The 53,595-nt window shown below is 27.1% G+C and overlaps 1 protein-coding gene across 1 annotated transcript; it reads left to right on the top strand.

The window, feature by feature from the left end:
• The first annotated feature begins 8,968 nt into the window (after positions 1–8,968).
• LOC126845507 (uncharacterized) lies at positions 8,969–52,694 on the top strand. The gene is made up of 9 exons (XM_050584161.1): positions 8,969–9,027; positions 36,995–37,072; positions 37,551–37,628; positions 38,049–38,102; positions 38,718–38,741; positions 50,089–50,166; positions 50,776–50,853; positions 52,047–52,142; positions 52,636–52,694. The coding sequence occupies exons 1-9, from the start codon at positions 8,982–8,984 to the stop codon at positions 52,692–52,694; spliced, it is 591 nt and encodes a 196-aa protein (XP_050440118.1). The 5' UTR covers positions 8,969–8,981.
• The last annotated feature ends 901 nt before the right edge of the window (positions 52,695–53,595 follow it).

The raw sequence follows: 53,595 nt of genomic DNA on the forward strand, positions 1-53,595 counted from the left end.
CCCTCCCGTCCCTACTATGTCCGGACCCCACTGTTCGGACTTTTTACCTTTTATTCGATTATTTTGTATACATTTTGTACACACAATTGTTTTATCAGCAAGTCTAGCAATCAGTCATCATTTTGTTTGGTATGTGCTTTGGGGGGGGGGGGGGGTTAAATTGGAAAAAGTTTTTGGTAAATGTTAAATGTAATACATAAAATTGCTGTGCGTGATTTGGTGTTAAATACCACATGAGTTTTGCGTATATTTGAATAACCCTAGGGTAAACGACGAAAAGGTGTTAACACCAACAGCGGGAACGGTACCAATACATAATTTGTTTTTGTATTTGGTCGTATGTTGTGAAAAAAATTTGTAAATATTTAAATTCTGTACGTGAAATTAAGATGAATTTTATTTTTTACACCACAATTGTAACATATGCGTTAAAACATGTTGATTTTGGTAATACGTATATTGTTTGTCATTTATATATGACCAACAAGTAACTGTGTGAATAATTCAGTACCTAACTGTTTTTCCCTTATTTCGATAAATAATTTGTATAACACATTCACACTGTGATTTTAGTACGATCCGGTGTAATAAAATAATATTAAATTATTTTAAAAGTCTAATAATTTAGTAGATCAAAACTGTAAAGCTAAAAAAATTATAAAAAAAAAATTAAATCATTTAAGATAGTTTTAAAGTTGGTAAGTACCCTTTGAAAACATTTCAAATATAAAGCCAAAATCAGATAATTCACACTACGATACCATCAATCATTTAAATCAACTGTTGTTGTAGATGTTAAATTGTTAAAACAAGTAGTTTTTATACAACTATAAATAAACTTTAACCACAATAAAAATATACTTATTTCACTCATAAGTATATTTTTGTTGTGTGAATTAAACCGCAATAAAAAAAACTGTTTAATTAAACCATTATTATTCTTATGTATTGAAAAAGCGCAGTAGAGGTCTGGTCAACGGTTTTATATAATGCGGTGATGTTTTTGTTTTGTTTTATTATTACATTTTAGTTATATATATACATACGTTTAACGTGTCAAACTTAATAAATGTGTAACTCTAATTGTGAAATCACTCTACTAATTGTAAGTATAATGTAATGTCATACGCAAAACCAGTAAATATATAATGTATATACTAGCTGCGTTATGTGGCGTAACTCTGGTAAAAATATATAATAATCAATTAATAGTAATTGGAAGTGAGTAGAATTTTAAAAAAAATAATTTTTTATATTTTGTTAATAATATTACAACAATTTGTTTGTGATCTGAGATGGAATATTATATTTCTAGAATTACACGAATACTGTACATCCCAATCATGTGTTAGGCTTAAAAACTACTTTAGGAACGTTCCCTAACTTTCTGGATTTTCCTTGCAAAAACTGTATCATTCTCGAAGAGTAAGCGTAATTCTATTAAAGAGTTAAGGGTAAAAATTACTTTAAGAACGTTCTAGGACGTTCCGTAACTTTTTCGAAAATGTCTGAACTCTGTAGAAATATTTGGAACATTCTCGATGAGTAAATATAGATTGCGTAGTGAATTGTACGTAAGTAGAATAGGAAAGTGATTTGTAGCTTGCTCAGTAAATATGCTTTTAGTTTTATTTAACAAAAATGTGAAGTTGAGCAAAATATTTTTTATAAAAAAAAAAAAATGTGATGTTACAATAGTATGTATCATTATAATGTATTATTCTATGCATTCAGTTAAATAAAATAATTATGATAAATGCATTTGATATCTATATATAACAAATTGCTACGCAAATTTTTTTTTCTACGTCTATGCGGCTCAACATAAAATACTGATGATTTTTTTAATTTTTTAAAATTAAAATGTTTCAGCATATTACATGCTATTACAAGTTTTCTTACGCTCTAATTACATATTACAAATTAAGTTACTAATTACAATTAGTTTATGTTATTGTGATAATGATGTTTTCATGTTGATATTAGTTAATAGGTTATTTTAGTAGTAATTTAAAGTTGATCTTCATCTTCACTTGAACCTGATAGAAGAAGATCTTGTGGTAGACGTGGTTTTAAACGCCGATTTTTCGTTTTGTTTCCCAGGTTGTAGAAACGTGCGCCACCGGATGTATGTGTGGCTGACTTATTGTATAATATCATCAGCTACCACGCCACCTGTATGAAGTTGATAACAAAACCATATTTCGTCGCTATATTCATGACGTACCGCGATCAACGATAATATACACATGACCGGTATTTCTTTGTAATATTTTCTTTACTCTTACTTGTATTTTTATTCTGTACCGTTGCGTACCTTTTATTTATGTAAAACTTTATTATTATTTGTTGGTTAACCGTGTGCAATTATTTTAATAAACTATTATTCTTTGTATTATTATAATCAACCTCTTTTTATATTTAATAGTTTAACTAACACGGGTTAAAAACCACAGTATTGAGATTTGCGTGAAAGTTTTTCAGTTGACTCTCAAATGACAGTTTGACATAGATGCAAGCAGTTTTATAAAACAATTATGATAAATACTTGCGATATTTGTATATTACATTGGAATATTTTAAATATTAGGCATTTTATTTTTTACCGAAATTGTTTATTTCTAACGTAATGTTTACTCCTTCTTACAGGTTTTTTGGAAACATGTATCGTTTTGTTTTTTTACAAATAACATTGCCTTTTGCGTCAAACTTTAATATAACTGTTCCTATTATATTGTATGAATAAACTAGCTAAATAATATATATTATGTTCATTTATATTTTTTTCTGTACATTTTTATATTGTGTATTGTAGTTTTCATCGTCAATCGTATAAGTGTGTTTCAGAATAACAAAAGATAATTCAAATATTATGCAGAAATCTACTATTTTTATAATAGTTTTCATTATAATGGGTAATTCTTATTTGTATTTTTTGTTTACAATACATTCTTAGGTTCAATACTATAATTACTATAATTGTATGGCTTCTAAATTCTAATTAAATGACAAATTATGTTGAAAGGAGTTAACGCCATAGAAAAATTATTTTTATTTCAAAATTATGCAAACGAGTATGAGTTTATATGGAAACCTTATTTTATTATTTTTATTTAGTCACACAGGGTCGACCATATCCAAGTATGTTTATTAATGATATAATACTATACATTTTACATGCAATTGTATACAAGTTTTCTATTTAACTTGTACATCCATTGTATAATATGACCGTGTAGTAATAATTAATATACACCTAAAAGTAGATAACAGTACCATTACAGATTACATTTATTGGTTGGTTTTTGGAGTATTTACACGGTACCAAAAGTAAACAAAATATTTGATTAAAAAAATTATTTATTTATTTCATAATGAAAAGCTACAGCCAGCAAAATATTAATACGTGTAAAAAAGGACATCTAATCAACTATTATACTGCTATAAAAAATGATGTCATTTGTTTGCTAGTAAACAGTACATTTTTTTTGTTGGTTAGGTGAAAACAATTCGATGGAGTCACAAAAGAAGCCGGGTAATTTCACGTGGCATTATACTATTACAAGGGCCAAAATGCCAAATACGAATTAACTTATGGAGCACACCTCCCCGGAATTTTTTGATACTCACTTAATGTGTCTGTTCCGACGAAAGGAATCAGTAAATCAATTTTTGTTCGTTTTTTTTGAACCTTTTTATACATTTAAATGATCATATTTTTAGTTTTTTCCTTTAATCTTTTTTTTAATCATTTTTTATAGTATTTTGAACAAAAAGAAAAATGTTAAAAATTAGTTTCTTTTGTAAAATAATTGATTTTTATTCGAGTTAAGTCAGCAAATTGAGTTTATAATTTTATACTTTTAGAAGGACCAAATGTTTAATAACACAGTCAAACTAGAAATAATAATAATATATTAAATATATTCTACCCATTGTTTTCGTAAAATATCAGGATTATTTGAAATATTGGAAAATGGTTTCATGCAACGCTAACCAAAATTGTTTATTGCTATTCAAATGTTTTATCCGCTCATGTGTTTTTTTAGAGGTATAACCGTTCTATTATTTCCCAAATAACATTGCCATTTGCGTCATACTTTAATAATACTGTTGCTATATAGTTTGATAAACATTTGTTAAATAATGTATGTTATATATTTCTTTATTTTTTTGACACATTTGCATCTAATTTTAGTAATTGTACAAGTTTTTAAAATGACAAACTAAAAATTAGAATTATTTTAGAAAAAAGGGTCTTATCCATAATGAATTATCTGTATAATTTTCATATGTTTGCAAAATATTTGATAAAAATAATGATATATTTATAATGAAAAGGTGATCTCCCAAAAATACTCACACTAAAAGAAATGGCGGAGTTACAAAGGAAACAGGGTAATTATACGTTTTTTTATACAATGTAGAGTAGAATGTATATATCTAAATAATTAACTTATTTTCAAATATATCTTTAAATATCTGTATACTATAGTTTAAAATTGTTTATACTTCTAAACAATCATCCAGTATTAGCCCTGACTACAATTATTGTCGCAATAAAGAACAAATCGTTTACCTAAAGTTTAGACGAGAAATATTAATAATTATCAAATTGCTTGTCACATATATTTCAAGATGTATTTGAAAATAAATTTATTTCATTAGAAGAACATATGTTATTCTACATTGTGAAAACAGTATCATACAACAGATAATTAAAGGTTTTTTACAATCACTTAAAGTTAGCAAAACATTAATTTAAATAGCATTACATGTTGGTTTAGATGTGATGGTCCAAATAGGTACACCCTGGATAGCGTAATAGAATAGAAATCATTCTTTATCTTTCTTCGAGTGCTATAATGTGTAAATACAAAAGCAATCCATAAAAAAAAAATCTTTCTCAGAGAAAGTCGAACGAAAAATGGTTTGTGATACATATCTTATAAACTATTTCATAATAATATTAGTTAATTGGAATTCCACATATTTTTCTATATATATATAGATATATATACATAGAGAAATAATAATATATTTTTAACAATAAATTGTTAAAAATATATTTTCTAAAAAAAAATTGAAATATGGAAATTTTAAAAAGCATATAGTTTTCTTTTAGATATTTAAAAAGTAATATTTAAAATTTTTTTTATACATTATAGAGATAAAAGTTATACAGTATACTAAACCAGAAAGGTCTATAAAATTCAATAGGGTTTTAATTTTTTTATGTAAAAGCTGCACTAAAGTACAAACAATTTTTTTGATAATCACTTTGTGTGTCTGTTCCGACAAAAGCAATATTTTTCTTCAGTAAATTAATTTTTATTCGTTTATTTTGAACCTTTTTATAAAATTTAATGATCATATTTTTAATAACACAGTCAAACTAGAAATTAATGCGCCCTTATATTAACCATAGTTTTAGTTGAAAAACTTTGTATGTTTTGGACAGTAACTTAATTACATTAATTTAAAGATTAAATATAATATTTAATACTTCTACCCATTGTTTTCGAAAAATATCAGGAATATTTGAAAACGCTAATCAAAATTGTTTATTGCTAACAAAACGTTTTATCCGCTCACGTGTTTTTTAGAGGCATAGCCGTTCTATTATTTCCCAAATAACATTGTCACTTGCGTCATACTTTAATAGCACTGTTGCTATACAGTTTGAAAAACATTTGTTAAAAAATCTATGTTATACACAATTGAATATTTTTTTGACACATTGCTTCTAGTTTTAGTAATTGTACAAGTTTTTAAATGGCAAACTAAAAATTAGAATTATTTTAGAAAAAAAGGGTCTTATCCATAATGAATTATCAGTATAATTTTCATATGTATGCAAAATATTTGGTAAAAATAATGATTTATTTATTTTATAATGAAAAGGTGATCTCCCAAAAATACTCACACTAAAAGAAATGGCGGAGTTACAAAGGAAACAGGGTAATTATACGTTTTTTTATACAATGTAGAATAATATGTGTATATCTAAAGAATTAAACTTATTTTCAAATATATCTTTAAATATATGTATACTATAGTTTAAAATTGTTTATACTTCTAAACAATCATCCAGTATTAGCCCTGACTACAATTATTGTCGCAATAAAGAACAAATCGTTTACCTAAAGTTTAGACGAGAAATATTAATAGTTATCAAATTGCTTGTCACATATATTTCAAGATGTATTTGAAAATAAATTTATTTCATTAGAAGAACATATGTTATTCTACATTGTGAAAACAGTATCATACAACAAATAATTAAAGGTTTTTTGCAATCACTTAAAGTTAGCAAAACATTAATTTAATTTGCATTACATGTTGGTTTAGATAATAGACTGGTATATGTCCAAATAGGTACACCCTTTATAGTGTAATAGAATAGAAATCATTCTTTATCTTTCTTCGAGTGCTCTAATGTGTAAATACAAAAGCAATCCATAAAAATAAAAAATCTTTCTCAGAGAAAGTCGAACGAAAAATGGTTTGTGATACATATCTTATAAACTATTTCATAATAATATTAGTTGATTGGAATTCCACATATTTTTCTATACCTATTGTTAAAACTATATTTTCTAAAAAAAAATTGAAATATGGAAATTTTAAAAAGCATATAGTATATTTTTAGATATTTAAAAATGTTTTGAAACATTATAGAGATAAAAGTTCTACTAGACCAGATAAGTCTATAAAATTCAATAGGGGTTTAATTTTTTTATGTAAAAGCTGCACTAAAGTACTAAAAATCGTATAAAACATAATTCCTATTTAAGCTCGTTTAATTTTTATTGTTTTTAAATACTATTATGTCAATTTAAAGTTAGCAAACATTAACTTATATGTATAATTTGTTGTATTATAGCTGGCGATAAAAAGCATTCAGGTATAGTATAGACTAGAGCTACCGATTACACATGTAACTTGTGTGGTTCGAATTGACGTGTAGAAGTTCGTGTAATTATAAGTACACGTGTACCTGCAACTACAAGTATTCTTAAAACTGTAAGTTTTAATAAGACCTCTTATTTTTGTAATACTACTCTTTAATTAATGGTGGTCACTTAGATATAGTATTATAGCCATTGGGTCAAGTTAGTAGAATCTAGGGTCCTACAAGTGTATTAATTACACGAACTTCTAAACGTCTGTTTGCGCATAGGATCTTACGGGAAGTTGAACTAAAAGTAAGTTAATTTTGCACTAACAACGACTAGTGGACTGTATCATTTTACTATATAAAATTTATTATTTTTCTTACACAACGGAGCGGCATAGTCAAGCTTGCCCGAGTTCGCGTGGCTAAGCTTATACATTAAATAAACCGGTCCTAACAATAACGCGTACAAACGGTCTAGCCGATTACGATAAAAGGTAGAAGGGAGCATACTTAACAACGTCAATTTGAACTACACGAACCTTGTCCTACATGTGTTTTTAAAATACACGTGTAGAATCGTCGGTCCTAGTATAGACTGTAGAGTTACCTAGTGTGAACCCTTTTCCTAACACTATAAGTTCAAACCACCAGGAATACATGAGATGTGTTAATATTTATTTACTGGAATAAGTATAGTATCCTTCTTAACAGTTTTAAAATCGTGTAAAAAATGTTATATTTAAAGCTATTAGTTTCTTACATATTCACTATTAAAAATGTTTTATTATTAAAAATTCTCAACTATATAAAAAATGTAATTTTGTTTGTTAGGATGGAGTTTAGTAAGAAATGGTATGTTGTTCGTCACTTATTACTTTGTTTCATTTAATTTTGTTTGCACAAATGAACTATGGTACCAAAAATATTGACGAAGAAAGCTAATTTATCTTGGTCATCTTAAATCTGTTGTTCATTTATTTTGAAATGTTCGATTATCAATAGTTCTATAATCGAATATTTTTGAAACAAATTAATCATGTTGTAAAATATATTGTAATTTATTATATTATAATAAAACACATATTTTATGTTCATGTACATTGTGCAATATTTCAAACTTGATAATCAATTAACAGCTTTTAATAAACCCTGTTTCGAAAATGTGACCCACTTTTACTTTAAACTAGATTAGTGTGATGTTATTTTTAACAAGTTTTGTACCTTGGCATAAAGGTTAGCATAGTTGTGCGACTTCGATTAAATATCATCATTTCGTGCTCATTTAAAAATATACACTAATGAATTTTGATTTATAATCTTCGTTATATTTTAAAATACCTAATATTCTTTATTTGCTTAAAAGTTAGCGGATTGGTCGAAATCTTTAGATGTGGAACGCCTAAGACAACAGAAACAACCAACGTTTTGAGCTCTTCCAAAAGTAATAGTTAATTATGTTTTAAAGATAATTATTTTACATAAAAAAGTTAAACGTTATTAATCTGGTGATTCACTTGTATAGTCTTAAAACATAAAATTGCATCGTTTAGCATTCAATTTGGTTCACTATATTTTGAACTTGATTTAAATTCGAAAACACAGTTTCCGTTTGCTTTGTATAGAAGATTGCGTTAGTCGAATTAGCAAATGTCACTTTTTCATACAATGGAATTTATTATTTTCTTCCAAGGAAATTCCTTGACCGCGTCTTGATAATGTCGTACCCTTTTTTATATACTTTAATATAAATTATATTATTATATATCATATATTTTATGTTCATGTATATTGTGCAATATTTCAATCTTGACAATTAATTAGCAGCTTTTAATAAACCCTGTTTCGAAAATGTGACCCACTTTTACTTTTAACTAGATTAGTGTGATGTTATTTTCAACAAGTTATGTACCTAGGCATAAAGGTTAGCATAGTTGTGCGACTTCGATTAGATATCATCATTTTGTGCTCATTTACAAATATGCACTAATTAATTTAATTTATAATCTTCGTTATTTTTTTAAATACCTTATACTTTATTTGCTTAAAAGCTTGCGGATTTGTCGAAACCTTGGGATGTGGAATGCCTAAGACAACAGAAACCACTGACGTACCGAGCACTTCCAAAGGTAATAGTTACTTGAAATTCGAAAACACAGTTTTCGTTTGCTTTGTATAGACGATTGCGTTAGTCGAATTAGCAAATGTCCCTTTTTCATATTATGGAATTTATTATTTTCTTCCAAGGAAATTCCTTGACCGCGTCTGGATAATGTCGTACCCTTTTTTTATATACTTTAATATAAATTATATTATTATATATCACATATTTTATGTTCATGTATATTGTGCAATAAAGGTAATGATCTTGAAAGGTATAGTATAGACAGTAGATGTAGCATAGTTACCTAATGTGCACTTTCTTTATTATTTTTGTAAAATGTAATAATTAATTTTCTGTATACAATTAACTTAGTTCTTTTTTTATTAAAAAGGTTTTAATGTTAAAAGTCCTCAAAAAAATAAAATCGTTTTTTTTGTATTTTAGCGCGTCCTCCGCGCATAAAAGAATCAAACAAAGGACCTTGTACATGTTTTGTAGGTAAGTATACTACAGTCTAAGGCTAAGTTCATTACATATTTTTAAAAATAATTTTTTTAATTAAAATAGTTGTCCTTATTAATTTGGTGATTCTCTCTTCTTTGAAGAGAATTTCTTGACAACTGTGGTCCATCGTAATGAAACTTGTCCTCTACTAATACTACTGTTTGAATTTTATTATTATGATAGTCATTATATTTTAAAATATAATATTTTGTTAATCATTTTCATATATAATATCAGTTAATATAATAACGTTTTGTATCGTGTTTAGAACTTCCTGAGAGAGACCAAATTAAGTTGTTAACATTAATTCTGTATACCATTAAGTCAATTATTTTTCTTATCATTGTCTTTTTCCCCCATGTGATTTTCAACGAACTCTTTCTCTAACACTATAAGTTGAAACCACCATCATTACATGAGATGTGTTAATAATCTTCTACAGAAATTAGAATAGTATCCCGCTTAACTGTTTTAAAATCGTGTAAAACATGTCACATATAAAGCTATTATTTCCTAACATATTCACTATTAAAAATGTTTTATTGTTGATATTTCTTAAATAAATATGAAATGTTTTTTTTCTTTTTTAGGGAGTGAAGTTTTATCAGAAGATGGTATGTTTTTACAAAAAATATATATATTTGATTCATTGATTTTTGTTTGTGCAATTAAACTATGGTACCAAAAATGTTGACGACAAAAGCTTATTTTTCTTGGACGTCTTAAAACTTTTGTTTGTTTGTTTTGAAATGTTCGAATTTTTTGAAAAAATTTAATGTTGCTGTATTATATTTTTTTAAAACACGACGAACTTGACAAAAATTAACAGCTTTTAACAGAACTTTGTTTCAAAATTATGACAGACCTTTACTTTGAACTGGGTTAGTGTGATGGTATCATCAATAACTTATGGACTGGGGCATAAAGGTTAACAAAGTTATGCAAATTCTGTTAAATTTACACAATCCATGCGTGTGTGATGATTGAAATTCGAAAATCCAGTTCTGTTAGCCCTAAAAATACGTTTGCGTTTCCGAGCATTTCTTATTTACGTATCAGTTAAGTTAAGGGAATTCCTTGACCACGTTTTGATAACGTCGTTAAAACGTTACATCGCTGTCTGCTGTAATAAAACTTATTCTCTGATATTACCAATTTAATTATATTACTATTATTGTCATTATATATTAAAATAATATATTTTGTTATTCATTGTCATATGTAATATTTATTATAATAATATTTTTGTATTGTGTTTAGAACATGCTGCGAATGAATGTGTGATTAGCAATTTCCCATTACATAACTTTCGCCATTGTCGAGATTGTCCTTATCATTAATCATAAGGTAAACTAATCTAATCGTTACATAGATTATTACATACATATATAGTTCTTATACTATAAAATATCATTCCTTAGAGACTTTTTGTAAATACAAAACACAATTAGTTTACATTGTTTTTTTGTAACATTATACGAACTTATTCTATTTAAGCTATGGATTAATAAAAATTTTTTTTTTTTTTTGATAGAAAGAATTTAATGACAACAATCCAATTTCGCAGAAATATACAGTTTAAAATAAATATAAATGTAGAAAATTAAATTGTGTAAACTATTACTAAACAAAAAACATATATTTCAAGGATTCATAATAAACTTCTTCTATCTGGCAAATTTAAAATGTATTGTTTTGCTTTAGTGTAAGTTTTCAAACTTGGTTACTATTTTTGCACCCGATTTTATAATTGTAGCTTTGTTTAAGTACAATGTGAATATATCGTTATAGCCTGTAACAACATTTTTCATAATCTCGAAGAAGATTGTCTAGATAAATCGATGGATCAAATTAAGATATAATAATTGTGATTGGACGAGGCGCTTTAAATGTGACATATTATTTTTTAACACTCGGTTTTAAGTTTATTTATATGATTTAAGCTCGAAGGTTCGGCGAAAATATAAAAGTTTATGAATCGATACACGCAATTTCAATAACAAAATAGTAAATAACTAATACAGTTTACATAAAGCTTACAAATCTACCATTCCACCCGTTAACAATTTCAAATTTAAATATATATATATATATATTGTGCCATAGTTAACCATAGTTTTAGTTGGACCAAATTTGTTTATTTTGGAGAGTTACATAATCCCCTTAAATTATAGGTTTAATAATATATTTAACATTTTGACTTGTTGTGTTCGAAAAATATCAGAAATATTTATAATATTGGAAAATAATTTTACGCAACGCTAACCAAATTTGATTATTGCTAACGAAAATATTTTATCCGCACACGTGGTTTTTTAGATATATGAATGTTCTATTATTTTCAAAATAACATTGCCATTTTGCGTCATATATTAATAACACCTTTGCTGTATAGTTTGAATAACATTTATTATATAATGTATATTATATCTATTTAAATGTTTATCGATACAAACGTTTCCATATTATATAATTGTTAATGTTTATAAAAATAAAAACTAAAAATTATAATCATTTTAATAAAAGATAGTCCCTCCCGTCCCTACTATGTCCGGACCCCACTGTTCGGACTTTTTACCTTTTATTCGATTATTTTGTATACATTTTGTACACACAATTGTTTTATCAGCAAGTCTAGCAATCAGTCATCATTTTGTTTGGTATGTGCTTTGGGGGGGGGGGGGGGTTAAATTGGAAAAAGTTTTTGGTAAATGTTAAATGTAATACATAAAATTGCTGTGCGTGATTTGGTGTTAAATACCACATGAGTTTTGCGTATATTTGAATAACCCAAGGGTAAACGACGAAAAGGTGTTAACACCAACAGCGGGAACGGTACCAATACATAATTTGTTTTTGTATTTGGTCGTATGTTGTGAAAAAAATTTGTAATTATTTAAATTCTGTACGTGAAATTAAGATGAATTTTATTTTTTACACCACAATTGTAACATATGCGTTAAAACATGTTGATTTTGGTAATACGTATATTGTTTGTCATTTATATATGACCAACAAGTAACTGTGTGAATAATTCAGTACCTAACTGTTTTTCCCTTATTTCGATAAATAATTTGTATAACACATTCACACTGTGATTTTAGTACGATCCGGTGTAATAAAATAATATTAAATTATTTTAAAAGTCTAATAATTTAGTAGATCAAAACTGTAAAGCTAAAAAAATTATAAAAAAAAAATTAAATAATTTAAGATAGTTTTAAAGTTGGTAAGTACCCTTTGAAAACATTTCAAATATAAAGCCAAAATCAGATAATTCACACTACGATACCATCAATCATTTAAATAAACTATTGTTGTAGATGTTAAATTGTTAAAACAAGTAGTTTTTATACAACTATAAATAAACCCTAACCACAATAAAAATATACTTATTTCACTCATAAGTATATTTTTATTGTGTGAATTAAACCGCAATAAAAAAAACTGTTTAATTAAACCATTATTATTCTTATGTATTGAAAAAGCGCAGTAGAGGTCTGGTCAACGGTTTTATATAATGCGGTGATGTTTTTGTTTTGTTTTATTATTACATTTTAGTTATATATATACATACGTTTAACGTGTCAAACTTAATAAATGTGTAACTCTAATTGTGAAATCACTCTACTAATTGTAAGTATAATGTAATGTCATATGCAAAACCAGTAAACCAGTAAATATATAATGTATATACTAGCTGCGTTATGAGACGTAACTCTGGTAAAAATATATAATAATTAATTAATAGTAATTGGAAGTGAGTAGAATTTTTAAAAAAATAATTTTTTATATTTTGTTAATAATATTACAACAATTTGTTTGTGATCTGAGATGGAATATTATATATTTGGAATATTCTTGATGAGTAAATATAGATTGCGTAGTGAATTGGACGTAAGTAGAATAGGAAAGGGCTTGCTCAGTAAATATGCTTTTAGTTTTATTTAACAAAAAATGTGAAGTTGAGCCAAATATTTTTTATTAATAAAAGCTATATAAAAAAAAATTAATGTGATGTTCTAATAGTATTTATCATTATAATGTATTATTCTATGCATTCAGTTGAATAAAATAATTATGATAAATGCATTTGATATCTATATATTACAAATTGCTACCCAAATTTTATTTTCTACGTCTTTGCGGCTCGACATAAACTACTAATGATTTTTTAAATTTATTTTATTTATTAAAATTAAAATGTTTCAGCATATTACATGCTATTACAAGTTTTCTTACGCTCTAATTACATATTACAAATTAAGTTACTAAATACAATTAATTTATGATATTGTGATTATGATGTTTTCATGTTGATATTAGTTAATAGGTTATTTTAGTAGTAATTTAAAGTTGATCTTTATCTTCACTTGAGTCTGATAGAAGAAGATCTTGCGGTAGACGTGGTTTTAAACGCCGATTTTTCGTTTTGTTTCCCAGGTTGTAGAAACGTGCGCCATCGGATGTGTTGAGATTTGCGTGAAAGTTTTTCAATTGGTTTTTTTTCCAGTCTTGTATAAGAAGGATTACTGTATCGTTGTGTATTTGTCTATTCCTCATAAACCATGGGGCTTTTAGACATATTATCAAAAATTTATTTTGAAGGATTTGAATTTTGTTGATTTTGGTAGTATTATTGATGTGTACAGTAAGATGGACGATTTCATTTGGAGGGTTGATATAAAGTTAACTAAGGGGTAAAGTGTGTTCATTCTTGCTTAGCCTTGGGTAAGTTTTTTGTATGGCATGCCAAAAATCGAAAGTACATCGCCATACAATGAGCCCGGTAGGCACCTTTCCTTTGCCAAGTACACGTTTTTCTCATTTGAATATTGACTTGGTCGGACCACTCGTTATGTCAAAGGGCAATACGTACTGCTTAACAGTAGTAGACCGTTTTTCCCGGTGGCCGGGTGCCTTTCCAATACCCGACATTAAAACGGAAACTGTTATTCAAGCGCTCTTCGCTGGATGGATTGCACGTCACGGCGCCCCAGACTACGTTACCACCGATCAAGGCGGACAATTTGAGTCTACAGCATTCAACAAATTTGCTGCAGCTTTAGGCGCCAAACGGATTCGTACGACGGCGTACCATCCGGCCGCAAATGGATTAGTTGAACGCCTACACCGGCCCTTAAAAGCTGCAATTAGGGCACACGAAACGGAACGTTGGGTAAAAGTCCTTCCTTTAATTCTGTTAGGTTTTCGAGCGAGCATTAAAGAAGACTTGGGCGTAACACCAGCAGAGATGGTCTATGGAGCCACTCTACGACTCCCAGGTGATTTCCTGCACACTAACAGAAAATATGTCGATCCAGTTACGTTCGTTGGAAAGCTGAAGGACGATATGCGGGAGTTACGACCCGTTCCCACGTCAAATCATTCGAAGAGAAATGTATTCATCCATCCAGAACTCAAGGAGTGTACGCACGTCTTCCTCCAAAAAGACAATCTTATTAAATCGCTAGAGCCACCATACGACGGACCTTTTAAGGTCATGGAAAGGGATAATAAAGTTTTCAAAATTCAAGCTGGCAAGAATTTAGTAAACGTTACTATTGATCGGATTAAGCCATGCTTCCTAGTTAATCCGACCGTAGAAGAGGAGTACCAAGCCAACAACATCGTCCAGTCAGACCAAGCTCTAGTGGTGCAACAACCAGAGTCGGATGCAGCATCAGTTAGGCTTTAGAAGACATCCCGGTCAGGACGAGTCATTCGCTTTCCTAGGAGGTTCCTGTCGTGAAGTCCACTAGGAGGGGAGTACTGTGGCGGACTTATTGTATAATATCATCAGCTACCGCGCTACCTGTATGAAGTTGATAACAAAACCACATTTCGTCGCTATATTCATGACGTACCGCGATCAATGATAATATACACATGACCGGTATTTCTTTGTAATATTTTCTTTACTCTTACTTGTATTTTTATTCTGTACCGTTGCGTACCTTTTTTTCATGTAAAACTTTATTATTATTTGTTGGTTAACCGTGTGCAATTATTTTAATATACTATTATTCTTTGTATTATTATAATCAACCTCTTTTTATATTTAATAGTTTAACTAACACGGGTTAAAAACCACAGTATTGAGATTTGCGTGAAAGTTTTTCAATTTGATTTTTTTCCAGTCTTGTATAGGAAGGATTACCGTATCGTTGTGTATTTGTCTATTTCTCATAAACCATGGGGCTTTTAGACATATTATCAAAAATTTATTTTGAAGGATTTGAATTTTGTTGATTTTGGTAGTATTATTGATGTGTACAGTAAGATGGACGATTTCATTTGGAGGGTTGATAAAAAGTTAACTAAGGGGTAAAGTGTGTTCATTCTTGCTTAGCCTTGGGTAAGTTTTTTGTTTATATGAATTTTCCATGTCAGTTTTTCGTCTAAAAACACTCAAGCTACTTGACAGAGTCATCTTTATTGTTCCATTGTATTGGTTGATTATCAATGTGAATGGGTTGGGGATCTTTGTATCGTTTAAGGGAAAATATTTTTGCTGCGCTTTTTGTTGGATTCAGGTTTAGTTTCCACGTTTTGAACCAGTTGGTCGCTGTATTTAGAGCTGTTTGAAAATTTTGGATTGAAGATTCTAGGAAGTTGCTTTGGGTTATTACTGTTGTGTGATTCGCAAACCCTGTCAGCTGGGAGTTTGGAGGGATTGGTATGTTGTAGCAGTGAATGTTGAACAAGGTAGGACCAGAACCGAGCCTTGGGGGTCTCCAGATTGTATATTATGAGGTTGAAAGAAGGTGGGTCCAATTCTTACTTGGTCCAAAATGAAAGAGATTATGGTTTGCGGCTTGACATAAAATACTGATGATTTATAGTAATACACAGGAAATAATACTGAAATATTGTACAAAGGCTAATTTGTAAATATTATGGTTTAAGCTGTAATGTATGTTATATAAATGTGTCTGATATATATTTCGTCTAATATGAGTTGAAAAGTTTTGATAAATATTGAGAAGTTTTTACAATAAAAATAAATCTCAATTGTTGTATCAAATACCATTATTAAAATAAAAATATGTGTGAAAAATAATTGTTAAATTGTTTTATTGCATAATATTAAAGTAAGGAAATGTAGAAAAGAATATTGAAATATAATTTGTATTAAATATTGTATAAAGCGTACATTGTTTTGTTTTTGTATATTAAAATTTGAAAAAGTGACTCATTGTAGGTAGTATGTTAGGTTAATATTTTTGTTGCTGGTTTTTACGAGATTAATGTGAATGATTTAAGTATCCTTGTATCACGATTTCTTCTCAGTGTTATTCTACCTACAGTTCTTAGTTACTCTCAAATGACAGTTTGACATTAGATGCAAGCAATTTTATAAAACAATTATAATAAATACTTGTGATATTTATATATTTCTTTGGAATATTTTAAATATTAGGCATTTTATTTTTTACCGAAATTCTTTTTTACTAACGTATTTGCTTCTGCTCACAGGTTTTTTGGAAACATGTATCGTTATGTTTTTTTACAAATAACATTGCCTTTTGCATCAAACTTTAATATAACTGTTCCTGTTATGTTGTATGAATAAACTAGCTAAATAATATATATTATGTTCATTTATATTTTTTTCTGTACATTTTTATATTGTGTATTGTAGTTTTCATCGTCTATCGTAGAAGTGTGTTTCAGAATAACAAAAGTTAATTAAAACATTATGCAGAAATCTACTATTTTTATAATAGTTTTCATTATAATGGGTAATTCTTATTTGTATTTTTTGTTTACATACATTCTTAGGTTCAATACTATAATAACTATAATTTTATGGCTTCTAAATTCTAATTAAATGACAAATTATGTTGAAAGGAGTTAACGCCATAGAAAAATTATTTTTATTTCAAAATTATGTAAACGAGTATGAGTTTATATGAAAACCTTATTTTATTATTTTTATTTAGTCACACAGGGTCGACCATATCCAAGTATGTTTATAAATGATATAATTCTATACATTTTACATGCAATTGTATACAAGTTTTCTATTTAACTTGTACGTCCATTGTATAATATGACCGTGTAGTAATAAATAATATACACCTAAAAGTAGATAACAGTACCATTACAGATTACATTTATTGGTTGGTTTTTGGAGTATTTACACGGTACCAAAAGTAAACAAAATATTTGATTAAAAAAAAAGATTTATTTATTTTATAATGAAAAGCTACAGCCAGCAAAATATTAATACGTGTAAAAAAGGACATCTAATCAACTATTATACTGCTATAAAAAATTATGTCATTTCTTTGCTGTTAAACTATAATTTTTTTTTTGTTGGTTAGGTAAAAACAATTTGATGGAGTCACAAAAGAAGCCGGGTAATTTCACGTGGTATTATACTATTACAAGGGCCAAAATGCCAAATACGAATAAACTTATGGAGCACACCTCCCCGGAATTTTTTGATACTTACTTTATGTGTCTGTTCCGACGAAAAGAATCAGTAAATCAATTTTTGTTCGTTTATTTTGAACCTTTTTATATAATTAAATGATCATATTTTTAGTTTTTTCCTTTAATCTTTTTTTTAATCATTTTTTATAGTATTTTGAACAAAAAGATAAATGTTAAAAATTAGTTTCTTTTGTAAAATAATTGATTTTTATTCGAGTTAAGTCAGCAAATTGAGTTTATAATTTTATACTTTTAGTAGGACCAATTTTTTAATAACACAGTCAAACTAGAAATAATAATAATATATTTAATATAGTCTACCCATTGTTTTCGAAAAATATCAGGAATATTTGAAGTATTGGAAAATGGTTTTATGCAACGCTAACCAAAATTGTTTATTGCTATTAAAATGTTTTATCCGCTCACGTGTTTTTTTAGAGGTATAACCGTTCTATTATTTCCCAAATAACATTGCCATTTGCGTCATACTTTAATATTATTGTTGCTATATAGTTTGAAAAACATTTGTTAAATAATGTATGTTATATACATTTCAATATTTTTTTAACACATTTGCTTCTAATTTTAGTAATTGTTGTTTTAGTAATGAAAAACTAAAAACTAAAAATTAGAATTATTTTAGAAAAAAGGGTCTTCCCCATACTGAATTATCTGTATAATTTTCATATGTATGCAAAATATTTGATAAAAATAATGATATTATTTTATAATGAAAAGGTGATCTCCCAAAAATACTAACACTAAAAGAAATGGCGGAGTTACAAAGGAAACAGGGTAATTATACCTTTTTTTATACAATGTAGAATAATATGTCTATATATAAAGAATTAAACTTATTTTCAAATATATCTTAAAATATATGCATACAATATTTTGAAAATGTTTATATTTCTAAATAAGCATCCAGTATTAGTCCTGACTACAATTATTGTCGCAATAATGGAAATTTGACTACCTAAAGTTTAGACGAGAAATATTAATAATTATCAAATTGCTTGTCACATATATTTCAAGATGTATTTGCAAAAAAAATTTAACTCATTAGAAGAACAAATATAAATCTACATTGTGAAAACAGTATCATACAACAGATAATAAAAGGTTTTTTACAATCACTTAAAGTTAGCTTATACACTTTTTCATAATAGTATTAGTTAATTGGAATTCCACATATTTCTCTCTCTCTATATATATATATATATATAGATATATAAATAGAGAAATAATAATATATTTTTAACAATATATTGTTAAAAATATATTTTCTAAAAAAAAAAATAGAAATATGGAAATTTAAAAAAGCATATAGTTTACTTTTAGGTATTTAAAAATTAATATTTAAATTTTTTTTTAAACATTATAGAGATAAAAGTAATACAGTATACTAGACCAGATAAGTCTAAAAAATTCAAACGGTGTTTAATTTTTTTATGTAAAAGCTGTACTAAAGTACTAAAAAATCTTATAAAACATAATTCCTATTTAACTCGTTTAATTTTTTTTGTTTTTAAATACTATTATGTCAATTTAAAGTTAGCAAAGATTAACTATTATGTATAATTTGTTGTATTATAGCTGACGATAAAAAGCGTTCAGGTAAAGTATACGAGAGCTATCGATTACACCTGTAACACGTGTAGTTTGAATTGACGTGTAGAAGTTCATGTAATTATAAGTACACGTGTACCTGCAACTACAAGTATTCTTAAAACTGTAAGTTTTAATAAGAACTCTTATTTACGTAATACTACTCTTTAATTAATGGTTGTGACTAACAATAAGATATAGTATTATAGCCATTGGGTCAAGTTAGTGGAATCTAGGGTCCTACAAGTATATTAATTACACGAACTTTTAAACGTCAATTCGAACTACACGAACCTTGTCCTACATGTGTATTTAAAATACACGTGCAGAATCTTTGGTCCTAGTATAAACTGTAGAGTTACCTAGGGTGCACTTTCTTTTTTATATTTTGAAAATTTAATTATTAATTTTCTATATACAATTAAGTTAGTTCTTTTTCTAATCATTATCCTTCTTTTGTTTCCGTGGTTTTCGTCGAAGTTCAAACCGCCAGGAATACATGAGATGTGTTAATATTTATCTACTGGAATAAGTATAGTATCCCTCTTAACAGTTTTAAAACCGTGTAAAAAATGTTATATTTAAGGCTATTAGTTTCTTACATATTCACTATTAAAAAAGTTTTACTGCTAAAAGTTCTCAAAACAATAATAAATTGTTTTTTCGTTTTTAGGCTGGATGTCTTTAAGTGGTATGTTGTTCGCTACTTATTACTTTGTTTCATTTAATTTTGTTTGCACAATTGAACTATGGTACCAAAAATATTGACGAAGAAAGCTAATTTATCTTGGACATCTTAAATCTGTTGTTCATTTATTTTGAAATGTTCGATTATTAATAGTTCTATAATCGAATATCTTTGAAACAAATTAATCATGTTGTAAAATATATTGTAATTTATTATATTATAATAAAACACATATTTTATGTTCATGTACATTGTGCAATATTTCGAACTTGACAATTAATTAACAGCTTTTATTAAACCCTATTACGAAAATATGACCCACTTTTACCTTATACTAGTTTAGTGTGATGTTATTTTCAACAAGTTATGTACCTAGACATAAAGGTTAGCATAGTTGGTGCTACTTCGATTAGATTTCATCATTTTGTGCTCATTTAAAAATGTGCACTAATTAATTTGATTTATAACCTTCGTTATATTTTGATATACCTAATACTTGATATTCTTAATAGCTCGTGGATTTGCCGAAACCTTGGGATGTGGATCGCCTAAGACAACAGAAACAACCGACGTTTCGAGCTTTTCCAAAAGTAATAGTTACTTATGTCTTAAAGATAATTATTTTAAATAAAAAAGTTAAACGTTTTTATTAGGTGATTCACTTGTATAGTCTTGAAATATAAAATGGCATCGTTTAGCATTTAATTTGGTTCACTGTATTTTGAACTTGATTGAAATTTAAAAACACAGTTTCCGTTTGCGCTGTATAGACGATTGCGTTAGTCGAATTAGCAAATGTCCCTTTTTTATATAATGGAATTTATAATTTTCTTCCAAGGAAGTTCCTTGACCACGTCTTGATAATGTCGTACCCTTTTTTATATACTTTAATATAAATTATATTATTAAATAACACATATTTTTTGTTCATGTACATTGTGCAATATTTCGATCTTGACAACTAATTAGCTGCTTTTAATAAACCCTGTTTCAAAAATGTGACCCACTTTTACTTTAAACTAGATTAGTGTGATGTTATTTTCAACAAGTTTTGTACCTTGGCATAAAGGTTAGCATAGTTGTGCGACTTCGATTAAATATCATCATTTCGTGCTCATTTAAAAATATGCACTAATTAATTTTGATTTATAATCTTCGTTATTTTTGAAAATACCTTATACTTTATTTGCTTAAAAGCTTGCGGATTTGTCGAAACCTTGGGATGTGGAATGCCTAAGACAACAGAAACCACTGACGTACCGAGCTCTTCCAAAAGTAATAGTTACTTATGTTTTAAAGATAATTTTTTTAAATAAAAAAGTTAAACGTTATTAATTTGGTGATTCACTTGTGTAGTCTTAAACCATAAAATAAAGCATCGTTTAGCATTAAATTTGGTTCACTATATTTTGAACTTGATTTAAATTCGAAAACACAGTTTAGACGATTGCATTAGTCAATATAGCAAATGTCCCTTTTTCATATTATGGAATTTATTATTTTCTTCCAACGAAATTTCTTGACCGCGTCTTGATAATGTTGTACCCTTTTTTTATACACTTTAATATAAATTATATTATTATTATACACATATTTTATGTACATGTATATTGTGTAATAAAATACATAAATAAAAGTCCCCAAAAAAATAAAATATGTTTATTTTTATTTTAGCTCGTCTTCCGCGCAAAAAAGAATCAAACAAAGGACCTTGTACAAGTTCTGTAGGTAAGTATACTAAGTTCATTACATATTTTTAAAAATAATTTTTTTTATTTAAATAGTTATCCTTATTAATTTGGTGATTCACTTTTACATATAACCTTTTAGCTTCGATGCAAAGCGAGAAGGTATTGGTTTTACTCTGATGTATGTTTTTTTTTTATCTGTATACACTGTAACTTCTTTAATACTGGACCAATTCCTTCGAATAGCAACTCTATAAATCGCAATTTTCATCTAGTTGGTACTTTGGGGGGGTAAAAGTTGAAAAAGTTTAACTCTTCACAGGCGAAAGTTGAAAAAACAAAAAAAAAACCGTACGAGTTTTTAAGTTAGAACTTTTACTGGCTATAGCTTCGAGAAAAACAGTCGGATCGAGTTGAAATTTATAAGAAATATTTATTTAGTATGCCCGCGCACGTCAGTTATATCAAATTTGAATTTAACCCAATGCCCACCCCCCTAGGGGGGGTACAGGTTCTTTTGTTTTTCGGGGTTTTTAGCCGTAATTTTAAGACCTTTGGGTTGAAAATTTGCCAGTAGTTGGAACTCATATGTATCCATAACATATTAAACGGAAAAATAATTCGGCACTACAGTTTTTTTTTAATAGCCGGAAAACTGTGTTTTCGCAGATTGCGTATATTTTAACAAAAAACACTTAAAATCTTAAAAAAATTGTTATCAAATCATTAAAACAATTTTATGTAAATCTATGCAGAATGATACTATTGAGTTTTGTGCTCAAGTAACACTTTTGACTTTAAGTTGACACAAACGCACTCTACCAGATGTGAGAAACGAAAAAAAAAAAGTATAATTTTTTGTTCTATTGGCATCATCGTGTGTACGAACGGCATATTGATGCGCGCTCTTATCTGCTCTATAGTGTATAGTTGTTGTAATTATCAATTTTCGAGACAAAATAATATTCGATCGTGACCATATAAACGCCCGATCGCGTTATCAACTGTCCACCGTCTTATGTACACGGTACAGGTGGGAACGAAAAACCCCTAATCGGCCCGAGCCGGTCATGGTGTGTGAGAGAGAGGTCGGGGGGTGATGACATTTGTAGGTAGTTGCCAGTCAGTATTCGATAATTCGATTATCAGTTATTGATTTAAAATTGATCGTCGTTCCGAGTATTATTATTTTTATTTACATATTGTAAAAAAAAACATGAATGATAATATTATATATTATGACTTGTTCAATTCTTGTAAAAATTGAACTTTGTGATACTGCTCTTATACTATTATTAAAAAAGTACAATTTTTTAAATCTCCATAAAAGGGTATAGTATTATTAAAAATTAAAATTTAACAAGCAACAGCCGGCAGCTAGTGGCTATAAGCGTTAGGAACATTTAAATAAAAAGTAATATAATATGTAAGTAAAATGTATTGTTTTCTCCATTACAGTAACAGTATAAGATTTAATTTTTATTTAAATGTTAGAAACTCAATTTTTCTTTAGAATACAACGAGAAATTAATGTACAATTACATTTACATTTTCAATTTAAGGATCTATCTATGAAAAGGTTTTTTTAGTTACATTTTGTTTTGTACATTATCAATCTAGTAAAATAGAAGTATAATAGTGCTTTGAAAGAATATAATATATGCGAACTATAATTTGTTAGTGTGAGATTGTCTACTGGAAGTATATAACAAATAAACCAAACACAGTGTAAGCCAGCAAAGTAAGAAATTATTAAATTTGAATTGGTCATTTCCATCATCATCGACCATTCTAACTAAAACTAACAAGACATTGTTTATGTGTTATTTGGTCCACTGGGTTTTTCCAAAAAAAAAAAAAAAACCAGTACAGTGGGGTCGGGGCATAGTGGGGACGGAGCATAGTGGGGACGGGGAGGTCACAGGTTTATAGGAATTTTTAAATCTGAAAGTGATAAAATCACTTTCGAAAAAACGCTTCGATGCAAATCGGTAGTTAGTATTTTCAAGGCAGTACAATCTAAACCAAGCACAGTGTAAGCTAGGAAAGTTAGAAAGTAATAAATTGAATCGGCCATTTCAAAAACGACTTAGGTCACCGATTTTTCAAAACTGTCTTTTTATCAAATGTAATAATTATATACTTAGCTACGTATTCTGTGTGAAAACTCAATTTGTCAGACTCATATTTAATACAAATGTTGAGTACAAGAAATTTGAATCACTGCAAAATATATTTATGAAGTTTCTTGTGGCTAGTGTAATATTTCAAATTTGTGACTTGTGTCGTTTTTTAAATGACTGATAAAATTACAAAATAGAAGCATCAAAGCGTTAATTTGAAAGTGATTTTATCCGAGAGGACTAGTATAGTAGAGTATTGGCATAATGTAATCAAAGCAATGAGGAAACGGAGAGGTCACAGGTCTACAAGAATTATTATAAATAAAAGTGATAAAATTGAATAAAATCGCTGTTAATATTCTTCTACAGGAATTAGAATAGTATCCCACATAACAGTTTTAAAATCGTGTAAAACATGTTACATATAAAGCTATTATTTCCTAACATATTCACTATCAATAATGTTTAATTGTTGATATTTCTTAAATAAATAAGAAATATTTTTTTTTTTTTTTTAGGCGCTAAGTGTTTATCAGAAGATGGTATGTTTTTACAAAAAATATATATATTTGTTTCATTGAAGTTTGTTTGCGCAATTAAACTATGGTACCAAAAATATTGACGACAAAAGCTAATTTTTCTTAGACGTCTCAAAACTCTTGTTTGTTTGTTTTAAAATGTTTGATTTTTTTTTAAACAATTTTATCATGCTGTATTATATTTTTAACACAACAAACTTGACAAAAATTAACAGCTTTTAACAGAACTTTGTTTCAAAATTATGATAGACCTTTACTTTGAACTGGAATAGTGTGATGTTATCATTAATAAGTTATGGACCGGGGCATAAAGGTTAACAAAGTTATGCAAATTCGGTTAAATTTACACAATCCATGCTTGTGTGATGATTGAAATTCGAAAACGCAGTTCTGTTAGCCCTATAAATACGTTTGCGTTTCCGAGCATTTCTTATTTACGTATCAGTTAAGTTAAGGGAATTCCTTGACCACGTTTTGATAACGTCGTTAAAACGTTACCTCGCTGTCTGCTGTAATAAAACTTATTCTCTGATATTACCAATTTAATTATATTACTATTATTGTCATTATATATTAAAATATTATATTTTGTTATTCATTGTCATATGTAATATTAAATATAATAATATTTTTGTATTGTGTTTAGAACATGCTGCGAATGAATGTGCGTTAAGCAATTTAGCATTGATACCCTATCGTCATTGTCGAGATTGTCCTCATCATTTATCATAAGGTAAACTAATCTAATCGTTATATAGATTATTACATACACATATAGTTCTTATACTATAAAATATCATTCTTTAGAGATTTTTTGTAAATATAAAACACAATTAATTTACATTGTTTTTTTGTAACATAAGTAACATTATACGAACTTATTTTATTTGAGTTATGAATTAATAAGAATTTTTTTTTTTTTTTGATAGAAAGAATTTAATGACAACAATCTAATTTCGCAGAAATATACAGTTTAAAATAAATATAAATGTAGAAAATTAAATTGTGTAAACTATTACTAAACAAAAAACATTTATTTCAAGGATTCATAATAAACTTCTTCTATCTGGCAAATTTAAAATGTATTGTTTTGCTTTAGTGTAAGTTTTCAAACTTGGTTACTATTTTTGCACCCGATTTTATTATTCTAGCTTTGTTTAAGTACAATGTGAATATATCGTTATAGCCTGTAACAACATTTTTCATAATCTCGAAGATTGTCTAGATAAATCGATGGATTAAATTAAGATATAATAATTGTGATTGGACAAGGCGCTTTAAATGTGACATATTATTTTTTAACACTCGGCATAACACTCGGTTTTAAGTTTAATTATATGATTTAAGCTCGAAGGTTCGGCGAAAATATAAAAGTTTATGAATCGATACACGCAATTTCAATAAAAAAATAGTAAATAACTAATACAGTTTACATAAAGCTTACAAATCTACCATTCCACCCGTCAACAATTTCAAATTTAAATATATATATATATTGTGCCATAGTTAACCATAGTTTTAGTTGGACCAAATTTGTTTATTTTGGAGAGTTACATAATCACCTTAAATTATAGGTTTAATAATATATTTAACATTTTGACTTGTTGTGTTCGAAAAATATCAGAAATATTTAAAATATTGGAAAATAATTTTACGCAACGCTAACCACATTTGATTATTGCTAACGAAAATATTTAATCCGCACACGTGGTTTTTTAGATACATGAATGTTCTGTTATTTTCAAAATAACATTGCCATTTGCATTATTTATCAATAACACCTTGGTTGTATAGTTTGAATAACATTTATTATATAATGTATATTATATCTATTTAAATGTTTATCGATACAAACGTTTCCATATTATATAATTGTTAATGTTTATAAAAATAAAAACTAAAAATTATAATCATTTTAATAAAAGATAGTCCCTCCCGTCCCTACTATGTCCGGACCCCACTGTTCGGACTTTTTACCTTTTATTCGATTATTTTGTATACATTTTGTACACACAATTGTTTTATCAGCAAGTCTAGCAATCAGTCATCATTTTGTTTGGTATGTGCTTTGGGGGGGGGGGGGGGGTTAAATTGGAAAAAGTTTTTGGTAAATGTTAAATGTAATACATAAAATTGCTGTGCGTGATTTGGTGTTAAATACCACATGAGTTTTGCGTATATTTGAATAACCCAAGGGTAAACGACGAAAAGGTGTTAACACCAACAGCGGGAACGGTACCAATACATAATTTGTTTTTGTATTTGGTCGTATGTTGTGAAAAAAATTTGTAAATATTTAAATTCTGTACGTGAAATTAAGATGAATTTTATTTTTTACACCACAATTGTAACATATGCGTTAAAACATGTTGATTTTGGTAATACGTATATTGTTTGTCATTTATATATGACCAACAAGTAACTGTGTGAATAATTCAGTACCTAACTGTTTTTCCCTTATTTCGATAAATAATTTGTATAACACATTCACACTGTGATTTTAGTACGATCCGGTGTAATAAAATAATATTAAATTATTTTAAAAGTCTAATAATTTAGTAGATCAAAACTGTAAAGCTAAAAAAATTATAAAAAAAAAATTAAATCATTTAAGATAGTTTTAAAGTTGGTAAGTACCCTTTGAAAACATTTCAAATATAAAGCCAAAATCAGATAATTCACACTACGATACCATCAATCATTTAAATCAACTGTTGTTGTAGATGTTAAATTGTTAAAACAAGTAGTTTTTATACAACTATAAATAAACCCTAACCACAATAAAAATATACTTAATTCACTCATAAGTATATTTTTATTGTGTGAATTAAACCGCAATAAAAAAAACTGTTTAATTAAACCATTATTATTCTTATGTATTGAAAAAGCGCAGTAGAGGTCTGGACAACGGTTTTATATAATGCGGTGATGTTTTTGTTTTGTTTTATTATTACATTTTAGTTATATATATACATACGTTTAACGTGTCAAACTTAATAAATGTGTAACTCTAATTGTGAAATCACTCTACTAATTGTAAGTATAATGTAATGTCATACGAAAAACCAGTAAATATATAATGTATATACTAGCTGCGTTATGTGGCGTAACTCTGGTAAAAATATATAATAATTAATTAATAGTAATTGGAAGTGAGTAGAATTTTAAAAAAAATAATTTTTTATATTTTGTTAATAATATTACAACAATTTGTTTGTGATCTGAGATGGAATATTATATTTCTAGAATTACACGAATACTGTACATCCCAATCATGTGTTAGGCGTAAAAACTACTTTAGGAACGTTCCATAACTTTCTGGATTTTTCTTGACAAAAACTGTATCATTCTCGAAGAGTAAGCGTAATTCTATTAAAGATTTAAGGGTAAAAATTACTTTAAGAACGTTCTAGGACGTTCCGTAACTTTTTCGAAAATGTCTGCACTCTGTAGAAATATTTGGAACATTCTCGATGAGTAAATATAGATTGCGTAGTGAATTGTACGTAAGTAGAATAGGAAAGTGATTTGTAGCTTGCTCAGTAAATATGCTTTTAGTTTTATTTAACAAAAATGTGAAGTTGAGCAAAACATTTTTATAAAAAAAAAAAATGTGATGTTACAATAGTATGTATCATTATAATGTATTATTCTATGCATTCAGTTAAATAAAATAATTATGATAAATGCATTTGATATCTTTATATTACAAATTGCTACGCAAATTTTTTTTTCTACGTCTTTGCGGCTCGACATAAAATACTGATGATTTTTTTAATTTTCTAAAATTAAAATGTTTCAGCATATTACATGCTACTACAAGTTTTCTTACGCTCTAAAAACATATTACAAATTAAGCTACTAATTACAATTAGTTTATGATATTGTGATAATGATGTTTTCATGTTGATATTAGTTAATAGGTTATTTTAGTAGTAATTTAAAGTTGATCTTCATCTTCACTTGAACCTGATAGAAGAAGATCTTGCGGTAGACGTGGTTTTAAACGCCGATTTTTCGTTTTGTTTCCCAGGTTGTAGAAACGTGCGCCACCGGATGTATTTGTGGCTGACTTATTGTATAATATCATCAGCTACCACGCCACCTGTATGAAGTTGATAACAAAACCACATTTCGTCGCTATATTCATGACGTACCGCGATCAACGATAATATACACATGACCGGTATTTCTTTGTAATATTTTCTTTACTCTTACTTGTGTTTTTATTCTGTACCGTTGCGTACCTGTTTTTCATGTAAAACTTTATTATTATTTGTTGGTTAACCGTGTGCAATTATTTTAATAAACTATTATTCTTTGTATTATTATAATCAACCTCTTTTTATATTTAATAGTTCAACTAACACTGGTTAAAAACCACAGTATTGAGATTTGCGTGAAAGTTTTTCAGTTGACTCTCAAATGACAGTTTGACATAGATGCAAGCAGTTTTATAAAACAATTATGATAAATACTTGCGATATTTGTATATTACATTGGAATATTTTAAATATTAGGCATTTTATTATTTACCGAAATTGTTTATTTCTAACGTAATGTTTACTCCTTCTTACAGGTTTTTTGGAAACGTGTATCGTTTTGTTTTTTTACAAATAACATTGCCTTTTGCGTCAAACTTTAATATAACTGTTCCTATTATATTGTATGAATAAACTAGCTAAATAATATATATTATGTTCGTTTATATTTTTTTCTGTACATTTTTATATTGTGTATTGTAGTTTTCATCGTCAATCGTAGAAGTGTGTTTCAGAATAACAAAAGATAATTAAAACATTATGCAGAAATCTACTATTTTTATAATAGTTTTCATTATAATGGGTAATTCTTATTTGTATTTTTTGTTTACAATACATTCTTAGGTTCAATACTATAATTACTATAATTTTATGGCTTCTAAATTCTAATTAAATGACAAATTATGTTGAAAGGAGTTAACGCCATAGAAAAATTATTTTTATTTCAAAATTATGCAAACGAGTATGAGTTTATATGGAAACCTTATTTTATTATTTTTATTTAGTCACACAGGGTCGACCATATCCAAGTATGTTTATTAATGATATAATACTATACATTTTACATGCAATTGTATACAAGTTTTCTATTTAACTTGTACATCCATTGTATAATATGACCGTGTAGTAATAATTAATATACACCTAAAAGTAGATAACAGTACCATTACAGATTACATTTATTGGTTGGTTTTTGGAGTATTTACACGGTACCAAAAGTAAACAAAATATTTGATTAAAAAAATTATTTATTTATTTCATAATGAAAAGCTACAGCCAGCAAAATATTAATACGTGTAAAAAAGGACATCTAATCAACTATTATACTGCTATAAAAAATGATGTCATTTGTTTGCTAGTAAACAGTACATTTTTTTTGTTGGTTAGGTGAAAACAATTCGATGGAGTCACAAAAGAAGCCGGGTAATTTCACGTGGCATTATACTATTACAAGGGCCAAAATGCCAAATACGAATTAACTTATGGAGCACACCTCCCCGGAATTTTTTGATACTCACTTAATGTGTCTGTTCCGACGAAAGGAATCAGTAAATCAATTTTTGTTCGTTTTTTTTGAACCTTTTTATACATTTAAATGATCATATTTTTAGTTTTTTCCTTTAATCTTTTTTTTAATCATTTTTTATAGTATTTTGAACAAAAAGAAAAATGTTAAAAATTAGTTTCTTTTGTAAAATAATTGATTTTTATTCGAGTTAAGTCAGCAAATTGAGTTTATAATTTTATACTTTTAGAAGGACCAAATGTTTAATAACACAGTCAAACTAGAAATAATAATAATATATTAAATATATTCTACCCATTGTTTTCGTAAAATATCAGGATTATTTGAAATATTGGAAAATGGTTTCATGCAACGCTAACCAAAATTGTTTATTGCTATTCAAATGTTTTATCCGCTCATGTGTTTTTTTAGAGGTATAACCGTTCTATTATTTCCCAAATAACATTGCCATTTGCGTCATACTTTAATAATACTGTTGCTATATAGTTTGATAAACATTTGTTAAATAATGTATGTTATATATTTCTTTATTTTTTTGACACATTTGCTTCTAATTTTAGTAATTGTACAAGTTTTTAAAATGACAATCTAAAAATTAGAATTATTTTAGAAAAAAGGGTCTTATCCATAATGAATTATCTGTATAATTTTCATATGTTTGCAAAATATTTGATAAAAATAATGATATATTTATAATGAAAAGGTGATCTCCCAAAAATACTAACACTAAAAGAAATGGCGGAGTTACAAAGAAAACAGGGTAATTATACGTTTTTTTATACAATGTAGTGTAGAATGTGTATATCTAAATAAATAACTAATTTTCAAATATATCTTAAAATATATGCATATTATAGTTTGAAAATGTTTATACTTCTAAACAATCATCCAGTATTAGCCCTGACTACAATTATTGTCGCAATAAAGAACAAATCTTTTACCTAAAGTTTAGACGAGAAATATTAATAATTATCAAATTGCTTGTCACATATATTTCAAGATGTATTTGAAAATAAATTTAATTCATTAAAAGATTGTATATTATTCTACATTGTGAAAACAGTATCATACAACAGATAATAAAAGGTTTTTTACAATTACTTAAAGTTGGCAAAACAATCATTTAAATAGCATTACATGTTGGTTTAGATATGATGGTCCAAATAGGTACACCCTGGATAGCGTAATAGAATAGAAATCATTCTTTATCTTTCTTCGAGTGCTATAATGTGTAAATACAAAAGCAGTCCATAAAAAAAAAAATCTTTCTCAGAGACAGTCGAACGAAAAATAGTTTGTCATACATATCTTATAAACTATTTCATAATAGTATTAGTTAATTGGAATTCCACATATTTCTCTATATATATATATATATATATATATACAGATATATATATACATAGAGAAATAATAATATATTTTTAACAATATATTGTTAAAAATATATTTTTTTGCTAGTAAACAGTACATTTTTTTTGTTGGTTAGGTGAAAACAATTCGATGGAGTCACAAAAGAAGCCGGGTAATTTCAAGTGGTATTATACTATTACAATGGCCAAATACGAATAAACTTATGGAGCACACCTCCCCGGAATTTTTTGATACTCACTTTGTGTGTCTGTTCCGACAAAAGCAATATTTTTCTTCAGTAAATTAATTTTTATTCGTTTATTTTGAACCTTTTTATATAATTTAATGATTCTATTTTTAATAACACAGTCAAACTAGAAATTAATGTGCCCTTATATTAACCATAGTTTTAGTTGGAAAACTTTGTAGGTTTTGGACAGTAACTTAATTACATTTAATTTAAATATTAAATATAATATTTAATACTTCAACCCATTTTTTTCGAAAAATATCAGGAATATTTGAAAACGCTAATCAAAATTGTTTATTGCTAACAAAACGTTTTATACGCTCACATGTTTTAGAGGCATAGCCGTTCTATTATTTCCCAATTAACATTGTCATTTGCGTCATACTTTAATAACACTGTTTCTATACAGTTTGAAAAACATTTGTTAAAAAATGTATGTTATAAACAATTGAATATTTTTTTGACACTTTGCTTCTAGTTTTAGTAATTTTACATGTTTTTAAATGGCAAACTAAAAATTCGAAATATTTTAGAAAAAAGGGTCTTATCCATAATGAATTATCTGTATAATTTTCATATGTTTGCAAAATATTTGATAAAAATAATGATATATTTATAATGAAAAGGTGATCTCCCAATAATACTAACACTAAAAGAAATGGCGGAGTTACAAAGGAAACAGGGTAATTATAAGTTTTTTTATACAATGTAGAATAATATGTGTATATCTAAAGAATTAAACTTAATTTCAAATATATCTTAAAATATATGCATATTATAGTTTGAAAATGTTTATACTTCTAAACAATCATCCAGTATTAGCCCTGACTACAATTATTGTCGCAATAAAGAACAAATCGTTTACCTAAAGTTTAGACGAGAAATTTTAATAATTATCAAATTGCTTGTCACATATATTTCAAGATGTATTTGAAAATAAATTTAATTCATTAGAAGAACATATATGATTCTAAATTGTGAAAACAGTATCATACAACAGATAATTAAAGGTTTTTTACAATCACTTAAAGTTAGCAAAACATTAATTTAATTTGCATTACATGTTGGTTTAGATAATAGACTGGTATATGTCCAAATAGGTCACCCTGTATAGTGTAATTGAATAGAAATCATTCTTTATCTTTCTTCGAGTGCTATAATGTGTAAATACAAAAGCAATCCATAAAAATAAAAAATCTTTCTCAGAGAAAGTCGAACGAAAAATGGTTTGTGATACATATCTTATAAACTATTTCATAATAATATTTGTTAATTGGAATTCCACATATTTTTCTATATATATATACATAGAGAAATAATAATATATTTTTAACAATAAATTGTTAAAAATATATTTTCTAAAAAAAAATTGAAATATGGAAATTTTAAAAAGCATATAGTTTACTTTTAGATATAAAAGTAATATTTAAAATTTTTTTTATACATTATAGAGATAAAAGTTATACAGTATACTAAACCAGAAAGGTCTATAAAATTTAATAGGGGTTTAATTTTTTTATGTAAAAGCTGCACTACAGTACAAACAATTTTTTTGATAATCACTTTGTGTGTCTGTTCCGACAAAAGCAATATTTTTCTTCAGTAATTTAATTTTTATTCGTTTATTTTGAACCTTTTTATAAAATTTAATGATCATATTTTTAATAAAACAGTCAAACTAGAAATTAATGTGCCCTTATATTAACCATAGTTTTAGTTGAAAAACTTTGTATGTTTTGGACAGTAACTTAATTACATTAATTTAAAGATTAAATATAATATTTAATATTTCTACCCATTGTTTTCGAAAAATATCAGGAATATTTGAAAACGCTAATCAAAATTGTTTATTGCTAACAAAACGTTTTATCCGCTCACGTGTTTTTTAGATGCATAACCGTTCTATTATTTCCCAAATAACATTGTCACTTGCGTCATACTTTAATAGCACTGTTGCTATACAGTTTGAAAAACATTTGTTAAAAAATCTATGTTATACACAATTGAATATTTTTTTGACACATTGCTTCTAGTTTTAGTAATTGTACAAGTTTTTAAATGGCAAACTAAAAATTAGAATTATTTTAGAAAAAAAGGGTCTTATCCATAATGAATTATCAGTATAATTTTCATATGTATGCAAAATATTTGGTAAAAAAAATGATTTATTTATTTTATAATGAAAAGGTGATCTCCCAAAAATACTCACACTAAAAGAAATGGCGGAGTTACAAAGGAAACAGGGTAATTATACGTTTTTTTATACAATGTAGAGTAGAATGTATATATCTAAATAATTAACTTATTTTCAAATATATCTTTAAATAAATGTATACTATAGTTTAAAATTGTTTATACTTCTAAACAATCATCCAGTATTAGCCCTGACTACAATTATTGTCGCAATAAAGAACAAATCGTTTACCTAAAGTTTAGACGAGAAATATTAATAATTATCAAATTGCTTGTCACATATATTTCAAGATGTATTTGAAAATAAAATTATTTTATTAGAAGAACATATGTTATTCTACATTGTGAAAACAGTATCATACAACAGATAATTAAAGGTTTTTTACAATCACTTAAAGTTAGCAAAACATTAATTTAATTTGCATTACATGTTGGTTTAGATAATAGACTGGTATATGTCCAAATAGGTACACCCTGTATAGTGTAATATAATAGAAATCAGTCTTTATCTTTCTTCGAGTGCTATAATGTGTAAATACAAAAGCAATCCATAAAAATAAAAAATCTTTCTCAGAGACAGTCGAACAAAAAACAGTTTGTCATACATATCTTATAAACTATTTCATAATAGTATTAGTTAATTGGAATTCTACATATTTTTCTGTATCTATTGTTAAAAATATATTTTCTAAAAAAAAATTGAAATATGGAAATTTTAAAAAGCATATAGTATACTTTTAGATATTTAAAAATGTTTTGAAACATTATAGAGATAAAAGTTCTACTAGACCAGATAAGTCTATAAAATTCAATAGGGGTTTAATTTTTTTATGTAAAAGCTGCACTAAAGTACTAAAAAAAATATAAAACATAATTCATATTTAACTCGTTTAATTTTTATTGTTTTTAAATACTATTATGTCAATTTAAAGTTAGCAAAGATTAACTTATATGTATAATTTGTTGTATTATAGCTGACGATAAAAAGCGTTCAGGTAAAGTATACGAGAGCTACCGATTACACATGTAACTTGTGTGGTTCAAATTGACGTGTAGAAGTTCGTGTGATTATAAGTACACGTGTACCTGCAACTACAAGTATTCTTAAAACTGTAAGTTTTAATAAGACCTCTTATTTACGTAATACTACTCTTGAATTAATGGTGGTCACTTAGATATAGTATTATAGCCATTGGGTCAAGTTAGTGGAATCTAGGGTCCTACAAGTGTATTAATTACACGAACTTCTAAACGTCTGTTTGCGCATAGGATCTTACGGGAAGTTGAACTAAAAGTAAGTTAATTTTGCACTAACAACGACTAGTGGACTGTATCATTTTACTATATAAAATTTATTATTTTTCTTACACAACGGAGCGGCATAGTCAAGCTTGCCCGAGTTCGCGTGGCTAAGCTTATACATTAAATAAACCGGTCCTAACAATAACGCGTACAAACGGTCTAGCCGATTACGATAAAAGGTAGAAGGGAGCATACTTAACAACGTCAATTTGAACTACACGAACCTTGTCCTACATGTGTTTTTAAAATACACGTGTAGAATCGTCGGTCCTAGTATAGACTGTAGAGTTACCTAGTGTGAACCCTTTTCCTAACACTATAAGTTCAAACCACCAGGAATACATGAGATGTGTTAATATTTATTTACTGGAATAAGTATAGTATCCTTCTTAACAGTTTTAAAATCGTGTAAAAAATGTTATATTTAAAGCTATTAGTTTCTTACATATTCACTATTAAAAATGTTTTATTATTAAAAATTCTCAACTATATAAAAAATGTAATTTTGTTTGTTAGGATGGAGTTTAGTAAGAAATGGTATGTTGTTCGTCACTTATTACTTTGTTTCATTTAATTTTGTTTGCACAAATGAACTATGGTACCAAAAATATTGACGAAGAAAGCTAATTTATCTTGGTCATCTTAAATCTGTTGTTCATTTATTTTGAAATGTTCGATTATCAATAGTTCTATAATCGAATATTTTTGAAACAAATTAATCATGTTGTAAAATATATTGTAATTTATTATATTATAATAAAACACATATTTTATGTTCATGTACATTGTGCAATATTTCAAACTTGATAATCAATTAACAGCTTTTAATAAACCCTGTTTCGAAAATGTGACCCACTTTTACTTTAAACTAGATTAGTGTGATGTTATTTTTAACAAGTTTTGTACCTTGGCATAAAGGTTAGCATAGTTGTGCGACTTCGATTAAATATCATCATTTCGTGCTCATTTAAAAATATACACTAATGAATTTTGATTTATAATCTTCGTTATATTTTAAAATACCTAATATTCTTTATTTGCTTAAAAGTTAGCGGATTGGTCGAAATCTTTAGATGTGGAACGCCTAAGACAACAGAAACAACCAACGTTTTGAGCTCTTCCAAAAGTAATAGTTACTTATGTTTTAAAGATAATTATTTTACATAAAAAAGTTAAACGTTATTAATTTGGTGATTCACTTGTATAGTCTTAAAACATAAAATTGCATCGTTTAGCATTCAATTTGGTTCACTATATTTTGAACTTGATTGAAATTCGAAAACACAGTTTCCGTTTGCTTTGTATAGAAGATTGCGTTAGTCGAATTAGCAAATGTCCCTTTTTCATACAATGGAATTTATTATTTTCTTCCAAGGAAATTCCTTGACCGCGTCTTGATAATGTCGTACCCTTTTTTATATACTTTAATATAAATTATATTATTATATATCACATATTTTATGTTCATGTATATTGTGCAATATTTCAATCTTGACAATTAATTAGCAGCTTTTAATAAACCCTGTTTCGAAAATGTGACCCACTTTTACTTTTAACTAGATTAGTGTGATGTTATTTTCAACAAGTTATGTACCTAGGCATAAAGGTTAGCATAGTTGTGCGACTTCGATTAGATATCATCATTTTGTGCTCATTTACAAATATGCACTAATTAATTTTAATTTATAATCTTCGTTATTTTTTAAAATACCTTATACTTTATTTGCTTAAAAGCTTGCGGATTTGTCGAAACCTTGGGATGTGGAATGCCTAAGACAACAGAAACCACTGACGTACCGAGCACTTCCAAAGGTAATAGTTACTTGAAATTCGAAAACACAGTTTTCGTTTGCTTTGTATAGACGATTGCGTTAGTCGAATTAGCAAATGTCCCTTTTTCATATTATGGAATTTATTATTTTCTTCCAAGGAAATTCCTTGACCGCGTCTTGATAATGTCGTACCCTTTTTTTATATACTTTAATATAAATTATATTATTATATATCACATATTTTATGTTCATGTATATTGTGCAATATTTCAATCTTGACAATTAATTAGCAGCTTTTAATAAACCCTGTTTCGAAAATGTGACCCACTTTTACTTTTAACTAGATTAGTGTGATGTTATTTTCAACAAGTTATGTACCTAGGCATAAAGGTTAGCATAGTTGTGCGACTTCGATTGCATATCATCATTTTGTGCTCATTTACAAATATGCACTAATTAATTTTAATTTATAATCTTCGTTATTTTTTAAAATACCTTATACTTTATTTGCTTAAAAGCTTGCGGATTTGTCGAAACCTTGGGATGTGGAATGCCTAAGACAACAGAAACCACTGACGTACCGAGCACTTCCAAAGGTAATAGTTACTTGAAATTCGAAAACACAGTTTTCGTTTGCTCTGTATAGACGATTGCGTTAGTCGAATTAGCAAATGTCCCTTTTTTATATTATGGAATTTATTATTTTCTTCCAAGGAAATTCCTTGACCGCGTCTTGATAATGTCGTACCCTTTTTTTATATACTTTAATATAAATTATATTATTATATATCACATATTTTATGTTCATGTATATTGTGCAATAAAGGTAATGATCTTGAAAGGTATAGTATAGACAGTAGATTTAGCATAGTTGCCTAATGTACACTTTCTTTATTATGTTTGTAAAATGTAATAATTAATTTTCTGTATACAATTAACTTAGTTCTTTTTTTATTAAAAAGGTTTTAATGTTAAAAGTCCTCAAAAAAATAAAATACGTTTTTTTTGTATTTTAGCGCGTCCTCCGCGCATAAAAGTATCAAACAAAGGATCTTGTACATGTTTTGTAGGTAAGTATACTACAGTCTAAGGCTAAGTTCATTACATATTTTTAAAAATAATTTTTTTAATTAAAATAGTTATCCTTATTAATTTGGTGATTCACTTATACATATAACCTATTTTTTTCTTTGAAGAGAATTCCTTGACAACTGTGGTCCATCGTAATGAAACTTGTCCTCTACTAATACTACTGTTTTAATTTTATTATCATGATTGTCATTATATTTTAAAATATAATATTTTGTTAATCATTTTCATATATAATATTAAGTTAATATAATAACGTTTTGTATCGTGTTTAGAACTTCCTGAGAGAGACCAAATTAAGTTGTTAACATTAATTCTGTATACCATTAAGTCAATTATTTTTTTTTTCATTGTCTTTTTCCCCCTGTGATTTTCACCGAACTCTATCTCTAACACTTTAAGTTGAAACCACCATCATTACATGAGATGTGTTAATAATCTTCTACAGGAATTAGAATAGTATCCCGCTCAACAGTTTTAAAATCGTGTAAAACATGTCACATATAAAGCTATTATTTCCTAACATATTCACTATTATAAATGTTTTATTGTTGATATTTCTTAAATAAATAAGAAATGTTTTTTTTATTTTTTAGGGAGTGAGGTTTTATCAGAAGATGGTATGTTTTTACAAAAAATATATATATTTGTTTCATTTAATTTTGTATGTGCAATTAAACTATGGTACCAAAAATGTTGACGACAAAAGCTTATTTTTCTTGGACGTCTTAAAACTCTTTTTGTTTGTTTTGAAATGTTCGATTTTTTTTGAAACAATTTAATCATGCTGTATTATATTTTTTTAAAACACAACAAACTTGACAAAAATTAACAGCTTTTAACAGAACTTTGTTTCAAAATTATGACAGACCTTTACTTTGAACTGGGTTAGTGTGATGGTATCATCAATAAGTTATGGACCGAGGCATAAAGGTTAACAAAGTTATGCAACTTCTGATTTAATTTACACAATCCATGCGTGTGTGATGATTGAAATTCGAAAACGCAGTTCTGTTAGCCCTATAAATACGTTTGCGTTTCCGAGCATTTCTTATTTACGTATCAGTTAAGTTAAGGGAATTCCTTGACCACGTCTTGATAACGTCGTTGAAACGTTACCTCGCTGTCTGCTGTAATGAAACTTATTCTCTGATATTACCGATTTAATTATATTACTATTATTGTCATTATATATTAAAATATTATATTTTGTTATTCATTTTCATATATAATATTAATTTAATATAATAACGTTTTTGTATCGTGTTTAGAACTTGAGAAAGCTCGATATTGTATATTACACCAGTTGCCAACAACGAAGCGTGTCACCACGAATCCTTGTCACCATTGTACTAAACATTTATTAGGTAAACTAACCTAACCGTTATATAGATTGTTACATATACTTATATATATATATTAAGTTTTTATACTATAAAATATCATTCCTTAGAGGTTTTTTGTAAATACAAAACACAATTAATTTACATTGTTTTTTTGTAACATAGGTAACGTTATACAAACTTATTTTATTTAAGCTATGAATTAATAAGAATTTTTGTTTTTTTAATAGAAAGAATCCCATGACAACAATCCAATTTTGCAGAAATATACCATTAAAAATAAAGATGTAAATAAATATAAATGTAGAAAATTAAATTGTGTAAACTATTACTAAACAAAAAACATAAATTTCATTGATTCATATTAAACTTCATCTATCTGGCAAATTTAAAGTGTATTGTTTTCCTTTAGTGCAAGTTTTCAAACTTGGTTACTATTTTTGCACCCGATTTTATTATTGTAGCTTTGTTTAAGTACAATGTGAATATATCGTTATAGCCTGTAACAACATTTTTCATAATCTCGAAGAAGATTGTCTAGATAAATCGATGGATTAAATTAAGATATAATAATTGTGATTGGACGAGGCGCTTTAAATGTGACATATTATTTTTTAACACTCGGTATAACACTCGGTTTTAAGTTTAATTATATGATTTAAGCTCGAAGGTTCGGCGAAAATATAAAAGTTTATGAATCGATACACGCAATTTCAATAACAAAATAGTAAATAACTAATACAGTTTACATAAAGCTTACAAATCTACCATTCCACCCGTCAACAATTTCAAATTTAAATATATATATATATATATTGTGCCATAGTTAACCATAGTTTTAGTTGGACCAAATTTGTTTATTTTGGAGAGTTACATAATCACCTTAAATTATAGGTTTAATAATATATTTAACATTTTGACTTGTTGTGTTCGAAAAATATCAGAAATATTTAAAATATTGGAAAATAATTTTACGCAACGTTTACCAAATTTGATTATTGCTAACGAAAATATTTATCCGCACACGTGGTTTTTTAGATACATGAATGTTCTGTTATTTTCCAAATAACATTGCCATTTGCGTCATATATTAATAACACCTTTGCTGTATAGTTTGAATAACATTTATTATATAATGTATATTAGATCTATTTAAATGTTTATCGATACAAACGTTTCCATATTATATAATTGTAAATGTTTATAAAAAGAAAAACTAAATTAGAATTATTTAATAAAAGAGAGTCCCTCCCGTCCCTACTATGTCCGGACCCCACTGTATGGACTTTTTACCTTTTATTCGATTATTTTGTATACATTTTGTACACCACAATTGTAACATATGCGTTAAACTATGTTGGTTTTGGTAATACGTATATTGTTTGTCATTTATAAATGACCAACAAGTAACTGTGTGAATAATTCAGTACATAACTGTTTTTCCCTTATTTCAATAAACTTATTTTATAACACATTAACACTGTGATTTTAGTACGATCCGGTGTAATAAAATAATATTAAATTATTTTAAAAGTCTAATAATTTAGTAGATCAAAACTGTAAAGCTAAAAAAATTATAAAAAAAAATTAAATAATTTAAGATAGTTTTAAAGTTGGTAAGTACCCTTTGAAAACATTTCAAATATAAAGCCAAAATCAGATAATTCACACTACGATACCATCAATCATTTAAATAAACTATTGTTGTAGATGTTAAATTGTTAAAACAAGTAGTTTTTATACAACTATAAATAAACCCTAACCACAATAAAAATATACTTATTTCACTCATAAGTATATTTTTGTTGTGTGAATTAAACCGCAATAAAAAAAACTGTTTAATTAAACCATTATTATTCTTATGTATTGAAAAAGCGCAGTAGTAGTCTGGTCAACGGTTTTATATAATGCGGTGATGTTTTTGTTTTGTTTTATTATTACATTTTAGTTATATATATACATACGTTTAACGTGTCAAACTTAATAAATGTGTAACTCTAATTGTGAAATCACTCTACTAATTGTAAGTATAATGTAATGTCATACGAAAAACCAGTAAACCAGTAAATATATAATGTATATACTAGCTGCGTTAGGAGGCGTAACTCTGGTAAAAATATATAATAATTAATTAATAGTAATTGGAAGTGAGTAGAATTTTTAAAAAAATAATTTTTTATATTTTGTTAATAATATTACAACAATTTGTTTGTGATCTGAGATGGAATATTATATTTCTAGAATTACACGAATACTGTACATCCCAATCATGTGTTAGGCGTAAAAACTACTTTAGGAACGTTCCATAACTTTCTGGATTTTTCTTGACAAAAACTGTATCATTCTCGAAGAGTAAGCGTAATTCTATTAAAGAGTTAAGGGTAAAAATTACTTTAAGAACGTTCAAGGACGTTCCGGAAACTTTTCGAAAATGTCTGCACTCTGTAGAAATATTTGGAACATTCTTGATGAGTAAATATAGATTGCGTAGTGAATTGGACGTAAGTAGAATAGGAAAGGAATTTGTAGCTTGCTCAGTAAATATGCTTTTAGTTTTATTTAATAAAAATGTGAAGTTGAGCCAAATACTTTTTATTAATAAAGGCTATATAAAAAAAAAAAAATGTGATGTTACAATAGTATTTATCATTATAATGTATTATTCTATGCATTCAGTTGAATAAAATAATTATGATAAATGCATTTGATATCTATATATTACAAATTGCTACCCAAATTTTTTTTTCTACGTCTTCGCGGCTCGACATAAAATACTGATGATTTTAGCTTCGATGCAAAGTGAGAAGGTATTGGTTTTACTCTGATGTGGGCTTTTTTTTTCGCTGTATACACTGTAACTTTTTTAATACTTGACCAATTCCTTCGAATAGCAACTCTATAAATCACAAAATTTGTCATGTTTGTACTTTGGGGGGGGGGGGGGGGAAATTTGCCAGTAGTTGGAACTCATATGTAACCATAACATATTAAACGGGAAAAAAAATTCGGCACTACAGTTTTTTTTTAATTGCCGGGAAACTGTGTTTTCGCAGATTTAGTATATTTTAACAAAAACACCTAAAATCTTTAAAAAAAATTGATCAAATCATTAAAACAATTTTATGTATATCTATGCAGAATGATACTATTAGGTTTTGTGCTCAAGTACCACTTTTTACTTAGTTTACACAAATTCAATTTTTTTTTTTTTTTAACTAAAAAACCGGTGTACCAGATGTGAGAAACGAACAGACACTAAAAATCATCAGTTGGTAACGTCTATCCGTGTTAGATTAGGTTAGGGTCCAATGATCGGTATCATAATATTGTGTTTATTACATGATATCACAGGCGACTAAATCGTGTAATTGATTATAGTAGAAACTCGATTTATTGGGAAAAAAACCTATCCGTGTACTTATTAAGACACTTAATGATTCTGATACGACAAAACCACTGTCGTTATCTCGTTATTTTATAGCCTGCGTTATATAACCTTACCGAAGGTCAACTATGAGTATATAAGGTACAACTACCTGCAAATAATGAAGAGGACTGTTGTTTTTTGGATTTAAATTAAGTGTTGGTTTTTATGCAGTATACCGCCTCAAAATGTATTTTTTCTTACACAATTTTTTTAAAGGAAAACTAATGTTTTGTATATTGTTATACTGTTATTCATTTAAAGAGATTCACGCTTGATTGTTTGAATTGTCTAATATTAGATAATCTGCTTCGTGCTAATTTTAATTTTTTAGTTTATCAACTTGTAGCTCTAATTTTGTATAAAATATTTCATTATTTTATTACTATGTACTATTACTATTAGGATAAATTTTAATAATAATTATGTCATAAATGATAATATTTAATTTTATGACTAGATCAAATCTCGTGAACATCATGATACTGCTCCTATGCTATTATTAAAAAAACAAAATTTTTAAAATCTCCATAAAAGGTTATTGTTAAATAACAGGCAACAGCCGACCGCTAGTGGCTATACACGTTAGTAATATTTAACTAATAAGTAATATATGTAGGTAAAATTTATTGTTTTCTCCATCACAGTACCAGTGTACGATTTATTTTAATTTAAATGTAAGAAAATCGATTTTTCTTTAGAAAATAACAAGAAATTAATATACAGGATGAGGCAGTAAAACGGCGATTTTCTAATGTATTTAAATGGTAAAACTCGTTTCACTATCCCACCCTTTGCATTTTAAGTATCTATGAAAAGGTTTTTTTAGTTGCATTTTATTTTGTACATTGTCAATCTAGTAAAATAGAAGTATAATATAGCTTTGAAATAATATAATCTGTGAAGTATAAATAGTTTGTGTGAGATTGCTTTAATGGAAGTATATAATACATAAATATTAATTTTATTGAGAATAAGCGATTATAATTTAAACTATGGAGTACAAACGATTGAAACATGAATCGTCGACCATTCCAACAAAATATAACAAGACATTGTATATGTGTTATTTGGTCCACTAAGTTTTTGCAAAAAAAAAAAAAACCAGTTTTAAATGAGGGTTCTGTATTTACAAATGAGCATCAAAGCGTTTATTTGAAAGCGATTTTATTAAATTTTATCACTTTTATTTATAATAATTCTTGTAGACCTGTGACCTCTCCGTTTCCTCATTGCTTTGATTACATTATGCCAATACTCTACTGTACTAGTCCTCTCGGATAAAATCACTATCAAATTAACGCTTTGATGCTCATTTGTAAATACAGAACCTTCATTTAAAACTTTCTAACTTTGCTAGTTTATACTGTGCTTGGTTTGGACTGTACTGGCTTGAAAATACTAACTACCGATTTGCACCGAAGCGTTTTTTCAAAAGTGATTTTATCACTTTCAGATTTAAAAATTCCTGTAAACCTGTGACCTCCCCGTCACCACTATGCCCCGACCCAACTATGCTCCGTCCCCACTATGCCCCGACCCCACTGTACTGGTTTTTTAAAATTTATTTTATTTATTAAAATTAAAAGGTTTCAGCATATTACATGCTATTACAAGTTTTCTTACGCTCTAATTACATATTACAAATTAAGTTACTAATTACAATTAGTTTATGATATTGTGATAATGATGTTTTCATGTTGATATTAGTTAATAGGTTATTTTAGTAGTAATTTAAAGTTGATCTTCATCTTCACTTGAATCTGATAGAAGAAGATCTTGCGGTAGACGTGGTTTTAAACGCTGATTTTTCGTTTTGTATCCCAGGTTGTAGAAACGTGCGCCATCGGATGTATTGAGATTTGCGTGAAAGTTTTTCAATTGGATTTTTTTCCAGTCTTGTATAGGAAGGATTACTGTATCGTTGTGTATTTGTCTATTCCTCATAAACCATGGGGCTTTTAGACATATTATCAAAAATTTATTTTGAAGGATTTGAATTTCGTTGATTTTGGTAGTATTATTGATGTGTACAGTAAGATGGACGATTTCATTTGGAGGGTTGATAAAAAGTTAACTAAGGGGTCAAGTGTGTTCATTCTTGCTTAGCCTTGGGTAAGTTTTTTGTTTATATGAATTTTCCATGTCAGTTTTTCGTCTAAAAACACTCAAGCTACTTGACAGAGTCATCTTTATTGTTCCATTGTATTGGTTGATTATCAATGTGAATGGGTTGGGGATCTTTGTATCGTTTAAGGGAAAATATTTTTGCTGCGCTTTTTGTTGGATTCAGGTTTAGTTTCCACGTTTTGAACCAGTTGGTCGCTGTATTTAGAGCTGTTTGAAAATTTTGGATTGAAGATTCTAGGAAGTTGCTTTGGGTTATTACTGTTGTGTCATCCGCAAACCTCGCCAGCTGGGAGTTTGGAGGGATTGGTATGTCGTAGCAGTGAATGTTAACAAGGTAGGACTAGAACCGAGCCTTGGGGGACTCCAGATTGTATATTATGAGGTTGAAAAAAGGTGGGTCCAATTCTTACTTGGTCCAATATGAAAGAGATTATGGTTTGCGGCTTGACATAAAATACTGATGATTTATAGTAATACACAGGAAATAATACTGCAATAATGTACAAAGGCTAATTTGTAAATATTATGGTTTAAGCTGTAATGTATGTTATATAAATGTGTCTGATATATATTATGTCTAATATGAGTTGAAAAGTTTTGATAAATATTGAGAAGTTTTTACAATAAAAATAAATCTCTCTTGTTGTATCAAATACTATTATTAAAATAAAAATATGTGTGAAAAATAATTGTTAAATTGTTTTATTGCATAATATTAAAGTAAGAAAATGTAGAAAAGAATATTGAAATATAATTTGTATTAAATATTGTATAAAGCGTACATTGTTTTGTTTTTGTATATTCGTCTTTTGTATATTAAAATTTGAAAAAGTGACTCATTGTAGGTAGTTGTATGGGTCTAATTGAAAATACTGTATTTTAGCTGAATATGATTCAAATTGGTAAAATTGTATAAAATAATTACTTATATTAAACAAAATATGGGAATCAGGGTGATTTAAATAGAATATTTATTTTGTTTATGTAATATAAAATTGGGTAATTGTTAGGTTAATATTTTTGTTGCTGGTTTTGTCGAGATTAATGTGAATGATTTAAGTATCCTTGTATCACGATTTCTTCTCAGTTTTATTCTACCTACAGTTCTTAGTTACTCTCAAATGACAGTTTGACATTAGATGCAAGCAAATTTATAAAACAATTATGGTAAATACTTGCGATATTTATATATTTCTTTGGAATATTTTAAATATTAGGCATTTTATTTTTTACCGAAATTGTTTATTACTAACGTAATGTTTACTCCTTCTTACAGGTTTTTTCTTACAGGTGTATCGTTTTGTTTTTTTACAAAAAACATTGCCTTTTGCGTCATACTTTAATATAACTGTTCCTGTTATATTGTATGAATAAACTAACTAAATAATATATATTATGTTCATTTATATTTTTTTCTGTACATTTTTATATTGTGTATTGTAGTTTTCATCGTCTATCGTAGAAGTGTGTTTCAGAATAACAAAAGTTAATTAAAACATTATGCAGAAATCTACTATTTTTATAATAGTTTTCATTATAATGGGTAATTCTTATTTGTATTTTTTGTTTACAATACATTCTTAGGTTCAATACTATAATAACTATAATTTTATGGCTTATAAATTCTAATTAAATGACAAATTATGTTGAAAGGAGTTACCGCCATGGAGAAATTATTTTTATTTCAAAATTATGTAAACGAGTATGAGTTTATATGGAAACCTTATTTTATTTTTTTTGTTTAGTCACACAGGGTCGACCATATCCAAGTATGTTTATAAATGATATAATTCTATACACTTTACATGCAATTGTATACAAGTTTTCTATTTAACTTGTACATCCATTGTATAATATGACCGTGTAGTAATAATTAATATACACCTAAAAGTAGATAACAGTACCATTACAGATTACATTCTTTGGTTGGTTTTTGGAGTATTTACACGGTACCAAAAGTAAACAAAATATTTGATTAAAAAAATGATTTATTTATTTTATAATGAAAAGCTACAGCCAGCAAAATATTAATACGTGTAAAAAAGGAAATCTAATCAACTATTATACTGCTATAAAAAATGAAGTCATTTTTTTGCTAGTAAACAGTACATTTTTTTTGTTGGTTAGGTGAAAACAATTCGATGGAGTCACAAAAGAAGCCGGGTAATTTCACGTGGTATTATACTATTACAAGGGCCAAAATACCAAATACGAATTAACTTATGGAGCACACCTCCCCGAAATTTTTTGATACTCACTTTATGTGTCTGTTCCGACGAAAGGAATCAGTAAATCAATTTTTGTTCGTTTATTTTGAACCTTTTTATATAATAAAATGATCATATTTTTAGTTTTTTTCTTTAATCTTTTTTTTAATCATTTTTTATAGTATTTTGAACAAAAAAAAAATGTTAAAAATTAGTTTCTTTTGTAAAATAATTGATTTTTATCCGAGTTAAGTCAGCCAATTGAGTTTATAATTTTATACTTTTAGTAGGACCAAATTTTTAATAACACAGTCAAACTAGAAATAATAATAATATATTAAATATATTCTACCTATTGTTTTCGAAAAATATCAGGAATATTTGAAATATTGGAAAATGGTTTCATGCAACGCTAACCAAAATTGTTTATTGCTATTCAAATATTTTATCCGCTCACGTGTTTTTTTAGAGATATAACCGTTCTATTATTTCCCAAATAACATTGCCATTTGCGTCATACTTTAATAGTACTGTTGTTATATAGTTTGATAAATATTTGTTAAATAATGTATGTTATATATTTCTATACTTTTTGACACATTTCCTTCTAATTTTAGTAATTGTACAAGTTTTTAAAATGACAAACTAAAAATTAGAATTATTTTAGAAAAAAGGGTCTTATCCATAATGAATTATCTGTATAATTTTCATATGTTTGCAAAATATTTGGTAAAAATAATGATTTATTTATTTTATAATGAAAAGATGATCTCCCAAAAATACTCACACTAAAAGAAATGGCGGAGTTACAAAGGAAACCGGGTAATTATACGTTTTTTTATACAATGTAGAGTAGAATGTGTATATCTAAATAATTAACTTATTTTCAAATATATCTTTAAATATATGCATACTATAGTTTGAAATTGTTTATACTTCTAAACGATCATCCAGTATTAGCCCTGACTACAATTATTGTCGCAATAAAGTACAAATCGTTTACCTAAAGTTTAGACGAGAAATATTAATAATTATCAAATTGCTTGTCACATATATTTCAAGATGTATTTGAAAATAAATTTAATTCATTAGAAGAACATATGTTATTCTACATTGTGAAAACAGTATCATACAACAGATAATTAAAGGTTTTTTACAATCACATAAAGTTAGCAAAACATTAATTTAATTTGCATTACATGTTGGTTTAGATAATAGACTGGTATATGTCCAAATAGGTACACCCTGTATAGTGTAATATAATAGAAATCAGTCTTTATCTTTCTTCGAGTGCTATAATGTGTAAATACAAAAGCAATCCATAAAAATTAAAAATTTTTCTCAGAGACAGTCGAACGAAAAATGGTTTGTCATACATATCTTATAAACTATTTCATAATAATATTAGTTAATTGGAATTCCACATATTTTTCTATATCTATTGTTAAAAATATATTTTCTAAAAAAAAATTGAAATATGGAAATTTTAAAAAGCATATAATATACTTTTAGATATTTAAAAAGTAATATTTAAAAATGTTTTGAAACATTATAGAGATAAAAGTTATACTAGACCAGATAAGTCTATAAATTTCAATAGGGGTTTAATTTTTTTATGTAAAAGCTGCACTAAAGTACTAAAAAATCGTATAAAACATAATTCCTATTTAAACTCGTTTAATTTGTATTGTTTTAAATACTATTATGACAATTTAAAGTTAGCAAACATTAACTTATATGTATAATTTGTTGTATTATAGCTGGCGATAAAAAGCATTCAGGTATAGTATAGACTAGAGCTACCGATTACACATGTAACTTGTGTGGTTCGAATTGACGTGTAGAAGTTCGTGTAATTATAAGTACAACTACAAGTATTCTTAAAACTGTAAGTTTTAATAAGACCTCTTATTTACGTAATACTACTCTTTAATTAATGGTTGTGACTAAGATATAGTATTATAGCCATTGGGTCAAGTTAGTGGAATCTAGGGTCCTACAAGTGTATTATTTACACGAACTTCTAAACGTCAATTCGAACTACACGAACCTTGTCCTACATGTGTACTACACAATACACGTGTAGAATCTTCGGTCACAGTATAGACTGTAGAGTTACCTAGTGTGAACCCTTTTCCTAACACTATAAGTTCAAACCACCAGTAATACTCGTACATGAGATGTGTTAATATTTATTTACTGGAATAATTATAGTATCCCTCTTAACACTTTTAAAATCGTGTAAAACAATTTATATTTAAAGCTATTAGTTTCTTACATATTCACTATTAAAAATGTTTTATTATTAAAAATTCTCAAATATATAAAAAATGTAATTTTGTTTGTTAGGATGGAGTTTAGTAAGAAATGGTATGTTGTTCGTCACTTATTACTTTGTTTCATTTAATTTTGTTTGCACAATTGAACTATGGTACCAACAATAATGACGAAGAAAGCTAATTTATCTTGGACATCTTAAATCTGTTGTTCATTTATTTTGAAATGTTCGATTATTAATAGTTCTATAATCGAATATCTTTGAAACAAATTAATCATGTTGTAAAATATATTGTAATTTATTATATTATAATAAAACACATATTTTATGTTCATGTACATTGTGCAATATTTCAAACTTGACAATCAATTAACAGCTTTTAATAAACCCTGTTTCGAAAATGTGACCCACTTTTACTTTAAACTAATTTAGTGTGATATTATTTTCATCAAGTTATATACCTAGGCATAAAGGTTAGCATAGTTGTGCTATTTCGATTAGATTTCATCATTTAAAAATGAGCACTAATTAATTTGGTAATCTTCGTTATATTTTAAAATACCTAATACTTTATTTGCTTAAAAGCTAGCGGATTGGTCGAAATCTTTGGATGTGGAACGCCTAAGACAACAGAAACAACCGAAGTTTCGAGCTCTTCCAAAGGTAATAGTTAACTATGTTTTAAAAATAATTATTTTAAATAAAAAAATTAAACGTTATTAATTTGGTGATTCACTTGTATAGTCTTAAAACATAAAATAGCTTCGTTTAGTATTCAATTCGGTTCACTATATTTTGAACTTGATTGAAATTCAAAAACACAGTTTCCGTTTGCGCTGTATAGACGATTGCGTTAGTCGAATTAGCATACGTCCCTTTTTTATATAATGGAATTTATAATTTTCTTCCAAGGAAATTCCTTGACCGCGTCTTGATAACGTCGTACCCATTTTTTATATACTTTAATTTAAATGATATTACTATAAAACACATATTTTATGTTCATGTACATTGTGCAGTATTTCGAACTTGACAATTAATTAACAGCTTTTAATAAACCCTGTTTCGAAAATGTGACCCACATTTATTTTAAACTAGTTTAGTGTTAAGTTACTTTCAACAAATTATGTACCTAGGCATAAAGGTTAGCATAGTTGTGCGACTTCTATTAGAATTTTATCATTTTGTGTTCATTTAAAATTGAGCACTAATTAATTTGGTTTATAATCTTCGTTATATTTTAAAATACCTATTACTTTATTTGCTTAAAAGCTTGCGGATTTCGCGAATCCTTGGGATGTGGAATGCCTAAGACAACAGAAACCACTGACGCTCCGAGCTCTTCCAAAGGTAATAGTTACTTATGTTTTAAAGATGTAATTATGTAAATGTAATTCTTAATTTTCTTTATACAGTTAAGTTATTTCTTTTTCAATCATTGTCCTTCTTTTAATTCCGTGGTTTTCGTCGAACCCTTTTTCTAACACTATAAGTTCAAACCACCAGCAATACATGACACATGAGATGTGTTAATATTTATCTACTGGAACTAGTATAGTATCCCTCTTAACAGTTTCATAATCGTATAAAAAATGTTATCTTTAAAGCTATAATTTTTTTACTAAATCACTATTAAAAACGTTTTATTGTTAAATAAAACGTTTTATTGTAAAAAAATGTTTTTTTGTTTTTTAGAGCTTCCTCCGACAAAACTATCAAATAGACTTTGTACATGTTTTATAGGTAGAGTCATTACTTAATTTTAAAAGAGAATTTTTTTTTAAAATCAAAAAAGTAATCGTTATTAATTTGATGATTCACTTTTGAAATTTCTCTAATAAATACGAAATATTTTTTTGTTTTTTAGGCAGTGAGATTTTATTAAAAGATGGTATGTTTTTACAAAAAATATATATATTTGTTTCATTGAATTTTGTTTGTGCAATTAAACTATGGTACCAAAAATATTGACGATAACAGCTAATTTTTCTTGGACGTCCTAAAACTCTTGTTCATTTGTTTTGGAATGTTCGATTTTTTTTGAAACAATTTAATCATGCTGTATTATATTTTTTTAAAACACAACGAACTTGACAAAAAATTAACAGCTCTTAACAGAACTTTGTTTCAAAATTATGACAGACCTTTACTTTGAACTGGTTTAGTGTGATATTACCAGCAATAAGTTATGGACCGAGGCATAAAGGTTAACATAGTTATGCAACTTCGATTTAATTTACACAATCCATGCGTGTGTTATGATTGAAATTCGAAAACGCAGTTGTGTTAGCCCTATAAAGACGATTGCGTTTCGGAGCATCTCTTATTTACGTTTCGGTTAAGTTAAGGGAATTCCTCGACCACGTCTTGATAACGTCGTTGAAACGTTACCTCGCTGTCCGCTGTAATGAAACTTGTCCTCTAATATTACCGTTTTAATTATATTATTATTATTGTCATTATATATTAAAATATTATATTTTGTTATTCATTTTCATATATAATATTAATTTAATATAATAACGTTTTTGTATCGTGTTTAGAATTTGAGAAAGCTCGATATTGTATATTACACCAGTTGCCAGCAACGACGCGTGTCACCACGAATCCTTGTCACCATTGTACTAAACATTTATCAGGTAAACTAACCTAACCGTTATATAGATTGTTACATATACTTATATATATATATATATATATATTTAGTTTTATACTATAAAATATCATTCCTTAGAGGTTTTTTGTAAATACAAAACACAATTAGTTTACATTGTTTTTTTGTAACATAGGTAACGTTATACAAACTTATTCTATTTAAGCTATGAATTAATAAAAATTTTTGTTTTTTTAATAGAAAGAATCCCATGACAACAATCCAATTTTGCAGAAATATACCATTAAAAATAAAGATGTAAATAAATATAAATGTAGAAAATTAAATTGTGTAAACTATTACTAAACAAAAAACATAAATTTCATTGATTCATATTAAACTTCATCTATCTGGCAAATTTAAAGTGTATTGTTTTCCTTTAGTGCAAGTTTTCAAACTTGGTTACTATATTTTCACCCGATTTTATTATTGTAGCTTTGTTTAAGTACAATGTGTAAATATTTTTTCTATTGTTATAGCCTGTAACAACATTTTGCATAATCTTAAAGAAGATTGTCTAGATAAATCAATGGATTAAATTAAAATATAATTATTGTGATTGGATGAGGCGCTTTGAATGTGGCATATTATTTTTTAATAATTGATATGGTGTGAATGAAAAATTCTAGAAAACTTAAGGGGTAACGCGGTCGTACCGTCGGTATAACACTCGGTTTGAAGTGTAATTATATGATTAAAGCTCCAAGGTTCGTCAAAAATATAAAAGTTTATGAATCGATACACGCAACTTCAATTATAAAATAGTAATTAACTAATACAGTTTACATAAAGCTTACAAATCTGAAAATATTCAAAATAATTTTATGCAACGCTAACCAAAATTGTTTATTGCTAACGAAATGTTTTTATCCGCTCATGTGTTTTTTTAGATACATGAACGTTCTGTTATTTTCCAAAAACAATGACATTTACTAACACATATATTAATAACACCTTTGCTATATAGTTTGAATAACATTTATTATATTAACGATATATATTATATCGTTATAACCTGTATCAACATTTTGCATAATCTCAAAGAGGTTTGTCTAGATAACAGGTACGACGGATTAAATTAAAATATAATAACTGTTATTGGTTAAGGCGCTTTGAATGTGGCATGTTATCCTTTGACACTTGATTTGGTGTATAATCACAGTACGTAATATGATCTTGAAAAAAAACGCAGCATGCACACAGTACAATGGAAAGTCTGCATATTTCTTAGTAAACTGGTTTCAAAAATACAGTATCTTCTTAAAAATAAAAAAAAGTAAAGGTAATAGACTAATTATTAGAAAACAATAATTTCAAAAATATGAAGGATACTTAGGACTGACACAGACCAGTGCAGACAAATTAATAACTTATATTAATAAATAAAGTAAAATTAATAATTTTAATAGTCAATATTTAAAAAATAATCTTCTTCATCT

The sequence above is a fragment of the Adelges cooleyi genome, unplaced genomic scaffold (genome assembly GCF_023614345.1).
Source record: "Adelges cooleyi isolate 19-005CV unplaced genomic scaffold, UGA_ACOO_1.1 ACOO_flye_CR_arks_rails_tigmint_CR_PRNA_795, whole genome shotgun sequence".
Taxonomy (NCBI): Eukaryota; Metazoa; Arthropoda; class Insecta; order Hemiptera; family Adelgidae; genus Adelges; species Adelges cooleyi.

Coding starts and splice junctions, on each gene's coding strand:
- LOC126845507 (XM_050584161.1), top strand. CDS start 8,982: ATGCCTAAGACAACAGAAACCACTGACGTACCGAGCACTTCCAAAG. Junction 37,073..37,550: donor CGTACCGAGCACTTCCAAAG/GTAATAGTTACT, acceptor TTTGCTTAAAAG/CTTGCGGATTTGTCGAAACC. Junction 50,167..50,775: donor AGTTTCGAGCTCTTCCAAAG/GTAATAGTTAAC, acceptor TTTGCTTAAAAG/CTTGCGGATTTCGCGAATCC.